At 28.5% G+C, this 72,089-nt stretch overlaps 1 protein-coding gene across 1 annotated transcript; it reads right to left on the reverse strand.

Annotated features, from left to right (window-relative positions):
- Positions 1-12,447: 12,447 nt before the first annotated feature.
- Positions 12,448-60,309, reverse strand: LOC127286190 (ribosome biogenesis protein WDR12 homolog). The gene is made up of 9 exons (XM_051312541.1): positions 60,082-60,309; positions 53,040-53,125; positions 27,145-27,355; positions 26,834-26,974; positions 26,325-26,500; positions 20,586-20,668; positions 20,261-20,507; positions 15,903-16,035; positions 12,448-12,719 (listed from the first exon to the last, which is right to left on the reverse strand). The coding sequence occupies exons 1-9, from the start codon at positions 60,150-60,152 to the stop codon at positions 12,584-12,586; spliced, it is 1,284 nt and encodes a 427-aa protein (XP_051168498.1). The 5' UTR covers positions 60,153-60,309; the 3' UTR covers positions 12,448-12,583.
- Between the last annotated feature and the right edge of the window lie 11,780 nt (positions 60,310-72,089).

Consider the following 72,089-nt stretch of genomic DNA (forward strand, 5'->3'; position numbering starts at 1 on the left):
GTGGTACAAAACTAATTTTCTAATAATATTGTGCACTTCAGTTATTAATTATAAGTACTTAATAAATTGTGTAAAGACTTTTTCCCACCATTTTTCATACATTTACCAACTATTCAATATAAACGATTTAAAAAGTACCATACATAATCTTCAATAAATTTGTTTATCATTTTCTTCTCTTTACGTCTTTAATTACTAACTCTAAAAATCCTAAAAAAAAGATTCATTGAAATAGTACATTTTTAACAAAAAAACCGACATATTGAATCTGTCATTTTGAATTTTTAAAAACTAACTTCAGATTCGTAATCAGCGACCCTGAAAACCCCCGAGTAACAAATTCGAGGCGATTTCAGTCACTTTTTAAAAAAGTCGTCTGCCATTTTAGATCCGCCATTTTGAATTTTTAAAAACTAACTTCAGATTCGTAATCAGCGACCCTGAAAACCTCCGAGTAACAAATTTGAGGCGATTTCTGTCACCTTTTAAAAAAGTCGTCTGCCATTTTAGATCCGCCATTTTGAATTTTTAAAAACTAACTTCAGATTCGTAATCAGCGACCCTAAAAACCCCCGAGTAACATATTAACTTATATTCGTTCATGTGGTGTTGGTATTTCAGATTACTATATGTTCATGTCAATTTACATTATTTAAAAAACCTTGATAGATGTTACTTAATTTTTCTATGTCAGTTTTAAAATTTATTGAATGTTTATCTTTAGCAATATAAACCATTTCAATGAATTTTCTTATAAAATAATTTTCCTCAGTGTTCAGAATTGATATTTTATTAAAATCAAAATTATGATTATTTTCTGTGGCATGATGAGCTAATGCTGTATTTGATTTTTTATTTTTAATATCTCTATTATGTTCTGTAATTCTAGTTTTTAAGTGTCTAGATGATTCTCCAATATATACACTATTACAGATTTGACAAGGGATTTTATAAATAGTGTTAATTTTTTGAGTTTTTTCTATTTTATCTTTAGTTGATATTAATATATTTTTTTGAAGCGTATTTTCGATTGATTGCACTATTCTAATATTATATTTATTAAAAATATTATAAAATATATTTTCTAAATTTTTTGTTACAAACCAAAAATTTATTTATTTAAATTTTATTATTTAAATCGAGCTTTTGAGATGGCCCTAAATTTTAGTTTGGGGAGGCACCAAGCTGCCAAGGTCTGAAGGACCTTGTTTAATTTTGTGGGGACGTTATCCTACTTTTAAAAGTTACGCTCTGCTTCGTTGTTTTTCTTTGAATGATTGGTTGAAAATCAATTAGTTATGGTGTTAAAGGAAAGGAGTTCAGTTGAAAGGTAAGTAAAATTTAGTAATTTTATTTATATTTGTTCTTTTATTCAGGAAAGAAAATATTGTGGTTAACAAGTGAATTTAAAAGTTTAATACAAAATAGAGTGGTTAATGTTGAACGATACAGAATTTACTTACGACTGCCGACGTCAGCTAGAGATATTCTTGTTGTCGTCGGGCAAGAACGCTTTTAATTACACTTAACTTGGTTGTCTTTACAACCTATTGTTCGAATTTTACAGGTTAAATTATTTGGTTTACCCGAATAAAAGTTTTTAACACTGCGTTGTGGGGCCACTGTAACGAAACGGCGCAGGCGCTACACGCACGGACTGGCCGGTTATTTATTAAACAAAATTCGATTTAGTAAAATTTATTTACTAAACCGAATTTCTCCCGCTACAGCTCTCACGTGGACTTCGTCGGTTAGAAGACTTCTATTTTATTTTTCGTCCGCCTTTCGTGTTATACTTTTAATCTAAGTTCTACACGGGGGTCCGACGCGCAGACGGGCTAAGTCGCGGCGTTCTTGAGGTCTCGCAACACTTACCAGGCTAGAGCCAGAAGATGTTGCTCGGAAGAGTCAAGAAGTTGTACTGCAATCAATTAGATTTTGCGACTAGCCTCTAGTCCTTGCCTTCAGTGTCAAGGTGGGGAAAACGAAAAATTTAGATGGAAGTAGGGGAAAATTTCTGGGCCCGGTGGGAGTTGCAATTTTGCTGATCTTTTTGATTCCCATGCAGGCTCCGTGAGAACGGAAATGGTCTGTTAATATGAGACATTTCTGAAAATTATTTTAAAATAATTTAATTAAATTATAATTTACTTAACAAAATTATAATTTAATAACATAAATTGCAATATTATTTAACAAAATTATAATCCAATTTCATTATAAATGGTGCAATAATTTATTGCAATTATTACAACCCATATAGAAGATAGCAAGTAGGTTGCGTATCCAATTGTGACTATATCCATATCTATGACTCATGGTTTTCCGTTAATTTGTTGGAAACAAAGTTGCAACAAATGTGTATTAAATAAAAGAGTCTTCTGCAATTGGGCATATAATGTTCCAAGGCAACATGCGTTCGCATATAATACCGGATCAGCTGTTGGAAACGCACGTGCTTTTGTTTTGGTGCTGTGTTTACAACTTGCGGGCCCGGAGGGGTGAAGGAAAGGTTTTACGCACAGATAAGGCAGCGAGTAGAGGCAAGCGTTGCGCGTGTGTGTTAGTGCCCGTAGCACGACGAGTCCCATGGTGGTGTGAGTCTTGTAACCGAGAACCCACGAGCGCACTGTAGTTTATGCACGGCTGTTTCGTGTCCGTGTGTGTTGCGCTGGTCGTCCCCCCCACATATACACCACAAGCGGTGAGTTGTATATGTTCGAATGTATATATTTTTTTTTCTTTTGCATTTACTATTACATATATATTTTTTTAATATAATTCCTTTTGTATTCTTATAAAACGTAGTCTTGTTCGCGCAATGTTGCATCTCGACATTTTCTTCGCAACATTGCTGCAGCAAATACGCGTGGTGCTTGAACGAGGTAGATGACTAATATTGCAACTATGTTGATTTTCGCCATGATGCTTCACAACATTGTTACAATGTTTCCAATAATAAAAGACATATGTAACGATGATAAAATAGATATGCAACCTTGCGACAGTGATATTTTTCGCTATCTGGCTTCGTAACATTGTCACAAGGTTACCCTCTAGAGACAATTTTAAAAACTTAATTTATAATATTTTATATTTGAAAGAAGGGTGCCGAGTAAAGAGTGTTAGCGAGCTGCCGACGGTTCCTTATCAGGGTGTCAGGTATCCGTAAACAAGGTCTTGCTTCTCATAGCGAGTCTTGTTGACGAAAAGAGATTAAAATATAATAGGCAGTGTTGCCGAATACTAATTGAATTTTAAATGTTTGCAGTGAAGCATCTAAATATGTAACATTTTTTATATAAGGTATAGATATTGTTGTAATATATTCATTTTCAGAAAATGTTTTAGTTTTATTTGAGATTAAAAAATTGTATCTTTCTTTAATCTTTTTATTTATAATATCTATTGGAAAGCCATTTTTTATTAAGATATCTTTTACTATAGTAAGATTTTGTTTATGGAATTTTTTATCTGATAATTTAATTGCTCGATCCGTCAAAGCGATAATAACACTTAACTTATATTTTAAACAGTGTTCTGAATTGTAGTTTATATAGCGACCAGACCATATTGGTTTTCTAAACCAATTTGTTATTATTTTGTTATTTTCAATATATAATGTTAGGTCAAGGAAATTTATACTATTATTGATTGATTTTTCCAAAGTGAATTTTATTCTATTACTGTCTTTTATTGAATTGAAAGTATCAAAAAAATTTTCTATTTTATTGGTAGGTAAACATATTATTGTATCATCTATATATCTTTGGTAAAAAAAAATTTTATATTTAATTTTATTTAAAGTTTTTTTTTCTAAATATTCCATAACTAAATTTGCACAGGCAGAACTAATTGGTGAACCCATTGGTAGTCCATAAGTTTGTTGATAAAATTCATTTTGAAATTGACAGTAGGAGTTTTCGAGACAAAGTGTTATTGCCTTAATAAATTCTTCAAGATTTAGAGACGTATGTTTTTGTATATCATTCCATCTATTTTTTATGCATTTTTTAATTAATTCCCATGATATATTTGTATACATAGAAATAACGTCCAGTGAAATCAGAGTAAAATTATCAGGTATAAACATATTATTAATTTTTTGTTTGAAGGTCTATCTTGAAGGTATCTTTAATACTTAATTCATTTTTTATAACTATTTTTTGTATAGAATTAGCTAAGAATTTTGAAAGATTATATAGTGGTGATGAGACGAATGATGTTATTGGTCTACCTGGACAGTTATTTTTGTGTAATTTTGGTAAAATGTAAAATTTTGGTGCTAAGCCACTAGTGCATTTTAAGTATTTGTTAGTATGTTCATTTATTAATTCATTATTAAGCCAAGAATCAGTTAATTCTTTTAAAGAATTTTCAATTTTTTTAGTTGGATTTTTTTTATTTTTTTATAAGTGTCATTATCATTTAATAGATCAAGAGCTTTATTATTATATTGAAATTTTTCTAAAATAACAGTTTTATTACTTTTGTCAGCATTTGTAACAATTAAATTTGGATGATTTTTCAAAAAATGTTTTGTTTCTTTAATTTTTTTTCCATTTGTAATTGATTAATATTTGCTTTGGGTTGTTTAAAATACCAATTCTGCACCCAGTATAGTACATTATTTCTAATAGAGTTTTTGTCCTTTATTGGAAAAATCAATCAATAATAGTATAAATTTCCTTGACCTAACATTATATATTGAAAATAACAAAATAATAACAAATTGGTTTAGAAAACCAATATGGTCTGGTCGCTATATAAACTACAATTCAGAACACTGTTTAAAATATAAGTTAAGTGTTATTATCGCTTTGACGGATCGAGCAATTAAATTATCAGATAACAAATTCCATAAACAAAATCTTACTATAGTAAAAGATATCTTAATAAAAAATGGTTTTCCAATAGATATTATAAATAAAAAGATTAAAGAAAGATACAATTTTTTAATCTCAAATAAAACTAAAACATTTTCTGAAAATGAAAATATTACAACAATATCTATACCTTATATAAAAAATTTAAAAAATATATTTTATAATATTTATAATAAATATAATATTAGAATAGTGCAATCAATCGAAAATACGCTTCAAAAAAATATATTAATATCAACTAAAGATAAAATAGAAAAAACTCAAAAAATTAACACTATTTATAAAATCCCTTGTCAAATCTGTAATAGTGTATATATTGGAGAATCATCTAGACACTTAAAAACTAGAATTACAGAACATAATAGAGATATTAAAAATAAAAAATCAAATACAGCATTAGCTCATCATGCCACAGAAAATAATCATAATTTTGATTTTAATAAAATATCAATTCTGAACACTGAGGAAAATTATTTTAAAAGAAAATTCATTGAAATGGTTTATATTGCTAAAGATAAACATTCAATAAATTTTAAAACTGACATAGAAAAATTAAGTAACATCTATCAAGGTTTTTTAAATAATGTAAATTGACATGAACATATAGTAATCTGAAATACCAACACCACATGAACGAATATAAGTTAATATGATAATATCGTAATCTGAAGTATCAACACTACCTAAACCTCTGATATACCTCATTAGTGTTATATACCTCATTAGTGTTATTAAAACAATCGTTAACCTAAAAATAGATAACCTCAAACTAATTTTTAAATTTACAAAATAAAATGACTAAAATGTAAGTACAATATTCAACTGCTTCATTTTGATGTTAGAAAATACGTATTGACAAATTATATATGTATTAATTTTTATAATGTTAAAAAAAAATTTTTCCAGTAATATTTTAATGTAACTTGATAAGGGTAGCGGTAGCTGCCGAAACGTCGTTATAAAAAAAAAAAACTAACGTAAAATATATCAAATTAAGAGGAAATATTTGGCCTAACAACTTACAAAATTTATAAAACATAATTTCTATTAAGAGAATCTTTAATGGTCAGACTCCGACTGACCGGGTGGAATTTACTTTTTGTACTAGGGCTGTCCCAAGCTGTATTTCTATGAGTGGCTAGGATTTACAATTAATTCCGGTCATACCGAGACCAAGAAGATGCTTCAAATGCCAAAGATTTTGCTATACTCTCAATCAGTGTCGATCTACATTCCCTTCATGTGAATTTTGCGCAGAGAGACACCTTACAAAATTTTGTCCTAGAAAGAATGCAAGACCTTGCTCTAAGAACTGCAAAGGTCCTCATATTGCTTCATCAAGTGATTGCCCGATTTTCGAGTTCGAATTTGGTATTCTTAAACTTAGAACTACCCTTGGTTGTTCTAGAGATGAGGCGAGATTGATGATCTCTTCGGAGAATCCTGACTTATTCAGTGAGGTTCTTCCGAGGGATGACGACTCCCTTATTGACTCCTTTAGTAATGATATTGTTACACTTGTTGAGGGTGATCAAATTGAATCCAATAATAATCCTGCATCTTCAACACCGATACGCGATTTTGTCGGACTAAATGTTGGAGTGAATCAGAACTTCAGGAAACCCTTATCCCTACTCGAGGTCGCTGAGTCTCTGGGTGATGATTAGCGTTTATTAAACTTGTTTAAATTTGATTTTTTTTGGATCTCTAATGGTATATTTCCATTATTTTCTTTGAAGGGGAGAATGAGAAGGAAAATATTTATTATTTACACATTGTTTTATTGATCTATTTAATATTGTTTTTTTTTATTTATTTATATATTCATTTAAGCAAGAAAAGGAGAAGAAATATATTTATTCTTATTACTCTTAATAGTATTTTCTTGTTTGTTACTTTTTGTTAAAATTAGCGTCTTTAAGTATGGAACTTGGAATGCTCGTAGTGTACTAAATAAAAAGGCTGAAATTGAATCAATCCTCAGCTTATATGATTTAGATGTTTTAGCCATCTCTGAAACTTGGCTTTCACCACGAGTTCAGGTATGGCAGATTCCTGGTTATTATACTTATAGGAAAGATCGTAATGATCGACAAGCTGGTGGTGGCTCCTTATTGCTAATTAAAAACACATTATTAATTACATCATTACATATAAATAAAAAAGTTTTATCGCAAATTGATGTTGTGGGTGTCTCGATTAGCACAGAGTTTGGTCCACTGCAATTTTTGTCAATGTACGCCTCACCTGGGGTACAGGTAACATCATCAGTTTGGTCTGATCTCATGCAGAGCTGTAATTTAAATGAAAAAATAATTTTATGCGGAGATTTTAATGCACATGCTTGGCTTTGGGGTGCGAATCACAATGATCGTCGTGGCTCCTGTTTAGCTGAAGCAGTTGAAGATTTTGATTTGATTCCTTTAAATGATTGTATTCCAACTTTTATAAGATCAGATGGAGTCAGGAGTAATCTTGATCTGATATTTGTGTCCTCTTCTCTTTTCCAGGTTTCATCGGTTGAGGTTACTGCAGATTCCTTTACTTCAGATCATCTTCTTGTGATTGCTGAATCCGATATTACACCTAAACTTATTAAATCAACTACTAATAAAATTAATACCAAGAATGTAGACTGGCTTAAATTTTCGGTTAGCATTGATAACAAATCTGCAACTCTTTTAAATGATCTAGATGACGGTGCAGATGTTAGGGATGTTTATAATAAATTAACTTTACAAGTTAAGGATGTATTATATGATTGTGGTGCTTATGCCCCATCAAGTTTGCCAGGCAAGAGAAAGTTCAAACCACTTTGGTGGGACTCTGAATGTGATGATGCTCTGGAAAGGAGAAGATTGGCTAGAAGGGATCTTTTAGCACGTCAGAATTGTGATCTCTTATTAAAATTTAATTCTGTCGATAATGAAGTTAAGTGGTTTCTTTTACAGAAGAAAAAACTTCTTTAGTTAAGTTCTGTGACAATATAAAGCCCTCAATGGGAATTAAAGAAATATGGGGAAAGGTCAAGGCATTTTCCAGCGCATTTCAACCATTTCGGACAGGAATTTGTAATGACCCTAGCTCCGATGTTTTTAAAAAACTTCAGGAAGAGTTGGTTCAGGAAAATATTCCTGTTATTAATCTACCCTTAATTCCTGATCCAATAGTTCCCAATGTATTGAATGAACCTTTCTCTTATTTAGAATATCATTCTGCTATTTCTCAATGTAAGAAAAATTCCTCTCCTGGCCTTGACTCTATTTCAAATGAAATTCTTCAAAAATTGCCCACTTCTAGTAGGAGACTTTTACTTCGGCTTTTTAATGATTTTTTCACAAAATCTGAGTTTCCAGATACTTGGAAAAATGCCATTTATTCCCAAACCTGGTAAAATGGGTTTTAGACCAATTTCATTGACATCTAACATCTGTAAACTTTTTGAGAAGATGGTCCATAGAAGATTTGAACACTATGTTGAATCCGTCAATGCTATCCCTAGATTCCAATTTGGTTTTCGTAGGGGACTTTCATCGATGGATTGCGTCTCTACCTTGACCACTGTTATACATATTGGTTTTGCTAGGAAGGAACATACAATTGCCCTGGCAATTGATATTAAAGGAACTTTTAATATCACTCCTCAATCTGTCTATAATCGACTGACAGATTTAGGTGCTCCTTCTAAAATCATTAACTTTGTATCTTTTCTCACAAGTTCAAGGAGACTGTTCTTTTCTGCTGATACAGATGAGTATAGGCTCGCGGGTGTTGGAGTTCCTCAGGGTGGTGTTTTGTCGCCTCTTTTGTTTAATCTTGCTCTTCCCTACCGGAAGGGTGGTACTGGATTGGTACTGGGAAATTGGAACTGAGATCTCAGTACCAACTCAGTACTAATTTGGTGCATTTTGGTACTGAAATGGAACTGGGAAATTTACCTGCGAAAAGGGTCGAGTTACCGTTAATACCCTCATAAAAGTGAAAAGCAACTAGCTTTTTCAATATGTTTAAACTAAAACTTTATATTTATTTCAATATTATATTTGTTTTTCATGGATTTATATTATTTTCATACATTATTATGCATATGATATTTCCTTTGTCAGCTAAATTCAAAAATGATGTCCATTTTTTTATCAAACTTAAGGTATACGAGATAAATTATAACTTTTTTAAATGTAATTATTTTATGATAAATTTTAGATATTCATAATCTGGAAATATTAACGAATCTGAATATATATTTTTTAAAGTTGAGTTATTAAAATTACAAATTTTTTAAGCAATAAAACTCGGGTTAAAATTTTAATCCTTCAACAAAGTACCTAGGGGTCTATTGTTCAAGGAGGGATTGCAATATAATTTTCAAACTTAACAGAAATTTTCTACAAACTATTATGTTTTTTTTTGCTGTTTTACACGTATATCGTGAGAGACGGTTTGTTGATCTTATATACCTTTAAAACTATTGTTAAAGTACTTTAAAAATGTCTTCTTATGGGTTATCAGGTAGTGGTACTGTAGTGGAACTCAAGCCAAGTCCAATTCAGTACCATTCCAGTACCACTCTTTCGGTAGGGTTGGCAATATTGATTCTTGTATTCCTCATGATGTTAAATGGCTTATGTTTGCTGATGACTTGATTCTGTACATCAGGACAAGTGACCCAACGTTAGGAATAAAAAGACTAGAGGAAGCGGTCAAATTAGTCTCTCAATAGTTGGTCGATTTGGGTTTGACAATTTCAATTCCTAAATTACAACTAATTGCATTTTCTAGAACAAATCAAGATTTGAATCAATTATATATCGAGTTGGATGAATGTAGAATTAATGTTGGTGGCCCAATGGAATATCTCGGAGTGATTCCAGATAGAAGATTATCATGGCTTCCCCACATTGAAAATATTGCTGCTAAAGCCACAAGAGCAATTAGTGTTATCAGGGCCTTATCTAAGGTTTCTTGGGGTGCCAATCCAACTACATTACTTAATGTTTACCGTGGTTTTGTTAGGGCTCATTTGGAGTGGGGATGTCAACTATTTTCTTTAGCTGCTAAATCTAATTTAGCTATTTTAGACCGTATACAATTTTCTGCCTTAAGATCAGTACTTGGATGCATGCGATCTACTCATACTTCAATTTTATTATCTGAATCTGATGAGCCTCCTTTACATCTCAGAAGAGCCATGCTTTGTAGAAGACACATAGTTACAAATATTTCTTGGTCTCGCAACCCCCTATTTCCCAAACTACAATTACTGGATGAAGTCTTATTTGGAAGAACGGGTTCTCCGGATGAAAAAGTTTTACGAAAAACAAAGTTTTCTTTACTTGAAGCATATATAGATGTTGGGGTTATGCTTAATAAATGTGGTAGAACAAAAAAACCTAATTTTTTTTATTTTTCTTGGCGTGAGCTTACATTTGAAATTTCGATTGATGTGGACTCCGGTTTGGAAGTTAAATCTAGTGTTAATCCATGTGAGACTTTTGATTTTTTTATGAACTCCTCTTTTAAGGATTATGTGCACATCTTTACTGATGGCTCGCATAACCCAATTAGGAGTCTTTCTGGAGCAAGCTATCATGTTCCTTCTATGAATTTCTATGAATTCCTTCTATTTCTCAGTCAAAGTCAGTGGAGTCATGACTGCTGAATCTTGTGAATTATACGGTATATTGTCTGCGTTGAAATTCATAAGATCTACTCAATTAAATAAGATAATCATAGTATCTGACTCGAGAACTTCACTGAGTGACATTGGGAATAGGTTTTCACTTCTTAAGCCGCATCCCATTATACTTAAAATAGTTAAAATTACACTGGAGTTGATTAGTGAGGGTCGTCTTATCCAATTTATGTGGGTCCCATCACATAAGGGTATTGTAGGCAATGAAAAAGCTGACAAATTGGCTAAAGAGTCCTACAATCTACCTATTGGCAATTTTGCAGGTGCTCCTATGAGAGACTTTTATTCATTGTTGAGATCCGATTTAATATCGTGGACAAATAAATTATGGCCCTATTTTAGTTCTAATATATCCCGTAATCCCTATTTTGAAAAAGTTAATATCAAATCTGTAAGACCTTGGTTTGGCGGCATTGATGTGCCAAGAAGATAATTATATTTATTTAATTACAAGATTGAGATCTGGTCACATATGTACGGGAGAGCATTTCTCTAGAATGAATTGGACTCTTCCTCCGAATTGTCAGTGTGGCGAGGAGTTTAAAAGCCTCCGTCATTTATTAAGTTATTGTCCATTACTATCTCCTTATAGGCCTGCATTTTTCTCTTAATTATCCTCTAAAATTTTGAATTTTGATCCGGACAATTTTAATCTGGACAGTTTAATTTTTGAGCCAACTTTAAATTCCGTTATTGAAATTGGCAAATTCTTTAAGAATAGTGGTATAATTTTATAGTCTTCTCAAAGCTTCAATCTAAGTTTATTTATTGAGATATTATTGTGAATTTCCTTCAAATCATTTTCCCTTAAGCAGCAATATGTAACTATTAAACGCCGCACATACATCTAACCTTTACTGAATTCGTATATTGGAATGGACAATAATCGCCTCACACGTTATAGAGGCTAATGGTACAGTCACAACCTGACTGCCTTGCTACGTAGACAGTAATACATCGCAGTGAACTGCACCTTATCTATACTTAAAATACTGGACTGGTTTAATACCTTGGATTACCCATAAATACTATCGTTAAAACAGTGTTCGTGAAAATTAACTTTATATCAAAATCTCAATTAATTAAACATTATTAGTGATATTCATTAACTTTTATTACTGGGAGTGACTTTTAGTACTGGCTATTTGTCTATACAAGAGGCCATTTAAACAAAACAAATAAACAAGTTTATTGTTCTGACAGTTGGCTAAGCCTCAAGTCATTTAAGAAGAAGAAGAAGAATGTATTGATTGTACTGTTCGTATTAAATGTAATATTCGTATTACTTTAATATTCCCAAGTAGCACGATATATCAACCAGATGTCACGGTGATATCACCGGGGAATGTCACCGTGACATCAGGAAAATGTCAAAATGTCCGCCTTACGGTGATATCACACGGTGACATCGAGGTGATATCATGGTGACATCAAGGTGATATCACAGTCATATCACGGTGATATAATGGTAATATCATGGTGATATCACCGTGATATCATGTTGATATTTTACAGGGACTTAAAATTTTTAATAATTTAAAAAATAATAAAAAAAAAATAATAATTTTTAAAAAATTTTAAATCCCTGTAAAATATCAACATGATATCACCATGATATCACCGTGATATGACTGTGATATCGCCTTTATGTCACCGTGTGATATCACCGTAAGGCGGACATTTTGACATTTTCCTGATGTCACGGTGACATTCCCCGGTGATATCACCGTGACATCTGGTTGATATATCGTGCTACTTGGGTTGTAAGCATTAAGAATAAATAAGAATAGGTAGGTAGTGTAAAATCATGCAAAACAAAAAAATTTTTAGTCAAGTATGAAATCAAGGAATTTGTACAGAGAACAAAACTTCTACATGTAAAATTATATTTATTGTACAAATCTCTGTCAACAAGCGTTTTATTTTCTTTGTACGTACAGTACAAGCTAAAATTTACTATACACAATAAAAGTTGAATTTATTACAAAATATTCTTTTTCTATCATCAATTAGAACTTTTTGTCTTGAATATTCTAACTGTATTATCTGCCCCTCCAGAAACCATTAACTTCGGATTGTTCCAATTGCACGCGAAAACTTTGTCTTCATGGCCCAAAAGGTCGAACAGTGATGCCTTAGGACTGAAAATAAATTAATGTTATATGAATTTTTAATTCAAGCCAATAGATATGATTAAGCTTTAAGGACTTTTAGACTATTTTTATATTTAAAAAATTAAATTAAGAATCATTAAATTAATCATTAACTACACGAAGAGAAAAATCTAGCTTTTATAGCATGATAAAGCATACGTTTAACGCATGAATTTTTTCCATGCTATTATAGTAGAGAAATTCTAGTAGTATTAGTCAGAATTCATACGTTATTAGTATGATTAGTGTTCATGCTTAAAAGGTTTGAGAAACACGCTTTCGTAGTAGGTATTTAATACTTTAAATGCATAAGCGACACGCGCAAATCGTATGAAACCGAAACCTACTACTTTTGCAGGAGTCTAATGCTTTTTCGGTATTAGAGTCTTGCAACTGGCGATTAAGCCACGCCCACTTTAACTTGATTCAAAGTTGGTGATCAAATTATCGTGCCATGTTGCACGACTCTAATACCGAAAAAGCATTCAAAGTATTAGATTCATACTACGAAAGCATGTTCTTCAATCATACTAAGAACGTATGAATTCATGCTTTTTTTGTAGGAAAAATTCATGCTTTAATAGTAAGAATCATTTTCATACTATAAAAGCTAGATTTTTCTCTCGGTGTATTAAAGAATCACAATATTTTCGCTCTATTTCATAAGTAGGGTGATCAACAGATCATTTTTACTACCTTATTTGACTCGGTATTATTATATTATACATGTGGGATAAAATTCCTGTAACGGACTAAGTGAAAAAAAGGTGGTCGGATCGGGCTGTAACTTGCCCATAGATTAGACCTACACATGAGTACTTTAATCACGAACTATTGTTAGGTTTTAGCAAAAACTGTAGGAGGGGAAGGAGATTTAATTTTTTTGAAAAATGTGAACAGTCAATTTTTAAAAAGTTATAATCAGTCATTTTTCAAATTTATTTTTTTGGCTACATAATTTAACTAGTGCTAATTATAAATTTTTTGTAGAAATTTTGTTCAGGTAATATTGACATTCATGGAGAACTGTCTAATTCATCAGCAAACCTACTATGGAACATCATGTGAAACCGTTAATTAAAATTGATGGAACAGGAACTGAGGCAGTGACACCTATTATAAACTCCTCTTCTACCATGATTACGACGGTGGCGATGCAGGAAATTCAGAAACACAGTGAGAATCTTCTCTCTAGTGAAAACTACGTGTGATAATTTTCCCCTCCGCTTATTCCTAAGGTAGCAAGGAAAAGAACTAGAGCAACTATTCTGTACGGTAAAAATAAGTTCATGACTCATTAAGAGACTAGTCTGTCACTTTCAGGCGTCACTTTTTCCATAAAATTTTAGTTAACTTTCTTTAATAACTTAAAAACATCGTTGAAATATTGAAAACGAATTATAGAATTTTTAGAATTCAGTATGTTACTAGTTATTTTTGATTTAATGATAAACTATTAGGAATAGATGTTTGAAAGATACCTACTTAGGGAAGACCGGGGCTGAAAGTGCCGGGGGTAAGTTGTGCCGATAGGAATATCTCAAAAACCAAATTTTTTTTTGAAAAGTGGAAGTGAGAGAAGTATTGTTTTACTTATGCGCATCTTTATTAACTATTTTGATTTTGTTTGCTTCACGGAATAATTAGCTGTTAGTAATTTGGTGCTTTGGCGACACTTACGTGCAAGTTTTCATGTTTATACTTTTTAGTCTACTTTTTGCATTTTTAAAGATATCGATACGCATTTTTTTTTAAAATGATCCAAATTTATCGAGAGATTCAATGGTGTATTGATCTTAACATTTAATTCATCGAGTTTTTTAATATATGATAAAAAGTGAGCGTCGACGCAACGAGGTTCATTGTGCCTTTCGCTTGGGGCTAGTTGTGCCGCTGTCAATCGCTACATAACCATAATCTACTATTGCCTCGTTTGTTAGAATAGTAATTATTCCAACCCAAAATCAAGAGAAAAGTTGATTCAATGCATAGTTTGCAAAAACTGGGCACATTTAAAATGTGTGAAGGGTAAAAAAAGGGTCAGTTATATGTGTGTCAATTGTAATTTCAATAAATCGCATTCAGAATAAGTATTCACGTCTTAAAAATTATTTATTAATCAGAAAGTAGAGTTTTTACAATTAATTAACGACACAAATAATTATTTCAAAAAATATTTTAGTAATTGTAAAATTTAAATCAGAAATGTTTATTTATTTACAAAAATCTATAAATGTTACGATTTTTGGAAAAATCTTTTGAATGTTTATAATAAAAATACTTATTACGAAAATTATATTTTAAGTGACTGACTAACTATGCATTTATAGATTATAAGTCAGAAAATGTTTATTTGTATTTACTAAAATCTAGAAATCTTAAGATTGTTCCTCAAAACCTTTAAAAGTTTATAACAAATGATTAATAAATAATAGTAAATCATATATTGGGAATATTTATTTCATTTCTTACGCGCAAAATCATTTGCTTCAATTGAAACAACTAAAAAATCTGAGCGGCACAACTCTCCCCAGCGCGGAGTTCAACGTGCCGTGTTGCCTCGCTGCACAAAATCATTTTTTACAAAAAAACTGTTCAAAATTATCAAAAAATAATAATGGATTTAAAAACTACATTAAATTTTAAAATAGACAGACTATAGATTTTATATAGCATTTTATTTAGTTTTCTCAAAATCGGCACTTTCAACCCCGGTGTCCCCTACAATAATCAATAATTATTGTATAAACATATAATTTTATTATAATAATATAATAATTTATAATAATTATACCTAATAATTTTTAATATAATGATAATTTATTATATGCTATATCATTAAATAACACATAACATTAATAAAATAACAAAATACACAAAAATAATAAAACAAATTGTAATGGAATCTGATAAATTTTTAAAATTTTTTTTAAAAAACGTAACTTTTTGGTTTTTGTTTTAATTTTGAGTACAGATTTTGAAAGAGCGATATCCTAGACGTAAGGAATAGCTCTCATGGTTTTTTTTAAACCCTTGGTTGACGAGAAAATTATGATAAAAAATTGTCTCTAAAATGTGTCCGTCCCGTTCTTAAAGGGTTAAGGTAACGATATGTGAATCTTATTCAATAAAATTAAAATAATTTAAAGATAAAAATTATTTTTTTCTCACCTTCTTGAATCCCAGAGTTTTACATTATTATCGTATGCTCCAGATAGAAATAAATGTTCATCTGTCGAGGACCATCGAACTGACTGAACCCATTGTGTGTGAGAAGTAAACGTCGCCTTCACAATTGATCCCTCTGAACATAAGTTATTCCAAATGTTAATAATACATTCATAACAAATTAAAGTATAAATAATTTTTGATGAAACTTTTAAAAAGCCGTTTTTAAACCATGTTAAGGTCTGATTTAATAAAACACTCTCCTTACAGTTTTATCACTTTTATGATTAACAATTTATTATCAAAAGTATATAACACAATTGAAGGAAGGATTTAGACTAACATGTTAAGGGGTTAGTACTACATCTTTTTTCAACAAAATCGATTTTCTAAAAACTGCATATTCTTGTAGTAGATATATGTAGAAGTGCTATAGAAACTATTATTTTGGTTGGAAACTTCGGTAACATATCGAAAAACGGGGTACAATGTAAAAGTAACGCGCTCATGGAGCGTACTCTTCGCTAGTACAATGTATGCTTTTATAAATATATACCTATATACCTAATTATTACAAACAATTTTATTGAATTAAAAATTTTAAAAAAATTCACGCGAGATTAATGCACCAAAAAGTTCATTTAAATAACGTAGTTTAAATTAGAAAAATATGCGCTACGTTTTCTTCTTATGATTAAACTTTAAAGAATTAATTATTAAAAATAATATTTTAAATAATATAACAAACCTTTAAAAAGAATATAATTTGATGAGTTACTCTCTTATTTTATTATTAATTAATATTATTAATAAATTAATAAAAATTAGTTTATTATTGTATTTATATTAATCTCCATTTCGTATATATCATAACGTAAATGTCAAAAATAAACTTAACCTAAGTAAAGCCCTGATCACAACCTGATTTGGCCCTTATTTTGAAAATATCTATTCAGGTCTTGATCAAAAAAAGCGTTTCATTGCATATTCAGGCCACTATTTTGCCAGATCAGGGCCTGATTGTAACCACGTTTCAATTTCTACACGGGATGTACATTGATTTATGAAGTGATTGAACTTTATTTAGGAAACTTTTATTAAAATGAAGTCTTTTACTCTATATTGAGGTTCTTTACCTTCTATTTCCTAATATTCTCGAAATTTATTTAGCAATACTAAAATAAGGACAGTTACTTGTTTCTTAATTTATTGATAAATTAATTTGAAAAACTGTGATAGTGTTAAATGTTTGTTTCTATGTGTGTATTTTATGTGATTTATAATTCTATTTGTTGTTTATTATAAATAGTAAAAGAATTTAAATCACTATGTGATTTCAATCTTTCAATAATTAATTGAATTTAAGTATCTTTTATTTAAAATTAAAAAATTTTTAAAGTTACGAAATTCGTTCGTAACACTAGTATGTATGTAGGGTCAACCGGGGTAAATCCGAACGCTAATTATTTCTGCTTAATTCAAATTTTAAAAAATAAGTTAGACATGAGAATATTTACCTCAGATCCTCTTCAAGAGATTCTAAGTATTATCCCATTTTTCGTTTGTTAATTAGCAACAGCATAAACAAAGATAACGAGTATTGCAAAAAAGATTGAAAATCAAAGATGACACTCTTTCAGTATTTTGTCTCGTTTTTGAAGAAAAAGAAGCTAAAAATTCATTTTATTATTTATAATTGTTTGTTATGAATACTAGAACAGAAACTATTTTTGATTTTTGCCTTCTGCAAAATTTTATTAATAATATCAGACCGCTCGTATTTACCCCGGAAAATTGGAAAACCGGGGTAAAATGACCAAATGGCTTGTTGAAAAAAGTTTTTCAGGATCTTAATAAAATTTGGTATTCTAGGGTTTTTGGGGTCGCTGATTACCAATTTGAAGTCAGTTTTTCAAAATTCAAAATGGCGGATCCATTATGGCGGACGAGAATTAAAAAATTCATTGAATCCACCATTTTGAATTTAAAAAATTTGACTTTTATTTTTGTATTTACATTCAATCACTCCAAAATACTTTCTGTACCAACTTTTGCAAAAATCCGTTATGATTTGATAAAGTTATTGAAAGTTTTAATTGTGTTGTGCATTTTAATTTTTAACCTGTTTGATTTTTGTATTTATATATGATGCATTATTACATAATAGGTTTATTATCGTATTTTTTTGAGTTTTTATATCGCTAAGTTTCCTGCGATTGTAATTTATCAAAAAATTTTGCTACCCCATAAAATTGTTCTATGGAAGTAAAGTAACAACTTCATGCACCATAATACCGGAAGTATTGTCTTTTACAAGAAAAAACTTATGTTATTGTTGAAACTTACTAAAAGCGTTCGGATTTACCCCGGCTGACCCTAAGTGTGAAAAATAAAAAAAATAAATATATAGAAATGTGAATATGAGAACTAATTATAATATATAAAAATTTTGTAAACTTAGATTACTTTTTTTAAATTTATCGTTGTTTTCCTTTAACCTTATAAGAGGATTGAATTTATAGCATGGTTTTATTAACCCAATAGCATATTCTATAGATTCCATAGCATATGCTTTTAAATTTAAAAACTTTTTTCATTGACTCAAAAGCATATTCTATAATTTCGAAAGCATATAGGCGATTCCACGTGAAATTTATAGTCAAGGTTTAAAATTCGGGTAAATATATTTTTTTCTTATTCTTTATAAAAAAATAAAAGATACGTATTTTTTTATTGTCAAATTTTTGAGATATGAATTTTCAAAATTTTGTTTAGTCAAAAGTAGACCTATTTTCAATTAAGAATAGCTCAAAAACTATTGTGTTTAGAAAAATTTTGTTACGAAATGAAAAATTTGTTTTTTCTTCGACTTTTAAAAAATGTTAACAAAAAAAAATTGAGAATTTTTTTATAAAAAAAATACAAAATGATGGATCCAATATGATATGTAATATGATATCCGAGTTTTTTAAAACTATTTAAAAAATTTATTTTTTCTAATTTGACATCAGAATGTCCATCAGTGAAACTAATACTCTTCGAGTAATATCTTTCATGTCAATTTAGTGAGTTCATTGTAACATGAAAGATGTTACGTCAAAAATTATAGTACCACTGATGGAAAATCTGATGTCACATTTAAAAAAAAAATTTTTAAACTAGGATATCATATTAGTTATCGTATTGTATCAACCATTTAAAATTTTTGAAAACCAAGGTCATATTCGTAATCAGCATTTATTTTTTTAGAATGCTTATATAGAATTAAACTGTAAAATGAAGATAAAAAATGTTAACATATCGAAATTGTCTGTGTACATTTAAACCGTGCAAAGTTTAACGCATTATTATTTTCGCGAATTGACTCGTGTGGAGTTAAACATTGTGAAAGTTATCTTTGTCAAATTAAATCGAATTTAACCTTATTTATTTTTTAATTTCCCTTCATACAGTTGAACTGTATAGAATTAACTGTAAAGAGTTGATCTGTGTACTACTAAATTGTGTACAACCGATACCGCGCCGTTGTAAATTAAAGAGACATTAGGATGTTATATGCTGACATTTTCTCAAAGATTTTAAATTATTTTTATTAATGAACTCACCTATTTCTAATGATAAATTCTATATGTAATTTGATAGTTGTATTGTTTCTGTTGAGCTTATGCAAGTGTAAACAGCTAGCACGCCGCGCGCGCCGACATAAAATCTTTGACATTTAATATCTAAAAAAAAATCCGTATCCTGAAAATTTGTATACAGATTGGAAAAACCTCAGCTTTCATTTGCAATATTTATTTTAGAAAAAAGGACTGATTTTGGTGAAAATAGCAAATTTATGTTTAATTATAGATAATCAAGGTCAAAACTCAAAAATTTTAAAAAACAAAATTCACCATTGGAAAGAGCATCAAAAAATCTTTAAAAAACATACCTAACAAAATTGCATGTATAGTCAGCAAAAATTCAAATAACAGGCGGTGTCAAGGAAAACTGATAAAATTGACCCCCCTCTATCTTCCCCAAAATGTTTAAAAAGTCAAACATTTTTTTGGGGATATTTTACTATCAGGTTCAGGTAGGACAAAAATTTCCTCAAGTTTCACTTTTTTTCGAGAAATCAATTTTTCAACTTACGACATTAGACGTGAAACGTCTCATTTATGATCTAGATTCGAAATCAAGAAGAAAATCTCAGGTGCCAGAACCTTTAAGTTAAATCGGTTTAAAAAGCACCGTGCCACATATTGATGACTGTAACAACCATAAGAAATGGCATTTTTCTTATATAGAGTTTAAATGCTAAAATACAGTGTCAAACATGATAAAAAATGTAATAAAAATTATTCTCTTCCTCTTACCTTTCGACCTCGGATCAAAAAGACGAATGTGTCTATCGGCAGATGCAGTTATAAGAGTTCGAGAAAGAGGAGAGTAATCGAGATCAAAGAAGCTTTTATTTCCTGGAATTTCTTGTTTAATTCCTCCGAGTTCCGAGTCCCAAATTCTTAAAGTGTGATCCCAGGAGGAGGTTACAATTTCATTTTTATCTGACCAAACAACACCACTCAAAGCCTCCTTGTGTCCCTTCATTGTTCTTTTAGGAATCTAGGCAAAAAAATTTTTTTAAAAGAATTGAAATGGTTACAAGAAAGATGCTTTGGAATATTGTATTTAAAAAATTACCCTTGTTTTTCCATGGTCTTTTTTTGATCTCTTTGCAGCAGATTCACCATCATCATCATTATCATCTTCATCTTCATCGGTAGCTAGAAATTATTAAATTAGTGAGAAAAAATTAGAAAATAGAAAGTTTGAAAGACATGAAAAAAATTTGAATATTATGAAGTTTACAATGTCTAACGGTTAAAATAAATGAAAACAGCCACAGAAAAAAACTGAGTTCATTTTTGTTGCAGTTCATTCTGAATTCGGTATCATAATGAACAACAACTAACTTCAAGTTACTCAAAATGAACCGGACCCGGATCAAATGTCAGGTTATGTTAGTTTCTGTTAAAATTCAAGATTTTAAGATTATTATGTTGGCAACAACTGCAACTTATGTATGCAGCGCCACACTGGCGCAATATTCAAATTGAAATAGTAGAAATATTTTTTACTTTAATTTAACAATAAATTTGAATAATTATAGTTAATGTATAATATAAATTATTATTATATATTATATTTATAATATTCATTTACAAACTATTATATGTATTATATTTTAAAATAGTATAATATAAATATAATAATAGATAATATATAATAATTGTAAAATATACAAGAATTACAATTAAAAAAATGGTATGGGATAAATTTATTAAAATAAGTTTAAATAAAAATTTATATATATATTACATTAATTATATTAATACTTTTATATTATTTGATTAGAATTATATATATATATATATATATATATATATATTACAAAACTGGACTGTGGATGTAAAATAATTAAATTATACATAAAGTAGTAATTATAATCCGTCACATAATAATATTCTTAAATTAATTATTTGATTATTTTTAAAATTAAAAATATTACATAATTTAAAAATATTTAAACTGAAGAATGTTATAACATAATCATTACATTATTATAATGAATAACACTTTATTTTTGGTTATAGTTTCAAGTTTAAATTTGGCGCCATTATCTTTGGTTTTTAGACAAACGCGCCGTTAAATTTCATGTTTCGTGTTGGATGGTTGGTATTTATTTCTGTCAATTCAGAAGTTTCTAACCTAAAAATCATTTATTTTGTTTTCTATAAATTCAATAAATCGGATTTAAGAAACAAAGTTTTTTCAAGTGTAATCTGTTTGTTCATTGAAAACAATGATTTTGATTAATAGTTTTATGATAAAGTGCTTCTTAATTGACTATAATTGTCATTTTAACTTGAACTCAAAATGAATCGGATCTAGCTCATTTTGATGCTTTTTGCCTGAAGTTCAAAATGAGTTTCTCGAGGTTCATTTTTGTTGCAGTTCAAAATGAGTCGGTTCACCGACTCATTTTGAACTCAGTTTTTTTCTGTGGAATCAACAAGTCTGACTTTGCTTGAGCGTCATCAAAAAAATTAGAATAACTTCTGCAATATTAGTGGTTACTCATTTTTCTTCTTTTTCAAATTTAATCTTTAGAGTCTGCGCATCAAAAGAGCATACCTAATTTATTTTTTGAGTAACATTGCAAGTGTTTAAAAAAATTTAATAACAATTAGAAATTTTAATTTTACAACAATCTCTTTAATTGGACTATAAAATAAAGACTTGAAACTTTATTTTTAAAAATCAACAATATTATCTTTACTCGTTTCAGAGTAATTGTTAAATAAAGAATTCTTTACCAAGTACTTGAAACATGGGGTGATAATTGAGGTTTCCGACCAAAAAACCAGTTATAACTTTTTAAAACTCTAAATCGTTGGCCCCTGAATAAAAAAAAAGTTTTGAATTTTAGTTTTCTGCAAGTATTTATTTTTATAAAGATTATGTGAAAACACCTGACAGAAAAATGGGATTAAAATCTTTATTATTTTGAATTTACGGACCACTGAATTTAAATTTTAAAAAATTATAAGCGGTTCTTTGACCGCGACCCTCAATTATGGTAATATTTTCTTCATTTCTAATAGCACATTATTCCATAAAACCTAAAGGACCACGCACTTTTTACATTGAATTTGACTTTCAGTCGATTTCGTTTTAACTTTGCAGTTTTGTAGTTTAAGAAGTTCTGAACAAAAAATGTATATGAGAGATTCTTTTTCAATCGCCCCAGCCCAAAAAGTCAATGTTCTGGGATTGGCTTCATACTTTGGTAAATTGTTGTCCTATATGATAGTAATAAATCCCTAAAATATAAATTAATTAAAAAAATATTTGTAGAAAGTAGAGGGGGTTGAAGTTTTGACGTTAAGGGTAACATTGTCATTTTCAAATCCGTTTAACTATGACAAAAGTTAATGGATTTTAATTTATCTATAATGAATTTTATTGCATTTTTCACGTACTTTTCAAAAATGTATATGAAATTTAAAAAAAAAAATTTTTAACCCCTTTTTTGTCAAAATCAACCCTTATTTTTCGATTTTCACCCCTTCGGGTATTTTTTTTTTTTTTTTTTTTATTTTCATTGGAAAGCTGAGGTTTTTTCCGATGAGCTATGTAAATATGAAAATGGGACAACAATAATTTTGTGAGTAACAGAATATTAAAGTAGGCGGTGCCGATAAGGGGTGTACCTGGAGATCATCTTTGAGGATTTAGATAGGCACCGCCTAATTTAATATTCTGTTTCTCACAAAACTATTGTTGTCCCATTTTCATATTTACATAGCTCATGGGAAAAAACCTCAGCTTTCCAATGAAAATAAAAAAAAAACAAAAAAAAATTCCCGAAGGGGTGAAAATCGAAAAATAAGGGTTGATTTTGAAAAAAAAGGGGTCAAAATTTTTTTTTTTTAAATTTTGTATACATTTTTGAAAAGTACGTGAAAAATGCAATAAAATTCATTATAGATAAATTAAAATCCATTAACTTTTGTCATAGTTATACAGATTTGAAAATGACAATGTTACCCTTAACGGCACCCTTATCGGCACCGCCTACTTTAATATTCTGTTTCTCACAAAATTATTGTTGTCCCATTTTCATATTTACATAGCTCATCGGAAAAAACCTCAGCTTTCCAATGAAAATAAAAAAAAAAAAAAAAAAAATACCCGAAGGGGTGAAAATCGAAAAATAAGGGTTGATTTTGAAAAAAAAGGGGTCAAAATTTTTTTTTTTTAAATTTTGTATACATTTTTGAAAAGTACGTGAAAAATGCAATAAAATTCATTATAGATAAATTAAAATCCATTAACTTTTGTCATAGTTAAACGGATTTGAAAATGACAATGTTACCCTTAACGTCAAAACTTCAACCCCCTCTACTTTCTACAAATATTTTTTTAATTAATTTATATTTTAGGGATTTATTACTATCATATAGGACAACAATTTACCAAAGTATGAAGCCAATCCCAGAACATTGACTTTTTGGGCTGGGGCGATTGAAAAAGAATCTCTCATATGGCAAAACTCAAAATAATGGACAGTTTTTGAGTTAGAAAGCTTCGAATTTATAAAAATATGAAAACTGATATTGAATTTTTTGTCAATGTCTTTTGTTTGAAATCAATCAAAATCGTTTAAAACTTGTTACTCGGGGGTTTTCGGGGTCGCTAAATACGAATCCGTTGTTAGTTTTTCAAAATTCAAAATGGCGCATCCAATATAGCGGATGGCTTTTTGAAAAAAACTTCAAAATCGCTTGAAACTTGTTACTTGGTGGTTTTTGCGGTCGCTGAATGCGAATCCGCTGTTTGTTTTTCAAAATTCAAAATGGTGGTTCCAATATGCTGGATGGATTTGAAAAAATCTATTTGGTTTCACTCAATGTTTTTTTTGGGGGTTTCTGATAAGAAATCTAATCTCTATTTAGGAAAAAAATCTTTCGTTTTGTACCTTTACAAATCATAGGAATTTCTCTCAGCTTCATTTCAAGTAAATCTGTGGTGCTTATGGTTGAAACCATACATTGTACATAAGCTTGAGGTGTGCATAAATCGAACCGAAGGAAAATTCGATTCGAAATTCAAAGCTTCGAATTGCGAGTTGCCCCAGCTCGACTCGAATTGAATCGGTCAATTCGCAATTCGAATTTCGAGTTGCCAGAGTAATACATAATTCAAAACTTCGTATTTTCGTCTGGTTCGATTCCAATTCAAATCGAATAGAGCTGTGGTAACTCGTAATTCGAACTTTTGAATTGCGAATTGACTGTTTATATTCGTATTAGAATCGAGTCGAGTTGTGTCAACTCGCAATTCGAAGCTTCGAATTTGCTTTTGAATCGTTTCGAGTCGATTAAAAGTACACCTTTAAAATAAAGCTGAAGTATAATACAATTACATATTTTTGACATAAAGTAATTCCAACTACACGGAGAAGAATAAATAGTACGGGGTTCTACACTAAGAAAACTGTTTGGTTAAACTAACCAGAATTCTGGTTAGAAATGACTGACTATCTTGTGCACGCCTTTTTTTTAAAAACGAAATAACAATTTTTATTTCTCTATGCAGAAATGGAAAATTGATATATAAAACTACAAAATGACACATTATTTAACTAATTATATGAACAAATAATTATAAATCTAATAAAATGAAAATAAAATTGAATTAGACGTTGAAACCTAGGTGGGAGAAATAGTGTAGGAAGGGGTAAAAGACCTAGTCTCTGTCCTCTGTTGGGGGTATAATTTCAGATTTTTACCCTTTCCAAGATGTGACCGTCCAATCGCACAACTCTTTCTCCCACCTAGGTTCTCAACGTCCGGGCCTCAGATATACTCAAAATGGTTTTTTTGTAACCTTGAAAAAATTGCTAAAATAATTTCATTTTCATTTTCTTAAAATTATACTTATTTGTTCATATAATTAGTTTAATAAGATGTCATTTTATAGTTTTATATATCAATTTTTCATTTCTGTGTAGAGAAAGAAAAATTGTTATTTCGTTTTTAAAAAAGGCGTGCACAAGATAGATATTTTTTTAAAGGCATAATGTTGACAGATCAGAGGTAATTGGGCGATTCACGATTCGCCGCCAACTCATCCCCGTGTACCTGCTCAGCGGCAAATTTTCGTCCCCGTATGTTCCCCCACTACCGGCCGTTGATTGAAAATTTTGATAATAATTAATTTTGACTCGAAATTTTGAAAAATAATTGAATTTTAGTTGATTTTGAATTGAAATTTTGGGTAACAATTGAATTTTATTTGATTTTAAATTTAAAATTTTTGAAAATAATTGAATTTTCTTTGATTTTGAATTGAAATTTTGGATAACAATTAAATTTTAATTGATTTTTAATTGAAATTTTGGGTAATAATTAAATTTTAGTTTATTTTGAATTGGAATTTTTGAAAATAATTCAATTTTATTGCGATATTTTTTTAAAATTATAAACAATTGTTAAATTTTATAAAAATTTTATTTGAAAAATAATTTTGAAATAATTGAATTTGTGATGTATTTTATTAAAATTATTAAAAATAATTAATTTAGTGAAGAATCATTTTAGTTCAAAATTTGTTAAATAATTGAATTGAAGAAGATCTGAAGAAGATCTACATTTTATACTAAAAAAATGTATTTTATTAAAATTTTTTTTTTTAATGTAAAAAAAAGTCGAAAAAGTTGCCATCTGACTGAACGGAGGGGTACAGTACGGCCGGTAGTGGGGGAACATACGGGGACGAAAATTTGCCGCTGAGCAGGTACACGGGGATGAGTTGGCGGCGAAAAGTGGTCTGCCCTTCAAAAGAAGAGAATAAATGATGATATTAATTTCATACTCGTTGACCAAATCTTGAGCATCGTATCCCAGGATCCAGTTGCCATTAATAATCCATTATCATTGACGCCCACAGCCTCTAAGCCTCTTTCATGCCCCTTGCAGATGTGAACACAATCAACAGAATTGCTTGATATATTCCAATACCAAATTATCGCTGTTTGGTCCTGTGAGGCACTAAAATGCAAAAAAATAGTGTTGGTCTTTCAATCATAAAATGTCATTATTGCGTTACGATTACAATAAAAATTTGGTTAAAAAGGATTTTCTTATTTTTATTACTACTAGTGAATAGTCAATATTAAGTATTACTGTTAAACAAAAAATTACTGAATTAAATTCGTTTATTCTTTAATAAAAGAATAATGCTGAGGTAAGATGATTTAACTCAATAAGATTTAATTATTTATTAAATAATTGAAATAATCTTCGAATAATGAATAAAATAACAATGAACTTAAATATCTTTAAATATATAACTGACAACACAAGTTTGAAATTAATTTTTACCTTACAAAAGATGCATTTTCATCATTCACAGATATCCATGCAACGGATTTAACAGGAGAAGTATGGCCAGGAATTACGAGATTATGCTTTCCTTTTGATGTCCAGATGTGAACGGTATTATCGTAACACCCGGTCAGAATCCTAAAAATGGATTATAATTATTATTATCGTAATTCAATTACATACACAATTTATATATAACTTTAACAATAATTAAATAAATTTTTTAAAAATAATTTTCTGATTGTTATTTAAGTATAATATTATAAAATAAAAATTATTAGGTGTTTGAGGAAAACAGAATTAATGACCATTTGCCAGACACGGCAACGGCGGAAACCCAATCATCGTGTATGAGACAATCTTGAGGTTCCGGTGGAGGATGTCTCTCAACGTATTCAACTTCTACTACCTGCTCGGTAGAAATTCCACGTTCACAAATGTGTTCGATAAGAGATGTTCGCAAAAACTCTGAAGAAATAAGAAAGTCGAACTCGATTTCTTGCGTTGTTAGATCTGACTCTAAAAGAAAAACCATAATTTTACTCTTATCTTTTCTCTTAGAAAAATATAAAAGAACTAATTAACAATAAATATCAAATAATAACTATAATGATATTACAATATCCACGAAACATTTTCATTCAATAAATTTTATTTGCTTGGAATAATTTTTTTCGGATTCTATGTAAAAAAAAAAAAAAAAAAAAACATGTTTTTTCTTATATTCGCTTTGAATAAAAATTATAAAAAAAACAGCAAACTTTTTGGAATAACAACTAATAATATTAAATAAACAGAATAATAAAATATTATTTAACAATAAGTAATAAAAAAAATTGAATAATCATATTTAAAAACTTAATGTGATTTTTGTGATAAACTTATGGTAACTTATTTAGTATATAATAATTTTAAATTATAATATTATTTTGAATTTATCACTCGCCAGTATTAAATAATAAAAATGATGATATCGATCACTCCGACTCAAGATTATAAAATGAATAAAAAACTATTCTTTACGTTTCAACGACACATTCGTCCTCTTCAGAAACTTAAAAATAATTAACATTTTTAAAAAAAATGAATAATAAATATGTAAATTAAAAATGTAATAAGACATTTAAAAATCGCCAATAATTAAACCTCTTTATCGGGATAATTACGAATAGACACTGATTTTTAAAATATTTTAAATTTAATTTTTATTTTAAACTAGCTGTCGACCCCACATCTAATGGTGCGTGACCGATAGTATTTTCGTGCAAAAAGTATTAGTATTTACTTAGTATTTTGATCAGGATCGTCTGTAAATCGCTCAGAATTCATTGACATTGCTTAAAAATTATATAAATATTTTATTGTTATTTAACCAATGTCAATGAAAACTTAATATATCTTCCTTAAACTTAAATTCTGATTTAAACTCAATTATACCAAATTAAATTTGTTTATTAAATTTAAACATTTCAATTATATTGTTTCCAAGATGCACCACGTAGAGGTAACCAGTCATACATCTCACCCACACAGCACCAAAAACTTATCGAATATTCCATCACAAAAATACATGTACTCAAAAGAATACTATGATTATAAACGATAATATACTACATTTTTTATGGCTCTTTTATAATATATTCGTCGAATTTTTGCTGCTGTGTGGTTTGTACAATTTAGATTTGTACAAACAAAATAATTAGGGACGCATAAATTCAATTATTACAATTATTTATTATTCGATTTCTTTATTCTCAAATTTTTGAACCAGAGACTTTGAATTTGCAATTTGATATTTATTATTTTGACGTGAAAATATTAATCAGAGATCCTAAAAATACCCCTGAATTAAGTTTGAAAGCAATTGGTTACAATAATAGTTGTTTCGATTTTTTCACCCCAAAAACAGTTTTATAGCTATATCTTAGTTTTACCTTGTAATTTTTATAAAATTATGCTAAAATGTGACTAAATAACATTTAATACCCAAGTATAGAAAGTTTAGAAACAATCTATTAAAAAATGAATATTTTGAAAATTTTTGATTTTTCAAATTTTTAAAAAAGTAGCATATCTTCCATACAAATTAATATTTTTTAATCGAGAATGGCTAAAATTTTAAGTTAGACTAATACCTAAGAGATTGTCAAGTTTCACTTCAATTGGTCATACCGTTCTTGCGTGATACTGGAACAAAATATTGCGGAGATATGTACAGACACAAATTTTTTAATTGACATTTTTGGACTCCTTGTTCTTCATGACGACAAACTACGTCAAAAATTTTAGATTCTGAGCAATGTACAGACAAAAGTTTGATTCTGATTTTATTAATACAGATTAATTAAATGTTAACAATTAATTGTTGTCAGCATAAGTTTCTATTTTTTCTTGTTATATTTTTTAAATTCTTTATCAGTTTCCCGTATTACGCGCGTTAATAGTCATAATTATTATTTTTATTCTAAATAAAAATCTTTTTTAAAGACCTTAATGAAATCATTTTTTTAAATAAGAAAACGTTTTACAAAAACATTAATTTCACAAATTTTTTAAGCTGAAAAATTAAACGCGAAACGCGTCATATGATTTTAAGAACCAAATATAATTAAGCCATTAGGCCAAATACTGGTTAACATCATTTACCTAATAATTATTATTAAGGTAAAATTAGGTTAAAATGTGACTCAGTGACATTAAAAACACAATTACAAAAATGTTTGCATCAATTTAAAAAAAATTGAAAAATTTTCGATTTTTTGAATTTTGAAAAAGTGACATAACTTTCGTTCTAATTAAAATTTTTTAAATCTGTAAGTTTATAAACCTAACTTGGGTTAAAACCTAATACAGTACCAAATTTCATGCAAATCGGTTAAGCCGTTTTTGCGTGATTGGCGTACAGAGCTTTGTGACAGACATACACTACCTTCGGAAACTATCGGTACGATTAACGTGCGAGGAGTAGATGAATATAAACTTAGCGAAACAACTTTAAGTATCAAAGGTCTCATATAGATCAAAATTTACCGTTTTTTAGTCGCTAATTAATTTTGGAAAAAAATTTTTGTCGCTCTTATATTTTTTTTTATATTGGCTGCTTTGCTAACTTTATATAAACTTAGCGAAGCACCCACTGTAACTGTGTTAGATGCAAAGATAAAAACATTTGCTCTTCATAGAAATTTTCCGTTTTTTTGTCGTAACATAATCGCATAAGTCAATTTAAAAAAAAAAAAAAAAAAAACCAAAAAAAATTTTTTTTTAAATTTCCAAAAAAAAAAAAATTTTTTTCAGTTATTACATACAAAGAAACTATAAATGACTAGAAAAACATTGACACACACAAAAATAAACCACGAAAAAATATTACAAAACATTTAAGAGTTAGTCAGCAACTACAGACTAAATTATTAAAATTCATTAAGTTTTAAAGAGAACAAAGTTTAAAAAGTTTATTAAACAGTTCAAAATAATAGCGACTAATTCAAAAACCTGATAAATCAACTAAACAATCAAGCGACAAATTCTCCATATAAAAATTTATCAGAAAAAAATTATTTGTTATTAAAACACCAACTGCTTTGCTAAATTTCGCCCCTAAATAAGTTTGAATAATTTTTAAACAATTTAAAATAAAAGCGACTAATTCAAAAACCTGATAAATCAACTAAAACAATCAAGCGACAAATTCTCCATATAAAAATTTATCAAAAAAAAAGTATTTGTTATTAAAAAACCAACTGCTTTGCTAAATTTCGCCCCTAAATAAGTTTGAATAATTTTTAAACAATTCAAAATAAAAGCGACTAATTCAAAAACCTGATAAATCAACTAAAGATAACAAGCGACAAATTCTCCATATAAAAATTTATCAAAAAAAAAGTATTTGTTATTAACAATGTAGCTGCTTTGCTAAGTTTCGCCGTTAAATAAATTTAAATAATTTTTTAACAATTCAAAATAGAAGCGACTAATTCAAAAACCTGATAAATCAACTAAAACAATCAAGCGACAAATTCTCCATATAAAAATTTATCAAAAAAAAAGTATTTGTTATTAAAAAACCAACTGCTTTGCTAAATTTCGCCCCTAAATAAGTTTGAATAATTTTTAAACAATTTAAAATAAAAGCGACTAATTCAAAAACCTGATAAATCAACTAAAACAATCAAGCGACAAATTCTCCATATAAAAATTTATCAAAAAAAAAGTATTTGTTATTAAAAAACCAACTGCTTTGCTAAATTTCGCCCCTAAATAAGTTTGAATAATTTTTAAACAATTTAAAATAAAAGCGACTAATTCCAAAACCTGATAAATCAACTAAGACAACCAAGCGACAAATTCTCCAAATAAAAATTTATCAAAATTATTAATTTGTTATTAACAATCTAGCTGCTTTGCTTAGTTTCGCCCCTAAATAAGTTTGAATAATTTTTAAACAATTTAAAATAAAAGCGACTAATTCAAAAACCTGATAAATCAACTAAGACAACCAAGCGACAAATTCTCCACATAAAAATTTATCAAAAAAAAAGTATTTGTTATTAACAATGTAGCTGCTTTGCTAAGTTTCGCCCTTAAATAAAAAATAATTTTTTAACAATTCAAAATAGAAGCGAGTAATTCAAAAACCTGATAAATCAACTAAAGACAACAAGCGACAAATTCTCCATATAAAAATTTATCAAAAAAAAGTATTTGTTATTAAAAAACCAACTGCTTTGCTAAATTTCGCCCCTAAATAAGTTTGAATAATTTTTAAACAATTTAAAATAAAAGCGACTAATTCCAAAACCTGATAAATCAACTAAAGATAACAAGCGACAAATTCTCCATATAAAAATTTATCAAAAAAAAAGTATTTGTTATTAACAATGTAGCTGCTTTGCTAAGTTTCGCCGTTAAATAAATTTAAATAATTTTTTAACAATTCAAAATAGAAGCGACTAATTCAAAAACCTGATAAATCAACTAAAACAATCAAGCGACAAATTCTCCATATAAAAATTTATCAAAAAAAAAGTATTTGTTATTAAAAAACCAACTGCTTTGCTAAATTTCGCCCCTAAATAAGTTTGAATAATTTTTAAAGAATTTAAAATAAAAGCGACTAATTCCAAAACCTGATAAAACAACTAAGACAACCAAGCGACAAATTCTCCACATAAAAATTTATCAAAATTATTAATTTGTTATTAACAATGTAGCTGCTTTGCTAAGTTTCGCCCTTATATAAATTTAAATAATTTTTAAACAATTCAAAATAGAAGCGACTAATTCAAAAACCTGATAAATCAACTAAAACAATCAAGCGACAAATTCTCCATATAAAAATTTATCAGAAAAAAATTATTTGTTATTAAAACACCAACTGCTTTGCTAAATTTCGCCCCTAAATAAGTTTGAATAATTTTTAAACAATTTAAAATAAAAGCGACTAATTCAAAAACCTGATAAATCAACTAAAACAATCAAGCGACAAATTCTCCATATAAAAATTTATCAAAAAAAAAGTATTTGTTATTAAAAAACCAACTGCTTTGCTAAATTTCGCCCCTAAATAAGTTTGAATAATTTTTAAACAATTTAAAATAAAAGCGACTAATTCCAAAACCTGATAAATCAACTAAGACAACCAAGCGACAAATTCTCCAAATAAAAATTTATCAAAATTATTAATTTGTTATTAACAATCTAGCTGCTTTGCTTAGTTTCGCCCCTAAATAAGTTTGAATAATTTTTAAACAATTTAAAATAAAAGCGACTAATTCAAAAACCTGATAAATCAACTAAGACAACCAAGCGACAAATTCTCCACATAAAAATTTATCAAAAAAAAAGTATTTGTTATTAACAATGTAGCTGCTTTGCTAAGTTTCGCCTTTAAATAAAAAATAATTTTTTAACAATTCAAAATAGAAGCGAGTAATTCAAAAACCTGATAAATCAACTAAAGACAACAAGCGACAAATTCTCCATATAAAAATTTATCAAAAAAAAGTATTTGTTATTAAAAAACCAACTGCTTTGCTAAATTTCGCCCCTAAATAAGTTTGAATAATTTTTAAACAATTTAAAATAAAAGCGACTAATTCCAAAACCTGATAAATAAACTAAGACAACCAAGCGACAAATTCTCCAAATAAAAATTTATCAAAATTATTAATTTGTTATTAACAATCTAGCTGCTTTGCTTAGTTTCGCTCTTAAATAAATTTAAATAATTTTTAAACAATTCAAAATAAAAGCGACTAATTCAAAAACCTGATAAATCAACTAAGACAACCAAGCGACAAAGTCTCCACATAAAAATTTATCAAAATTATTAATTTGTTTTTAACAATCTAGCTGCTTTGCTAAGTTTCGCCCTTAAATAAATTTAAATAATTTTAAACAATTCAAAATAAAAGCGACTATTTCAAAATTCTCATATATCAACTAAACCAATCGGGCAACAAATCCTCCATACAAAAATTTATAAAAAAAAATTAATTTTTATTGAAAAACCGACTGCTTTGCTAACTTTCGCACTTGAAGAAATTAAAATAATTCCAAAACAATTCAAAATAAAAGCGACTAATTCAAAAACCTGATAAATCAACTAAAGATAACAAGCGACAAATTCTCCATATAAAAATTTATCAAAAAAAAGTATTTGTTATTAACAATGTAGCTGCTTTGCTAAGTTTCGCCGTTAAATAAATTTAAATAATTTTTTAACAATTCAAAATAGAAGCGACTAATTCAAAAACCTGATAAATCAACTAAAACAATTTATTTCTGGAATTATTACCGATATATTCTCAGAAATATTATATGTACTTCCCATGGTTAGAGCGAAAGGAATTTTTATTAATTTGAAATAAATTGTATTCAATTATGTTGATTTGAAGTTTGAAAATTTTTATATTTAGATTTAAAGAATTTTTTTAAAATTTCCCATGTAATAATTAGTTTAATTATGTCTATATATATATGTAAAATGATTGATTCTATTTTTTATAGTGTTTTGTGTAAGAATTTTGTTTGAAATAAGCGCGGGCTTCATGTTAAGTCTAGGTTGGGTGACGGTCGTGTCTATAGGCGGTTTTCGGCACTCACACAGAGTTAACCCCGAGTTAACGATGATCCAATCACCAATAACATTCTGTTGAATCTAACCAATCACCGATAACCCGGAGTTAACTCGGGACGAGTGCCGAAAACAGCCAATGTACACGCTTCTGATGCCATCTATAGGAGTGTTTTTCGTTACATGTCTTTGAAAGCCGGTTCATTCTTGTAAGTATAATATTGTTTATTTTGACAAGTGTGATTACAAACTTATTGTCAAGTGAATTTTCACGTGAAAAATGATACTTTTCGTCATAAATAATTGATTCTTCGACACCGTAAGTATCAATATTTACATTTTTTCTTATATTCTCATGTGTGTTTTTTATATATTTTAGCTGTTTACTTGTATATTAAATCTAGAAAGTGTGGTTTTTAAATGTTTTTAATGAAAAAAACAATAAAATGGCAGCATAAGGTACTGTATTTTTTGACAGAGAATATAAATGTTAATATTAAAATGTATAAAAGTATATTACTATAATTTATAAAATTCTCTTTTGGTGTTAATTGGAATCATGTGAATTTATCAGTATTTTTACAATATTTATTGAAACAGATGTTTAATTAATACAAAGCTAGAAGGAATTTAGAAACGATTATATCAAATGAAATTAGTCTGATTAAAATTCGTTTAATTAGAATTGCCATTTCTATAAAGATTAATAATAATTTTAAACGACTGGTGAGTAAAAATGTAGAATTATATCAAAATTAGGGTATCCAATGTTCAATGAGTATTAAAATTATCTTAATAATTGAAATGCACCTCGAAAGAGTTTATGTTGTTTTTTATAAAGCTCCTTTTCTGTAACTGCAATTTGTTTGAGAAGAAGAATTATTTATTTTATTTATAGAAATCTTGCTTGAATCAAAGACATCCTATGAGAGTCAAAAAAATTTGTTTCTTAAATTAATAGAAACGTAGCATTGTTATAGGGTCAAATAAAAGTTTTCTTTTATTTAATACCAAGAGTTCTTTGATTCAAATTAAACCTATTTGATTCAAACAGGATTGCTTTACATGATATAGGAATAATTTTTATAAATTAAAGTTGTAATTAAAGAAAAAATATTTCAGTTTTTCTAATTTTATATATATAGGGTGTTCCAGAAGTTTGAAATCTTGCAAATATCTTAAACAGTACGAATTTTCGAAAAAAATGTTCAAGACAAAAGTTGTCATCCTGGAAACCAAAAATTTGAGCCCCGTGTCCAATGTTAGACCCTACAATGGACAATAAATTCGTACTTTTTGAGATATTTGCAATTTTCCATACTTTTGGAACACCCTGTATAATATAAATAATATATATATATATATATGGGACGTTCCACGTCAACAAGGACAGGCTTCTGTCCAAAAATGGTTTTGACGGATTTCAATGTTCTAGGGCTTAAAAAATTCGTAAATTTCTATACTTTCGAATGCCGAGTGGCGTTTTTCAAAATTTTAAATGGCGGCTCCATTATGGCGCATAAATGGCAGTAAGTTTGAAAATTTAAAAATAAATTTGTGAATTAAACGTCTTAAAGAATTCCATTCAATCTAAAACACCTCATACAACAGTTTTTGGGGTCGCTGAATGCAAATATAATGTTAGTTTTCCAAAATTCAAAATAGCGAATTCAAAATGGCGGTAAAAATTTTTAAAATTGATCAAAATGGCTTAAAACTTATTTCTCAGGGGTTTTTTTGGGTCGCTTATTATGAATTTAAAGTTATTTTTAATAAATAAGCAAAAATAAAATAAATTTTAAAATGGTGGATCCAAAATGGCGGACAAATTTTTTTAAAAACGCTCGAAATTAATTGAAACTCTATTCTAGAGGGTTTTATTGGCCGCTAATTACGAATTTAAAGTTATTTTTAATAAATAAGCAAAAATAAAATAAATTCCAAAATGGCGAATCCAAAATGGCGGACAAATTTTTAAAAACGCTCGAAATTAATTGAAATTCTATTCTAAGGGGTTTTCATGGCCGCTGATTACGAATTTAATGTTATTTTTATTAAATAAGCAAAAATAAAATAAATTCCAAAATGGCAGATCCAAAATGGCGGACAAATTTTTTTAAAAACGCTCGAAAATGATTGAAACTCTTTCCTTGGGAGTTTTCCTGGCCGCTGATTACGAATTTAAAGTTATTTTTAATAAATAAGCAAACATAAAATAAATTCCAAAATGGCGGACAAAAATTTAAAAAACGCTTGAGATTAATTAAAACTCTATTCAATGGGAAGTATCTGGCCACTGATTTAGAATTATGCAAACTGGTATTCCCGAAAAGGACTGATTGTAGTTTAAATTGAAGATTTTGGAATTATGCAAACTGGTAGTCCTGAAAAGGACTGATTGTAGTTTAAATTAACGATTTTGGAATTATGCTAACTGGTAGTCCTGAAAAAGACTGATTGTAGTTTAAATTAAAGCCAAAATAATGTGAACGAGCTAGGATAGTTTTTACAGTGGTGGGGATACGCGGCGTGGTAGGACCCAGCAACGCGCTGATTGGTCCGCCCGAGTCACATGATTTCTAGAACATGTCCATATATGGTCATATAAGAAGCGACTAATTGTGGAATAAAACTGAATCAATAGGTTTGCTTTGTGACTGGCAATATTATTAAAAAAATTTAATTACCATTATTTTATTATTAATATGTGAAATCATTAAATTACAATTGAAGCCAGATCGACAAGCTCCGGTTCGATAAGACTGTTTCCTTCGGTTGCAAACTAGAAAAAGTAGAGAGCATAGTTAGGTTCTGCAGTGTCTGTCAGTAACGTATACCTAAAAGGATCTTTGTGCCCGATGTACTTCATATACATAACCGGAAAAATAAATTTGTATTTTTTTTGTTTATCAATAATTTATTATTAATTAATTTCATTATATTCTATTAGTAATAATACTATTCGACAATTATTAATTTTTAAAAATTTCAAGTTCCAAAGAAAGATGTACATGCATAAAATACTATGTACGGCCCTCTTTGTTTTCATTTTTACGTTCGGCCAGAAAAACCACCTAGAATAGAGATTCAATCATTTTTGGTCGTTTTGAAAATCTTTGTCCGCCATTTTGGAATTTATTTTATGTTTGCTTATTTATTAAAAATAACTTTAAATTCGTAATCAGCGGCCAGGAAAACCCCCTAGGAAAGAGTTTCAATCATTTTCGAGCGTTTTTAAAAAAATTTGTCCGACATTTTGGATCCGCCATTTTGGAATTTATTTTATTTTTGCTTATTTAATAAAAATAACATTAAATTCATAATCAGCGGCCATGAAAACCTCTTAGAATAGAATTTCAATTAATTTCGAGCGTTTTTAAAAATTTGTCCGCCATTTTGGATTCGCCATTTTGGAATTTATTTTATTTTTGCTTATTTATTAAAAATAACTTTAAATTCGTAATTAGCGGCCAATAAAACCCTCTAGAATAGAGTTTCAATAAATTTAGAGCGTTTTTAAAAAAAATTGTCCGCCATTTTGGATCCACCATTTTAAAATTTATTTTACTTTTGCTTATTTATTAAAAATAACTTTAAATTCATAATAAGCGACCCAAAAAACCCCTGAGAAATAAGTTTTAAGCCATTTTGATCAATTTTAAAAAATTTTACCGCCATTTTGAATTCGCCATTTTGAATTTTGGAAAACTAACATTATATTTGCATTCAGCGACCCCAAAAACTGTTGTATGAGGTGTTTTAGATTGAATGGAATTTTTTAAGACGTTTAATTCACAAATTTATTTTTAAATTTTCAAACTTACTGCCATTTATGCGCCATAATGGAGCCGCCATTTAAAATTTTGAAAAACGCCACTCGGCATTCGAAAGTATAGAAATTTACGAATTTTTTAAGCCCTAGAACATTGAAATCCGTCAAAACCATTTTTGGGCAGAAGCCTGTCCTTGTTGACGTGGAACGTCCCATATAAATTTAAAATTTTTATACGAGGAATAAAATAAACGAAACAACAAAAACGTTTTTCAAGGCATGGATAGACGAAAACTTTGTGAAATAATTTTCCATCAACAAGATATCAAAAAATAATATTGAAATTTAAAAATTCTATTTGAATATAGTTTTCAGTTTATTCAAATTTAGTTGAATGCTGTTTTGATATGATAAAAACTATTTTAATAGGCAATTCGGTTCAAAAAAAATATTATGAAAAATTTGAGTTAGGCTTTAATAAAATTGTGTAATTTACAATTTTTAGAAAAATTTATAATAAATATGAAGATATTTGAGTATATAGAAAATTTGAGTAAATATAAAATGGATCGAAATGCTTCTACGCATCTTTTAGAGTTTTTTTTTCATTAACTGCCTGATTCTATTGTCTTTTAGTATAAAAATGATTTAAGAATTTAAATAATTATTTGTTAAAACTCTCAGGATTATTGACAAGAGTGAAATTTATTCTCGCAACCATGCCTCAAGGACGTCCACCATTAATAGACAGTAAATTGATCATTGAGGCTGTGTTAAAGCACAAGAATCGTATTGTTCGTGAAGATGACATTAATTTCATTTCGCCAGAAACTGATTCTGTTTGGACGGAAATATCCGAAGATCTGTGTAATAAAATTAAAAAATCCTCCTTATATTCATATGTTATGAATAATAAATTTGAATTAAGAGATTTGTTGTGTGGCTCAGTGAATAATGGAGCAAACACAACATTTACTGACAACACGATATCGTCTTCTTCTTCTAACGATTCTGACGAATCATTAAAAAATGAAAATTCAAGTTTCATTTTTACCTTAAGCTTTGGGGTAACTGAATTTAAGAAACTGATCGTGGAAACAGTACGACAATGTAGAAATAAAAAAGGCAATTCAAAAACTCGCATCGTAAATATCCTAGAACCACAAAAATGGACAGAAGTATTTGCTAAGGCAATATATGACGATTTTAAGCTTAGCCATGGCTATCATTTTAAAAACAATTATATAAACAAGGACAAAGAGTCGGGTGGCTTTTCAGGTAAGACTATTGATAATTTAATTTTTAATTAAGAGAAACTAATGTTTTTAATTTTTGCAGGTCATTGCAAGTGCGGAAGCCAACTGCGATGTCAAATTTTACCGCGTTTAAATGACGAAAATATAATAAAAATAAAATGCACAGCTTCTGTAGGCCAAGAAGAATGTGGAAAGCGTCAATGTAGAGGCGAAACGAGGAAAAATGTAGTTTTGGATTTGGAACATGAGTCTGCGGAATTTTACAGATCGAAAAAAGCTTCGGAGATGATAAAGGAAGGAGATTCTACAGTTCCACCACTTTTGTATAGTGCGAATGTTTTAAGAACTGCCAAATGTCAATCGAAGAAAAGAAAATATCTGGACGATGATCCCATGACGGCAATTTCGAAATTTAAAAGAAGTCGCGAGGGTTTAAATATTATCAGAGACATTGGGCTTGACCCAATAAAAGTTTACTTCTGGTCTCCCCATCAAACCCGACTTTATAATAAATTAATTAAGAATGCAGATTCGTCATTCTGCGTTGATGCTACTAGAGGGTTAGCCAAACAAATTGTACATGTGGATGGTAAAAAGTCGCAAAATATTTTTTTATATCATGGTGTTCTCCACACAGCAAATATACAGTGTGCAGTAACAAGCATGTTATCTGAGTGCCAAGATACTGTAACCATAACCTCATGGTTAATGCGATGGGCACAAGCTGGTGCAGAGTATCCCAAAGAAATTGTAAGAATTCATTTTTCTCAATTCATTCATCATTAAAAACCTTTTTTCTTTCAATATAAGACACCCTTTTATCCGACTTTCCTCTAAAGTTTTGTAAAATCTCAACTCTAAATCTGAAGTAGTGAAAAGTCGTTCACTAGTTCAGGGTGTATTACATTTTTTTACCAATTATTATCATTTTAAAATAAGATTTAAAAAATGAGATCAAAGCACGAAATGAAACAGTGGTACTTTAATAAAGAGTAGTGTAAATTTTCACTAAATCAGATTTAGAATCTCCCAAACTAACTTTCTTTGTGTTGTGCTATTTTAAGGTGACTAACGGTCATAAAAATTAGGAAAATCAAGGAAATGTCAGGAAATTTAAATCATTAAGGAAAAGTAAGAGAATTTCTTCCATTTTTTGGAAAATCAATCACATTATTTATTTTTCCGGAAAATCTATTCTTTTCTATAAAAATCCTTTTTCTAGAAATTATTAAAATTTATTTATTTTGACAAACAGGAGAAAATTAAAACATTTTTTCACATTCTCGTTTTCTTTTCATTCCTAAAATTATTCATTTTTCTTTCAATTTCATATTTTCTAAAATGACTTTCTATTTTATTAAATTTTCGAATTTTTTCATTATTAAAAAGTTTCATTTTTGAAACGATTTTTTCCCTTCAATTCTCCTTCTCATGGAGTTCTTAAAATTTATTTTTTATTTTATCATTTTATTTTTTTTAGTTGCCCAAAAATTTTCAACTTTTCCCTTCTATTCTCCTTTTATGTTAGAAGTTTTGTAAATTCTTGATTTTTTCAATTATTTTTCTAATTTTGTTTTTTCCTTAGATTTTCTTTTAATTTTGTTTTAAATTGAAATATAGTACTTATCTTAATTTATTTATCAGCTATTATAATCCGTTAAATTATATTACATAGATTAGGTAATATATAAGGAAGTAAAAGCTCAAAATAAATAAGAAAAAGTTAGTGTAAAGTCAGGGAAATTTTTTTGGAAAACCTGTTAGACACCTCAACTTAATTTTATTTTTCAGAAATTTTAATAAAGCATGTTATCAATGATTTGCAGGTTTGCGATTCTTCTAAGGCATTATTGAATGCATGCTGCAGGGCATTTACTTCCTTTGAGACTATCACAACGTATGCAGAGAAGTGTATGACCGATCATTTGCCTTCAGTTTACATTCGAATTGACGTTGCGCATGTTTTGAAAAGTTGGTCCGATTTTCTAAGAGATGAAAAAAAGCCAGTTAAAAAATTCTATTTATTTGCAATTGGCCAAATAATTGTATCAAGGAATCAGATGGATGCCACTAAGATTATTGAAGCTGTTCTTCTCATATCAAGATCTGAGTCAGCTGGTGATGGAGCAGAGTCTTTAAAAATAGCGGTTCAATCCATTAAAGATTTGATTAAATGCGCAGAACCTGAAATTGAAGAATTGATAAATAATTTCATCGAAGATGAAACTGAGTTGGAAGCAAACCAAATACAAAAAGAATCTTCAGATAAAGAATCTGAAGGTGTCTTGAGAAAATGGACAGTGTCGATGGAAAAGAAAATAACAAATATCCTTCAGAATGAAGAAGGTGATGATATAAATCCACGGCACTGTCCAAAGGTTGCGAAACATCTCATTGATCAAATTAAATTAATTCCAGTTTGGTCATGCATTAGAAGGGATGATTTTCAATATGGTCGAGTACCAGCAAGCAGCGCACCTGTTGAAAATGAGTTTAAAATCTTGAAAAACTTAATTCTTAAGGATAAGGTGCGAATAGATGCGGCTGTTGAAACTATTGTAAAGTATTATAATGGAAAATTAAAACTCATTGAGTGCGAGAATGAGAAAAAAAACACAGTCGTCTCTAAAAAAATAGAAGTTACATCACCTAGTGAGAAAGTTATGATCGACCGAAGTCCACTTAAAGATTTGTCACCTGTCTTTAATAAGGAAAATAGTATAAAATGCTCAACTTGTGAGAATGAGGATTTCTCTTCTCATCTGTTAAATTGTGTTTTATGTGAAGCAAACATCCATTCCCAGGGCTCTTGTTCAACAAGACTTGACGATGCAGGAAGACGAATTTGTCGAACATGTTCTGAAAGCTCCACTAAAACTGCAAGACTTGCTCTGAATGAAATCGAAAATTGGCGTGGTTTAGATCATCCGAAAAGGGGAAATGAAAAAAAGAGCTTGTATTTATCAAAAGAAAATGTAGATGTGAATGATTTTATTTGTTCTGAAAAACTCCGAAGATTGCCAATTCTTAACAATGGAGATAAAGAAAGTTTAGGTTTAGTCCCTATAGATAAAGCTTCGTTTTCTCTGTACAATACATGCCCGTTGGACACCATGTTTCACATAATTTTAGCGGCAATAACTGACTCAAATAATATAAAAAATTACGTTGAGGAATACAAAACTCAAAACCCTTTGTTCGAAATGGTTTTAGGAGTTGACGAAACAAAAATCCAGGCATCAACCTATAGAAAAAGGGCACAAATTTGCTTAAATTATTTAAATATAAGTCCAGAACCCAATGTCATCGAGTCAGTCTGCCGCGCTGGATGTAAGGAAAGAATAAAATATCTCCCAACGATTACAGTAAGTGAGAAAGAGTTGAGGAAGCCTTTAGAAGTTGTTATTCAAGACCACATACATCTTCCAGGTGTTGAATGTCGTCATCCACAATGCAAAGAAGTAGAAGAAAACAGCTTGCGTGAAACAGGTATTTAGCCAAATTACAATTTTTCTAGCAAAAATAACGCGCGGGAGTAATTTTTACTTAAACGATCTACATAGGGTAGGGTGGGGCTAAAAGATGGGGGGGGGGTAAAAACGTCCATCCATAAATGAGGAGTAGAATGACAAAAGGAGTCAAAAGTCAATTCACTGTTTTTACAGAAAGTGAAAAAAACTTATTCAAAATACTGCAAATTATTTAAAAAGAAACTAAGAAAAGCGTTTCGAGATATTAGTATGTTCTAATAAATAAACAACAATTTGTTTAAATAAACCTACATATTAACGAGGTAAATAAAAAACTGTGGTGCTTCAAGGTTATATCGACTGTGCACATTTTCTTCAAACAATAATTGTGAAAAAATATACAGATTAAAGAAAAACTAGAAAATCAGTTTCTTTCTATTGAATCGAGGAATTCAATAAAAAAAATTTGGTTTGAGAAAATTGTTTATTTTCGAAAAAATTACGAATTAGGTGCTTGCTTTGCAATTGAGCAATACTTTCATTTTTAAATTCAATTGTTAACAACTATTATATCAAAAAAAAAACTTTTTCCCCGTTACTTTTAAAAATCATTTCACCTTCATGTCGTTTATCTAACAATACACTGTAAAAAAGGGAGTTAACATTTAACTCCCTGTGGGACTCTATAAAAGTCGCACCCTTTTTGGAGTGAAGCCGAAGGGAGTTGTTGATTTATGAGTTGAATTGTGCTGAGGGAGTTAATTCTTTTGGAGTTAATTAACTGATCAACTCCCTTTTGGAGTTGATTTTTAACTCGAAAACTTTTACTCCCAACTCCAGTGACCGTCAACTCCCTAAATTTTTTACAGTGTATCTTTTTTATTAATCGAGTTTTTTCCGCATCTGCGTGACATTACCGTTTTGTAAAAAGCAATGTTTTTAAACTTCTTATGTTATATTCATAATATTATTGACTTATTACTTTCCTTTATTTTCCAATCAGATTGCAATAAAGTAAATTTGAGGCTATTTTATTATATTTATTTTTATTCAAAAGTGATTGAAATACGCATTAAAAAAGAAAATCCTTTTACAGGAAGGTGTAAATGAATTTATTTAATTTTTTTAATAAAGAATCCTCAATTACGATAAATTGGCGCTTGACCCCTTCGAAAAGAAATATCTCATTGATCAATAGAATTGTACCGTTAGAAAGAGAAGTTCAGAAAACGTTAAAAAAGACATAACCATCTATGGTTAAATATAAAGATATATTTTTCCCTCTATGGAAAAGAAAATATTATTTTTACTTCAAATTTTGTACAAAAGTAAAGTTGTTGTCTTTCACGGAAAAAAAGAAAAAGTAATCTTTACTACTTTCAGAGTAAAACCGAAACTGATCGAAGTTTCTGCGCATCTCTGGCAACTTTTACTCCAAAAATAGTAGAAATTACTACGGAAGCAATAAAATTTACTACAGAAATAGTTAATTTTATTATTTTTGGAGTAAAAGTTGCTAGAAATGCGCAGAAATTTAGGACATGGATGGAAAAATAGCATTAGGGGACATACAAAAATCGTTTGCATCTCCTATAGACCAGGATGTCTACAACCTTGTAGGAGTAGCGGAGTACATAGGTCCCAAAGTGTCACGGAGGTCATCAACATCTGTTGGGCATTATCGTGCAATAGCAAGGAGAAACAACACTTGGGTTATTTATGACGACACAAAAAAGAAGCTCAACAAGGGAATTTCTGTTAAAAACACGCACAATTTAAGTGTCGAGATGCTAATTTACGGGAAAGTGTAAAGTACAGATTTATCACATCTATTATTATATTTCAACAAGGGCAATTCTGATAATGATACAATTTGACTGTCGAAATGTTAAATGAAAAAAAATGTAAAATATTGATTCAACGTGATATTCTTTATTATATCTCAAAAGGGCTATTGTGTTAAAGATATAATTTAACTGTCGCAATGTTAAATTAAAAAAAACTGTAATACATAGATCAAAGGTGATTTTCATTATTATATTTCGAATAGGACAATTCTGATAAAGATAAAATTTAACTGTCGCAATGTTAAATTTAAAAAAACTGCAATACATAGATCTAAGGTGATTTTCATTAATATATTCCGAAAAGGACAATTCTGATAATGATACAATTTAACTGTCGAAATGTTAAATTAAAAAAAAACTGTAATATATAGACCTAAGGTGATTTTAAGTATTATTTTTCCAAAAGGGCAATTCTAAAAAAGAAACAATTTAACTGTAGAAATGTTGAAGAAAATAAAACTGTTAAATATAGATTTAAGGTGATATTCATTATTATATTTCAAAAAAGGCAAATGTGTAAAAGATACAATTTATCTGTGGAAACGTTAAATTAAAAAAAACTGTTATATATAGATCTAAGGTGATTTTTATTATTATATTTCGAAAACGACAAATCTGATAATTATACAATTCAACTGTCAAAATGTTGAATTAAAAAAAAACTGTAATACATAGATCTAAGATGATTTATATTATTATATTTCGAAAAGGACAATTCTGAAAAAGATTCAATGAAACTTAGCAAAGCAGCCGGATTGTTAATAACAAATAAATTATTTAAATAAATTTTTAAATGTAACATTTTTCGCTTGTTTGTTTTAGTTGATTTATCAGGTTTTTGAATTAGTCGCTTCTATTTTGAATTGTTTAAAAATTATTTAAATTTATTTAAGGGCGAAACTTAGCAAAGAAGCTAGATTGTTAATAACAAATAAATTATTTAAATAAATTTTTAAATGTAACATTTTTCGCTTGTTTGTTTTAGTTGATTTATCAGGTTTTTGATTTAGTCGCTTCTATTTTGAATTGTTAAAAAATTATTTAAATTTATTTAAGGGCGAAATTTAGCAAAGCAGTTGGTTTTTTAATAACAAATTATTTTTTTTTTGATAAATTTTTATATGGAGAATTTGTCGCTTGTTATCTTTAGTTGATTTATCAGGTTTTTGAATTAGTCGCTTTTATTTTGAATTGTTTAAAAATTATTCAAACTTATTTAGGGGCGAAATTTAGCAAAGCAGTTGGTGTTTTAATAACAAATAATTTTTTTCTGATAAATTTTTATATGGAGAATTTGTCGCTTGATTGTTTTAGTTGATTTATCAGGTTTTTGAATTAGTCGATATTATTTTGAACTGTTTAATAAACTTTTTAAACTTTGTTCTCTTTAAAACTTAATGAATTTTAATAATTTAGTCTGTAGTTGCTGACTAACTCTTAAATGTTTTGTAATATTTTTTCGTGGTTTTTTTTTGTGTGTGTCAATGTTTTTCTAGTCATTTATAGTTTCTTTGTATGTAATAACTGAAAAAAAAATTTTATTTTTTGGAAATTTAAAAAAAAATTTTTTTTGGTATATTTTTTTTTTTTTGTAAATGACTTATGCGATTATGTTACGACAAAAAAACGGAAAATTCCTATGAAGAGCAAATGTTTTTATCTTTGCATCTAACACAGTTACAGTGGGTGCTTCGCTAAGTTTATATAAAGTTAGCAAAGCAGCCAATATAAAAAAAAATATAAGAGCGACAAAATTTTTTTTTCCACAATTAATTAGCGACAAAAAAACGGTAAATTTTGATCTATATGAGACCTTTGATACTTAAAGTTGTTTCGCTAAGTTTATATTCATGAGGAGTAGAAATTCGGAGGTCTGTTAAGCTGGCACCACAAGTTTGATATTTTTAAATATGAGAATTTAGGGCTCAATTAGGGCTAATTACCGCTAAAAATGAAAAATTTACCGCTCTTTATTTTTTTTTAAAAAAAGGCGGTTGGTGCTACCTTAACGTTAAACTAGCACCAACCGCTTAAAAAACCAAATAAATAAAGAGATAATTAAAATTCTACCATGCCATAATACCTTAACGTTAAGCTGGCACCAACCGCTTAAAAAACCTAAAAAAACGAGATATTTAAAAATGCACCCTGACATAGTTTAGGGCTTATTTAGGGCTTTCATTTCAAATGAAAATAGAAAGAAATTAAAAAAAAATTTCTAAATTGAAAAAAATCTTAATTTTTTTTTAAAAAAATGAGTTGGTGCTACCTTAACTCTTAGCTGGCACAACTCTTTTCAAAACCCAAATAGAAAATTGGATATTTAAAATTTTACTTTGCCATAATTTAGGGCTCATTTAGGGCTTTCAAATGGACGTAGAAAGAAATTAAAAAAAATTTCTAAATCGAAAAAAAATCTTCATTAGGGTTCCGTACCCTAATATAAAGTGTAATGAGACTAGTGAAGCAAGGCATGTACCCCCCTCCCCCTAGCGGCCACACGAATTTATCTAGAGAGCTGAAATTTGGTACACATATGAGGCAAAATTCCTGAAATGTCCGAACAAAAAATTAAAAGTTCTCGAATTTAATCCATAATTTTCTAAAATGTTGTTATTGTTGGTGAAAGTCTAAAAATCAATTATTATTAAATTTAATAAAATAGTTTTTGAATTACAACGTTTTTAATTTTTGACTTTAGAAAAAAAATTTTTTTTACAATGTACAATATTTATAAGTAGAATGCATAAAAGTTAACATATATATAATGATTTTTAAAGCTTTTTTGACGGGTTACACGCTGTTAATAAAATTTATTTTTTTTAAATAACATTTGACCTTGAAATTCAAGGTCAAAATGTTAATTTACGTTTATCTCAAAATCGGATTTCTTAAAACTATTTTTAACTATCTCAATGGAAAGGTTGACTAATTTTCTACAAAACATGTAATTTTCAGAGTGGGATCTTTTAAAGTTTTTGAGAATATAGCGAATCTCATAGGAATTGATTATAATAGCGTTGTCAAGGAAAAATCAAAAATTTTGAAAAAAAGCGTTTAATCCTCCTAGCGCGCACACTATTTGACCAAGACAGTTCATATTTGGTATACATTCGTATTTTTGCGTATAGATTACAGAAAAAATTTAGCGAGAACGATTGGGCTTGATGATCATATTGTTTTTAAGGAAAACTCATATTTTTAGAAAAAATCATGGATTTTTCGAATAAAAAAAGAAGAAAATTTTATCTTAAGGGATTCAAATTTATACATTTTTACGTGTAGATTACAAAAAAAATATAGTGAGCATGATTGGAGTTGATAATCATAGCGTTTTCAAGGAAAAACTGATAATTTTCGTTATATGTTACTATGTGTCTATCTATGTGTTTTTATGCTCACATTACAGGAAAACTTAAGCAAACAAGGAGGGGGTCCTTTATGTTTATTTTATAAACATTATGCTTCCTCATTGTGTGAAGCAAAAAATTCGCTTCCTCGTGAAGAAAGCAATGAATTTGTCCAATTCAATTGATTGATTTAAAAAATTTCGAGTTAAAAATGTTTTAAATTAATTAAATTTTTTGAAAAATAAAGAAAATTTTAATTAATTTTGAGTGTAACATAAACTTTATATATACGAATCGATTCGTTTTAATGCAAGGAATACAATTATTTTATTCATCAACTTGAATTTAAAAAAAACACAAAATTTTTTAGCTAAAATATGAATTTTCGATTTTTCAATTTTTATTAATTCTCGAATTTAAAATCAAATCTATACTTTATATATACCAACCAATTCGTTTCAATGCAGGGAATAAAATTATTTCATATATAAACATGAATTTAAATAAACACATCATTTTTTAGCTAAAATGAGAATTTTTGATTTTTTAACTTTCTTTAATTCTTTAAATTTCAATCAAATCTATACTTTATATATATATCAATCGATTCATCTTGACATAAAGAAGACGATTATATTATATATTACCTTAAATTTTTCGATTTAAAAATTTTTTCAATTAAAAAAAAATTTTTGGAAAAAAGACGATAAAATTTTTTTTTTGGGGTATTTTTAAAAATCCTCTCGTCATTTTTGAGAGATTAATGTGTTAAATAAGCCTACCAAATTTTATCCAAATCCATTAAAACCTGTTAAAGATATCGTGTTCACAAAAACGATCCACACACACATACACACACACACACACACACATACACACACACATACATACATCCGGACAATTGATCAGGATCTCATATAACATGTTTCTATATAGAGGAAAATTTGTTTTCACCATTTTTAAAAAGTTTATAAACGAAAGGACTACATAGCTTCCTCCACGAGGAAGCAAAATGGAATTTTTCCACCTGCCTTCACACTTTAACCCCCTTAAATTTTAGGTTTAAGGGTACGGAACCCTCGGTTTTAATGCGAGTGTAACTTGCACTTGTTCGATTTTTTTTAAGAGTTGGTGCTACCTTAACTCTTAGCTAGTACATAGTCATTTTTAGGGATTTTTCGTAAAAATTCATGGTTTTTCCTTGACAATGCTAGGATAATCAATTCCTGTGAGATTCGCTATATTTTCCCTTTAATCTACACGCCAAAATACATATGTGTACCAAATTTCAGTCCTCTAGATAAATTCGTGTGGCCGCTAAGGGGGGGGGGGAAACATACCTTGCTTCACTAGTCTCATTAATAGGATTCCCCCTTCGGGTACGGAACCCTAATGAAAATTTTTTTTCGATTTAGAAATTTTTTTTTAATTTCTTTCTACTTACATTTGAAAACCCTAAATAAGCCCTAAATTATGTCAGGGTGGATTTTTAAATATCTCGTTTTTTATTTGGTTTTTTAAGCGGTTGGTGCCAGCTTAACGTTAAGGTAGCACCAACCGCCTTTTTTTAAAAAAAATAAAGAGCGGTCAATTTTTCATTTTGAGCGGTAATTAGCCCTAATGGAGCCCTAAATTCTCACACAGCAGATATTTAAAAATATCAAACTTGTGGTGCCAGCTTAACAGACCTGAAATTCGGTGCGGACTTTAAAGCAAGATATTTTAAGTTAGAAAAAAGTTAAAGGTTTCTCACTTAGATGGTTGGAAAGATGATAAAATTCTGCTTCTGAATGTATATCAAGAAAATTTTTTTCTTTTTTTTGTATTTATAACACCGAAAAGATTTCAAGAAAAAATTATGCAATTTTTGTACTTACGTACTAATGTTTTTGACTTCCGGCATAATCTAGAATAATGTATGGAAAAATTTGACAATTTTACAACATAATCTTTAAGATCTCAGCTTTAATTTGCATTTTTGAAACTTAAAAAATGATTTGTGGTTCCTAAAATATGTTAAAAAAAGGTCCGAGCATGTTTTTCTACAACTCAGCCGTCCATCATCACTTTTGGCCTCCTCGCTGCTGGCTTGTAGAAAAACATGCTCGAACATTTTTTAATATATTTCAGAAACAACAAAACATTTTTTAAGTTTTCAAAATTTTAACACAATCTTTAAGTTCTTAGCTTTAATTTCCTTTTTGATACTTAAAAAATGTTTTGTGGTTCGTGAAATATGTTAAAAAATGATCGAAAATGTTTTTTTTACAACCCAGCAGCGAGGCGCGGCGAAAAGTGATGATTGACGGCTGAGTTGTAGGAAAACATGCTCGGACCTTTTTTAAGATATTTCAGGAACCACAAAACATTTTTTAAGTTTCAAAAATGCAAATTAAAGCTGAGATCTTAAAGATAATGTTGTAAAATTGTCAAATTTTTCCATACATTTTTCTAGATTATGCCGGAAGTCAAAAACATTAGTACGTAAGTACGAAAATTCCATAATTTTTTCTGGAAATCTTTTCGGTGTTATAAATACAAAACAAGTTGTAAATTCAGATGTTCATTACATGAACATTTTGCTTCCTCTTTACGATCAGCAAAAAAATTTGCTTCCTCGTGAAGAAAGCAAAATTTTATTGCCAAAATGTGAATTTTTGATTTTTTAACTTTCATTAATTCTTTAAATTTACCTCAAATGTATACTTTATATATATCGATCGATTCGTGTTGATGTAAGGAATACAATTTTATTATATATAACCTTAAATTTTTCTATTTAAAAATTTTTTCGATTAAAAAAAATTTTTTGGAAAAAAGACGATAAAAATTTTTTTTTTGGGTATTTTTTAAAATCCATTGGTCAGATTTGAGATATTAATATGATAAATGAGCCTACCAAATTTTATCTAAATCCATTAAAACCTGTTAAAGTTATCTTCTAAACAAACAAGGGATCCACATACACACATACATACATAAGGACAATTGATCTGCATCTCATATAACATGTTTCTATAAATAAAAAAAATTTGTTTCCGCCACTTTGAAAAGTTTTATAAACGAAAGGACTACAAAGCTTCCTCCACGAGGAAGCAAAAAAAGAAAAAAATTTTCTTGGTATACATTGAGAAGCAGAATTTTATCAGCTTTCCAACCATCTAAGTGAGAAACCTTCAACTTTTTTCTAACTTAAAATATATTGCTTTAAAGTCCGCACCGAATTTCCACTCCTCGCACGTTAATCGTACCGACAATTATCGGCGGTAGTGTACATAAATCCAAATTATGTCAAAATTTTGAAGTTTAAATCAATGTACAGACAGACATCAGATTATATATATAGATTATGTTAAGTTGTATTTTTTGGGCGTTTGCAGATATAGATTTTTAACATCAATAACTTCGTAATATTTTATAATAAAAGGTTCAATAATAGGTCAATTGAATTTTTAGATATTTTCCAAATCGTTCATAGTAATTTTAAAGTTACAAAAAGATTTTTTAACAAATAATGCAAAAAAAGGCTGGTTTTTCAAAATTTTCAATTTCATAATGTTAATAACTCTGAATAAATTAACAGTAGGATATTTGCTAATAAATCAAAAGATGCTGTTCAAAAAACTCTACAAAAGTAGATATAAATATCTATTGGTGTCAATATTTTTTTTAAGTTGTAGGCAAAAACGTTTTTCTCTAATTCCTAAAAATTCAATAACTTTGAATAGAATAACAGTAGAATGTTCGCTAATGGCTCAAAAGATGCGTCTTAAAAAACTCTACAAAATTAAAGAAAAATATTCATAGGTGTCCTAATATTTTTTTAAAGTTATAAGCAAAAAACGATTTTTCAAAAATTTTTAAATGCAAAAACATAATAGATAGATACACTGAAAGAAAATTCATACTACTAAGTATTAAACTCATATTAGAGTTTAATATAAATGTTACAATTTAGGGAAAAAGTGCACCTATACTGATTACTATTACAGTTTTTATGAAAATATATAATGAATTTAAGAGTAACTATTATTTTAAGAAAAAAGAATTAGTATATTTATTTTAAAAATTAGTATTTTCTTTATGAATTCACAGAATACGAAATATTATAATAAATAATTTCACAAAATAGTAAGAAAAATAACATATATCCGTATACTTATTTCACATTTTGTAAAACTTTATATTAAAAGTCACGGATTTTCCCGAGAGACTACGAATTTAACCGAAGTTCTGTCTGTTTGCGGCTTCGTGTCCTACTCGAACTTCTACGACTTGATCCGATTTTCGAAAGTGTTGTTAACCAGCAGAACGTACCTATCAACTGTCAACATACGTGTTTCAAATGTTTATAGTGTTTTAAATTCTTTTTAATTTAAATTTATTTTCAATTTATAAAAAATGTTTTATTAAAGTTATTTAATAATAATAAATTTATTATTAATTATTAAATTTATTATTATTTTTATTAATTTTTATTTTTTGATGTCATCTTTACAATTATTTAATTTTTATTTGCAATAAAAATTTTTATAACAATCATAATTTTTAATTTGAAAAAAAAGAAAAATCTATATAAACAATTAATAATAAAAATGAACCCAGCGTAACCTCCATAAAATTACACCATTGGCACTAGTAAACTATTTTTTATTATTAAGTTATTATAAGTAAACTTCTTTCTCGCAAGTGGTAAAAATATTCAGTAGTTAGTATATAAGAAAACGATATATGCCGACCCCCAGCGAAATTTATCGTTATGCGTGTAGAATTGTAAGTGTAGGTTTCGTTGCGATCGTGTAATGTCTATGTATAAGCGAAATGAACGTGCGTGTTCATTAGTATGTGTATTAACCTGTATCGTAAGTGTGAATGTGTTGTTCCTAGTCTCACTCCTCTTCCTCCCGAGAATTAACGGAAACGTCCGAGTTTCCACTTTTTTTCCCTTTTCTTCCGACATTCTGAATTTTTCGTATAAAGTTTTACAAATATTAGAACGCTACATTCCATATAATGCAACAACTCTATGAGAATTTAATATAATATTTTCAAATATTGGTAATCTTTTTACGTTCTTTCTACAATAATTATTAATATTTGAAAAAAGATTTTAAGTTGGAACTTTAATATAAAGTATATTGAATTTTAATAAAAAGTACACTTTTCCCTAAATTCTAAAAGAATATATTAAAATGTAATACGCATTTTGTTATTTTTTCCTATGAAATTTCTTTCAGTGTAGTTAATCTTTATTAATATGGCTCAAAGTACTCTCATTATTTGTCCTGAGGTCAAAAAACAAAGATACATAAAAAAATCGAGTTCAAAAAATATCGGTATTACAATGCATCCTTCATGATGAAGCAATACTTTAATTTATTAAAATATTATATTATTCAATTAGTTAATTTAGATAACTCAAGTTATTACCTTTTAAAAGTTCGTTTACTAAAATATTTAAGTCACTTCCTACAACTGTAGTTGGAACTGATAGTGGATAATTTGGCACAGTATACCTGAAAAAAATTAATAATAATAGTTGATCAAGGTAATTTTATATCTAACTTAGATATATATAATTTCATATATTTGGACAAAAATGTAGGGGAGAGGGCCCTAAGATGGACATTTGATATAAAATTTTCGTATAAGTATAAATATCGCCTCGTGATTTTTTTTTACTGATTTAGTTTGTTTAGATGAAGCTTTTTATATAAACACGGATCGGAAAGAATTATTTTTCTTCCTGTAACACATATTACGTGGATTTTTCGTTTTAAAAAGTTTTGTAATAGTTTTTATTTTAGTCGGTAAAATTATCCATATTTTTAATTTCGAATAGGTGCATATCGTAATAACCTCATTTATTTATCATATAATAGTATTCTAAAATGATTCGGTTGACACTGTGTTTGTAAATAATTTTTATTTGCGCCAAAAAAATGGAGTCATTGCTCCTAAGATGGACAGTCTGGTGGCCCTAAGATGGACATCACACATTAATTTTTAATTTTATTTATTTTCAATGTTACAGTTTCTTAATAATGCTCTAAGCCTCATAATTGAAATTTTTTCTTTTTCTACTTCGAAATTGTGTTGTTATCAATAGAGAATATGATTGTGTGCCATAACTGTCAGAGAAAAGTGCACTTAAAGTGCGCCAAAATCTGCAGACCCTGGTACAAATGTCCGAATTGTGACAAACAATTCAGCTTAGAGCTGGATTTACTGTTAATTTCTTTTAATTAATTATAAAATAACTAATCTCTTATTAAATAAATTATAAAATAAATAAATTAGATTGGATAAATTAAATAAATTAATTTAATTTAATTATTCTCGTTGAAATTAATTTTCTTACAATATTATTTAAATTTTAACATTTAAAAAATGTTAAAACTTTTAAAAAATATAATAAAGAAACAGAAAATTGGTTTAAAAATCCTTACTTGATATTTTATTTTTATTTTACACGTTTTTTAATGCATTTTATGAATAGGGGTCTATCTTGGGGACACTTTTTTTCAAATCGAAATTTACAACAATTTGAAAAAATTGTTTAAAAAATGTTTGTTTGCAAATTAAAATTTTTTCTTTATGGCCAAAGGATACCTTATTTATTGTACTTTCATACGGTATGCACCATTTTTAAATATCCTAAAACGTTTGAATTCTAGAGCACAAAATCAAAACTATATCCATCTTGGGGCCCTCTCCTCTAATAATGTTTAATACTTAAAATTTTTATAAAAAAAAACTGTTTGAAAAAAATTGTCTTGAAAAGTCAATTGAGCAAAATCACCGTTTGTCGAAGTTCGTGTGCCAATTTTTCAAGGGCATGACATTTTTTAACATTTAATCTAACAATTAACCTCTACCGATAATAGGTACGATTTTTTTAAATCGAAAGCTGAGGTGCTGGACACAAACATCAAACAGATCAATTGATTCTAATTTAGATAAACTCTAAATTGAAATAATTTAAGATTCAATTTATTTATGTGAAATAAATAATAACTCGACGATTTTCTGAGTTCAGTACCAACAACATTAATGAAAAAATATGATTTCCTTTAGTAAATGTGGTAAATATCCACTCTTTAAATAAACTTAACTGTGAAAAAAAAATTTCAAAAATTTTTAATTTTTAATTACAATTTTATAAACAATTTGTATTTTTTATACTTTCTATAGCAAGGATTATAATGAAAATTTTATGTAACATACCTTGGACTCTTGTCTTCATATTCCTGAAAAAAAATTTGTATTTTCAATTATAACCAGAGATTTTGAATTTTCTTTTGAGCCGTGTACCGCTTGCCAAAGTGGTTTGAAATGAAAAAGTAGGGTTCAAAACAGTCTAGAGCCTACAAATCCCAAACAAATATTATAAACAAATTGTTAATTTCGGCAGTGACATTAATTAATTTAAATTAAACTGATTACTCGGGGGTTTTCAGGGCCGCTGAACACGAATTCGATGTCAGTTTTTCAAAATGCAAAATGTCGAATCCAATACTCTGAAAAAAAAGTTAATTGAATCAAGTAAATGCATTTACTTGAGGTACTTTACTTGAAACAAGACGATATTTTCTTATTGGAAGAAATTTATTTTCTTGAGTCAAGTAATTTTGAGCATTGAGCAATGTTCTTGAAATAAGAAAATATGAGTTTCATACAAGTAAATATATCTTACTGTTTCAAGCGAAATGTTTTACTTGCGTCAAGAACAGAAAAAGAATTGAGTCAAGAATATTATTTTCTCATGTCAAGTGATTTACGTTGAGTATTTTATTTTCTTGGGTCAAATCGTTTTGTTGTTTCCTACAAAACAACTTTTTACTTTATCTAACACCCATAGTCTTGATCCAAGAAAATGGAATGATTAATAGAAGTAGATACTTGTTTCAACTTGATTAAAAAATATATTGTTTGAATTAAACATTAATCAATCTAAGTGTTTAATATACTTGAAGCATTTTCATATTATATTCTTTCAAGAACATTCAATTTTTAGAAATAATATTATATTATATTAAACGAAATAATTGATTTTTTTAGTTGAAATAGTAATATAATCTTGAATGAAATCTTTCTTTTGTTTCCTTGAAAATATTTTTTATTTAATTCAACTCTAATATAGTCTTGAGTCAAGAAAATGCGAGGTCCGTTAACCTGGCTTGTCCACATTGTCTGATCTGGATAAAACCTATTTGAAAATTAAGGACTAATATAATGCTAATTTAATGCCCTAATGACGAATTTAATGCTCGGCATTTTCTTTAAAAAATTTGTGGACAAGCTAGCTTAACATTAAGGTGGCTTGTCCACACAATGAAGGTGCACTCTCAGAAAGATCTACTTTAAGTCAAAACTTAGGGCTTTTTTAAGGCTCCGCAATGCTCTATTGCCGAATTTAATGCCGGCATAATTTCGCCAAATATTTGCAAAAATGTAATTTTTAAGATATCTAAGTTTGTCTAAAAAGCGAAGGAATACTCTTAGGAAGGTCTTTTAGGTGTCAAAATTTAGGGCTTATTTAAAACTCTTAAATGCTTTTATGCCAAAAACACTACCTTAGCAAGTGTAAATGATTTTTTTTTAAAATAAGCACTTAAGAATTACTTGCTTATTTATGGCTCGTAAATAGCACTGTATTGGATGTTTAAAAATGATCTACCAATCCTAAAAACTACCCCTGAGTAGTTCAAAAATTTATTTTTGAATTTTTTTATAGAAAATAACGATTTTTTTTATAAACAAATTACTTTTTTTTAACTTTAGACCCGTTGTTTTACTTTTTACATATTTACATACATGGAAATACTACTAAAATACTTTGCAAAATGTTTTACTGATAACCTGATTACCCTTTTTGGATGACTACTCGAAATTTTTTTTTGCAAAATATTCTTACTATTTTCAGGTATGTAAAAATAAAAAAAAGTAAAGATAATAGGTTCCACAGTTTAAAAAAATTAATTTGTTTATTAAAAATCGTTATTTTCGATATAAAAATGTAAAAAAAAATTTTTGAACTACTGAGGCGAAGTTTTTGAAGTTGGTGGATCGTTTTTGAAAATGCAATTTAGTGCTATAATAATGAGCCTTAAATTAGCCCTATATTCCAAAGTACTTGTTTTTTGTAAAAACTGAGTTTGAAGTATACTCAGGGGTAGTTTTTGAAATTGGTGGATCATTTTTGAACATCCAATTTAGTGCTATTTAAGAACCCTAAATTAGCCCTAAATTTCTAATTACTTGATTTTGAAAAAATTGATTTTGATTTTCTCAGGGGTGCTTTTGAAGTTGGTGGATCATTTTTGAACATCCAATTCGGTGCTCGTAAAGAGCCATAAATTATCCCTAAATTCCTAAGTAATTGTTCATGAAAAAATTGAGTTTGAAATACTCATGTATAGTTTTTAAAATTAGTGGATCACTTTTGAACATTTATTTAGTTCTATTTAAGAGCCTTAAATTAGCCCTAAATTCATAAGCACTTGTTTTTGTAAAACATTGTGTTTGAACTAATTATGGGTAGTTTTTAAAATTGGTGGATCAATTTTCAACATACAATTTAGTATGTTGTTATTTAGTATGAGCCCCAAATTCTTTAGTACTTTTTTTTTGAAAAAATTGAGTTTGAACTACTCAGGGGTAGTTTTTGAAATTGGTGGATCATTTTTGAACATCTAATTAAATGGTTTTTAAGAACTCTAAATGTGTATGTGTTTGTTTTTTAAAAATATTAAGTTTGAATTATTTGAGGGTAGTTTTTGTGTTTGGTTTTCTATCAGTTACTTGGTTGGGATGCTTGGGAGTGCATTTTTAAAAAGTCAATTTAGTGCTATTGAAGAACACTAATTTAGCTCCTAATTCCTATATGATTATTGTTTGGTTAAATCAAGTTTTAATAATAAAAAATATGAATGTTAATAATAATAAATAAAAATATTTGACTTAAGAATTAGACATGTGGGATGAGGAAGGGGTGTAGGAGGGGGGGGGGGGGGTAATTCAAGTAAATATTTACTTGTATTGGAAAAATATTCTTTTGGTTGAACTCCATAAGTTTTCTCAAGTCAAGAATATATTTTCTTGAGTTAATATAAATATATATGATCTTGACTTAATATATTTTACAAATCTTAGAAGTCAATTAACTTCTTAGACGAATTACATATTTTCTTGGACCAAAAACATGCGTTCTTCTGACAATGTAAATAATATTTTGATTTAAATCTTTACTTACTTGAACCAACATTACAAAGATTTAAATGAATCAAATGCAATAATTGATTTGACTACAGATATTCTTTGAACAAGAAAATTTTTTACTCATAGAAGTCGATTAACTTTTTGATCGAATTCCATATTTTCTTAAGTCAAGAACATATGTTCTTCTTTCAAATATACTGCACCAAGTAAATGGTTTTCTTGAAACAGTAGCATAATTGATTTGACCATATTCAGTCCTACGATTTTCTTGAACCAAGTAAAATTTTCTTGGTTCAATTATTATTTTTTTTCAGTGTATGGTGAACTAATTTGTAATACCTATCTTTAATATAAATTTCGAAATTTGTAGATTTTTTAAATAAGCGATTTTTATAAATTAGTTCGCCATATTGAATCTGCCATTTTGCATTTTGAAAAACTGACATTAAATTCATGTTCAGCGGCCCTGAAAACCCCCGAGTAATCAGTTTAATTTAAATTAATTAATGTCACTGCCGAAATTAACAATTTGTTTATATTTGTTTGTAACAATTTAGTAATGGGTCTATATCAACATTTTACAATTCAGAGATCCTGTGGAGTAAATACCTAACAACAAAAAATTTCCTTACTTTATTGAAAATAAGAGTAATATATATAGGATCAGTTGGGGTAAATGGGGACAAAATCGTTATTTTTCACAAATTACGTAAGTTTCTTCCTTTAAATGGTAATATTTACGGGTTTATTTTTTTTAAGTTGTTATTTACGTTCCCAGGACTAATTTTATGCAGTAGAAAAAAATTTAGATAAGCTTTGAACACATGAAACTGACTGTCCCCATTTACCCCAAAATTTAGAAAATTTTATAAAATTTGGGGTAAATGGGGACAGCATAGTTTCTAAGAAAGTTTTAAGAAAAAAGTTGCCTTAAGTATATTACTGTATTAAGGGATGAAAAAACTTGAAAAAAATTTGTAGTAGATATATAATAGTTGAACCATTTGAATTTTTTTTTTACAATTCAGTATTTTGTCTTGCATTTGAAAACAAACAGACTTAAAAATCATACCAAATTTTTTTCTTATTCCTTATGACTCCCATAACAGAAATTCACTTGAATTTTTGATTTTTGTTAATTTGGTTAATAATGACAAGCTGTCTCCAATTACCCAAAAAATTTGAAAACTCAGGGTAAATGGGGACAGCTTGTCATTATTAACCAAATTGACAAAAATAAAAAATTCAAGTGAATTTCTATTATGGGAGTCCTAAGGAATGAGAAAAAAAATTTGGTATGATTTTTAAGTCTGTTTTCTTTGAAATGCTCGACAAAATACTGAAACTGTTTGACTTTGATTTTCAAGTTTTTATGCATTGAGCGATAACTTTTTTTATCTTGCTGCCAATTATCAAGATAAAAGCTTGGCAATACTGAAAACCTCTTGCAGGTGATCTGAGGTTAAAATATTGACGTTGAACTTCCCTTTAAAACTGTAAATTAAGCTCCAAAACCTCTTGTCCCCATTTACCCCAACTGACCCTAATATAAAATTTTATTAAAGATTATTTAAAAAAAAATTCAAAAATCGGTTGAGATTTGTAGGCTCTGTACTGTTTTGAAACCTTCTTTTTCATTTGAAATCACTTTGGCAGGCGGTGAACGGCGCAAAAAAATTTTAAATCTTCGGTCATAATTGGAAATACAAATTTTTTTTCAGGAATATAAAGACAAGAGTCCAAGGTATGTTACAAAAAAATTTCATTATAATCCTTATACTATAGAAAGTATAAAAAATATAAATTGTTTATAAAATTGTAATTAAAAATTAAAAAATTTTTTTTTCACAGTTAAGTTTATTTAAAAGAGATGAATTCATTAGAAAATTTTATTAATATTCGATAAAAAGAGATTGAATTCACTAAATTTTCAATTAATTCGATAGAGACTTTCAATAAGACAAATTTTAATAGGATAGAAATTCGTTATTCTGTATGTTAATTTTGTTTCTTAACATATTTTTGTCACCTATTTCCGGAAAATAATTCACCTTTTTAACCTTTTTTAAGTAAAAAAAGCGCTGTTATCCCTGTGTTTAAATATGTAAAAGCTAATTCTTTTCTAAAATATTGTCTACCTAATGTAGAATAAAAAAATGTTCACGATTTTTATAAAATATTAACTAAAACAAAATATTTTGATTTAAAAACATAACCTTAACAAAATAAAAAATATTCAGTTTTAACTTACTTCTCTTGTTTCGTAATGAAACGAATTTGCATCTGTGCCACATCTTTGTCATCAGTAATTGCTGAACTCATTTTTAGATAATTTTTTATTTTAATTCACTTTGTAATTCATTAAATAAAAAACTATTACTTTTCAAGCCAACACGTGAATGCACCTGAAAAATAAAATTTATTTGATATAAAACAAGACTAAGAGATGATGTGAAATAAGTCAATAGTAACAGGGTTGTCTAGTTGAATGAATTGACCCCACTCGCCAAAGTTCCCACCACGAAGTAATAATGAGCACGAATGCTGTCTGCCATTGGAAGTCGCGAACCGAGAGAGAGGGCTGATTCTTGTATTCTCCTCTTTGTCGGTACAGGTCCATTAGAAAATATTTAACAGTATGTATACGTGACAAGAAGACTAGAACCAGGAGGTGAAACTTCCACGCTTTACCGCAGTGAGTAGTGGCATGGTAAGCGTGCACACGGTGGGCGTGTCGTTTAAGTTCGTGCACTGCTAATAGAACGAATTTACGAATTCTGCGCATACTATCCATGTAGGTTTTGAAGGGGAAATTTCGTAGCAAGCAGCTGCAAATGTTTGCGTCTGCTTGGTTAGGTAAATTATATAATAATAAAATGCTTGGTCTGTCCTTCTGTCCTAACTTGAAGTTGGCCTTTTCTGATTTCACGTGTTTTTTTGAATAGTAATCTTATGACGTGTCAAATTTTCACAATTCTTTTTCTTATTTTTGCCAAAGTTGTATAATTGTGTTTCCAAATTTCGGAATAAGTTTCTTTAAAATTCCAAATTCGAAAATTCAATTCACGAAGCTGAAGGGGCAGACCACTTTTCGCCGCCAACTCATCCCCGTGTACCTGCTCAGCGGCAAATTTTCGTCCCCGTATGTTCCCCCACTACCGGCCGTACTGTACCCCTCCGTTCAGTCAGATGGCAACTTTTTCGACTTTTTTTTACATTAAAAAAAAAAATTTTAATAAAATACATTTTTTTAGTATAAAATGTAGATCTTCTTCAGATCTTCTTCAATTCAATTATTTAACAAATTTTGAACTAAAATGATTCTTCACTAAATTAATTATTTTTAATAATTTTAATAAAATACATCACAAATTCAATTATTTCAAAATTATTTTTCAAATAAAATTTTTATAAAATTTAACAATTGTTTATAATTTTAAAAAAATATCGCAATAAAATTGAATTATTTTCAAAAATTCCAATTCAAAATAAACTAAAATTTAATTATTACCCAAAATTTCAATTAAAAATCAATTAAAATTTAATTGTTATCCAAAATTTCAATTCAAAATCAAAGAAAATTCAATTATTTTCAAAAATTTTAAATTTAAAATCAAATAAAATTCAATTGTTACCCAAAATTTCAATTCAAAATCAACTAAAATTCAATTATTTTTCAAAATTTCGAGTCAAAATTAATTATTATCAAAATTTTCAATCAACGGCCGGTAGTGGGGGAACATACGGGGACGAAAATTTGCCGCTGAGCAGGTACACGGGGATGAGTTGGCGGCGAATCGTGAATCGCCCAGCTGAAGTACACAACGTTTACCAACGAAATTCTTTTTAAAGTTGTATATTGATTCAAAAATTGTACAAAAAATGTATGATGAGAAAAAAGATGCGCCAGGAAATTTCGTATAAGATAGTAATTTGAAAAACATTTATTTTTAAAAATTAATTTTTAAGGTACCAGGTGCCAACGAATACCTATTAAATAATAATTATAAAAACACAGGCCTCGAATCAACTTAAAGACACAAAAAAGTCGTTTTAGTCGATTTATATTCCAAAAAAAAGTGGATTTGTTTTTTATTTTAACAAAAATATTTTACAGATTTTTAAATAAAATTTTTTTTTTTTTAATAATAATCCTTTTCGAAGGGTTAAAATTGAAATTTTTAGAAATAATTAAATTTCAAAGATATTGTTAATTTTCAAACAATTATTAAATTTTCCAGAACTGAAAATAATTTATCAAACAATTTTTGGAAAACATTTTTTAAATTTAATTGAATTTTCAAAGATTTAAAATTGAGAAATTTTTTGAAATTAATTGAAACTTTAAGTGATTTGTAATTAAAATTTTAGATGATTTCACTAAAAATTTATTAGAAAATGCGGACAAAATACAATAATTTGAAAAATGGTTTCAGATAGTTGAATTTTCAAAGAATATTATTAAAATAGTTAAAAATAATTGAATTTCCTTAGAGTTATAATTGAAATTATTAAATTTCAAAAAAAAAAAATTTCGATGTAAAATTTTAGAAATAATTAAATTTTAGATGCTTTTAAATTCAAATTATTGAAAATTCAATTAATTTTGAATTCCAATTTTTGAGAATAATGAAATTATATTTGATTTTAAATTGAAAATTTTTGGGAAATAATTGAATTTTAATTGAAATTTTGGATAATAATTTAATTTAAGTTCATTTTTGATTGAAAATTTGGTTAATTAATTTTGAATAGAAATTTTAGAAAATAATTGAATTTTATTTCATTTTAAATTGAAAACTTGGTAAATAATTAAATATTAAATTGAAAATTTTGGATAATTATTGGATTTTTAATTGATTTTGAATTAAAATTTTGGGTAATAATTGAATTTTAGTTTATTTTGAATTGAAATTTTTAAAAAATATTTAAATTTTATTGTGATATTTTTTTTTTAAATTATAAACAATTGTTAAATTTCATAAAAATTTTAATTGAAAAATAATTTTGATATAATTGAATTTGTGATGTCTTTCATTAAAATTATTAAAAATAATTAATGTAGTGAAGAATCATTTTAGTTTAAAATTTGTTAAATAATTTAATTGAAGAAGATATGATGAATATCTACATTTTATACTAGAAAAATGTATTTTATTTACATTTTTTTCAAATGTTAAAAAAAATGTCGCATTTTATTAAAAGAAGTCGATAAAAGTCTTATTTTTGAAAAAAGTCAGAAAAAGTCGTATAATCCGAGGCTTGTAAACATATAATTTTCATTATTATCATTTAATATGTAATAATATTCTAATAAATTAAATTATTATTGATAATATTAATCTTTAATTTCTTTATAACAAACAATTAAACACTCAATTTGGCGCGCTTGCGCGCGTTTAATTTTGCTAGTTACATATAATTAATTAAATATAATCGCATCAAAAAATTTATGGGTAAACCATTTGCCATAACCGCATAAACAGAAACTTAAAAACAGCGTCTGCTACATTTCAAATATCAGTGTCAAGAAAGTATGCGCAGAACACTGAAATTCGTCTGAATAGCAAAGCACGAACGATAAGCCACGCCTTCTAGTGGCTTGTTTGTCACGCCGCATCTTTACAACGGAGTTTCCCCTCCTGGTTCTAGTCTTCTTGATACGTGAACATGACATAACACAGTTAGCAGTAAACTTTTGGAACGTATTGTATTGCGCCTGCGCAGTTTAGCAAGAGAAGGAGAGGAATACAGGATCAGACCTCTCTCTCTCGGTTCACGACCATCATGGAGCGGTCACACCTCGCCTGCAGGAGCAGTTGCCAATGGCAACCATGTAAGAGTAAGAGAGATGGAAAATCTTCTATCTCTCTTACTCTTACACGGTTGCCATGGGCAACTGCTCCTGCAGCCGAGGTGTGACCACTCCATCAATGGCAGACAACATTCCAGAAATACAGTAGGGATGTTCGATTCTCATGAAAAATCGATTTTTGAATCGAATCGGAATCGATTTAAAAGAACCAATTCTCCAAAAGAATCGATTTTTCTAAGAATAGATTTAAAAATCGATTAATAATTAAAAATTGTTGTATTTATTTTTAAAAAAATATATAAAATAATAAAAACCATTGTTTAGATTATAATTATGTTTTATTTACATTATACACTTGCGTTGTCACATAATTTAGGGGAGACTGGGGAAAACCGGCCATGTTAACACCCACATAGCACGACTTCTAGCTGTGAGGTTACTGTAAGGATATCTGTAGGGTTTGTAAGGTTACCGTGTAAGCCTGCAGTATACTGCTTAAAAAGTTTGATAGGAACGGATATAAAAAAATTTCTATCCATTTGAATCGTGTATTTGAATCAAAAATTTTCAGTAGTTTGTATAAGATTCAATCAAGAAATTTGATAGAAAGTCTATCCCTGTCAATACATATTCTATCCGACAATTGTCCCATGCTGTCCCAGTAAATTTTTCTATCAAATCGTATCCAAACTAAGTATTAAAAATTGTATCAACTCCAATAAAATTATTCTATGAAGTTTCAATCAAATCCTATTGGAAGTAATTATAGGAATTTCTTTCCTTTTTAATAATGTTTTTCAAAGAAAATTCTATCAAATCGTATCCAAACTAAGTATATTAAATTAAATAAACTTGAGGTCATCTTAACTTCCGCCTTACAGTAAGCTTACACAGTAAAGCTAAGGTAAGCTTACACAGTAAGGTCGTGGTAAGTTTACATGGTAAGGATGTGGTATAAGCTTACACGGTAAGGTTGTTGTAAGCTTCCCGTAAGGTTACTGTAAGGTTGCTGTAAGGTTACTGTTAATATAAAGTAATATGAAAATATATTAAAAATAATTATATTATAATATATATTATATTATAAATTTTTTTGCATAAAAAATTATATATTTGGTAAAGTACTTTAGGGTTTGTCAAATAAAAGTTACTGCGCAGCCGTATGTGCCATAGAAAACTACTGCGCATAAATATTAATAAATTTTATTTATTAACAACATTCTATGTTTACAGTAAACCTTACATCAACCTTATAGTAACCTTACGGGAAGCTTACAACCACCTTACCGTGTAAGCTTACCACATCCTTACCATATAAATTTATCACGACCTTACTGTGTAAGCTTACCTTAGCTTTACTGTGTAAGCTTACTGTAAGGCGGAAGTTTTAAGATGACCTCAAGTTTACTGCAGGCTTACACGGTAACCTTACAAACCCTACAGATATCGTTACAGTAACCTCCCAGCAAGAAGTCGTGCTATGTGGGCAGTTGTAAGGCTCTAGTAACTAAAGAAACTAATGAAAAACCTTTTATAATAGCTTGTTGGAAAGGTCATCTAATTGCGCAACTTTTTCCAAGTGACACATGTACCTTAAAATGTATTGTTTATCAATTTTAAAAAGATTTGCAAACTGGACGATTTGCCCCACCCCTGAGGTGAACCGGCCACCCCTCTGGGGCAACCCTGGCGGATTTGATTTACCTAAATTCGACCCAGCTAGGGCGAATCTAAGTCGAATTTAGGTAATTATCAAAAAAAAGCTTTAAATTGATGAAAATTTATAAAAATTAGTATTGTGAGGTTAAATGAACATTTATAGAGTTAATTTTTGTAAGAATTTTAATTATTAACGTGATAAATAATAAATAATCACTTGATATGTGCAAGTGGTAACTGTACATTTTAACTCGTTGTCAGTTTTCATAATATTTTCAAGAAATTAGTGTAAAATGTGTGAAAAAATAATTTATATTTAATAGAAATTGCAAATTTTATTAAATTATTTTATTATTTATCGAGCTCAGTTTAAAATAATTGCAATTTAATTTTAAAAAAAAAGTTTTCTTAAAAGTGATAAGAACTCTACTATACCGACAGCAAGAGGATATTGTCAGGTAAGTAAAGTTGTTGTAGCGTGTAGTTTTGTTGTGACTAAAAGATGTCGCTTTATGTTCTATAGTGATCAGACAGGAACATCGAATCCACGGATCGAATCTCATGATCAAATATTCATGAATATTCATCTCTGTTCTATCTTATATCTAATCTATAGAACATAAAGCGACATCTTTTAGTCACAACAAAACTACACGCTACAACAACTTTACTTACCTGACAATATCCTCTTGCTGTCGGTATAGTAGAGATCTTATCACTTTTAAGAAAACTTTTTTTTTAAATTAAATTGCAATTATTTTAAACTGTGCTCGATAAATAATAAAATAATTTAATAAAATTTGCAATTTCTATTAAATATAAATTATTTTTTCACACATTTTACACTAATTTCTTGAAAATTATATAATAATAAAATGCATGGTCTGTCCTTCTGTCCTAACTTGAAGTTGGCCTTTTCTGATTTCACGTGTTTTTTTGAATAGTAATCTTATGACGTGTCAAATTTTGACAATTCTTTTTCTCATTTTTGCCAAATTTGTATTTGTGTTTCCAAATTTCGGAATAAGTTTCTTTAAAATTCCAAATTCGAAAATTCAATTCACGAAGCTGAAGTACACAACGTTTACCAACGAAATTTTTTTTAAAGTTGTATATTGTTTCAAAAATTGTATTGAAACGGTGCAAAGAAAAACGAGTACGATTCGATTTTGAGTTTCATCACTACTGAGTGAGTTCTACCAGACACTCAGTAGTTTGGATCAATTTAATTGATCGTCAAGTGTTTCTCGCAAGTGAGATGGTCTGCTAAGACTTTAAATGCTCACCATCGAGTAAATTTCGACAGAAGCAGCTCGACTACCAACCAGTGAAGTCTCTCAAGCAGCCTAGCAAGTCCAAAGGGAAGGTTCCCTAAGAGGTATGTAAAGCAGCTCTCTCGGGTACGCCGCCTAGGCTCTGAGGTAGCTGTAGTTGGAGTTGTCCAGCCTTTTCTCTACCCTTTACCTTTTATTCCATGAAACCACCTTCAGTGCACGCTTTTACGGCTGCTGAAGGAAAATCTCCAGAAAAACCTCCATGGTGCACGCCATCTCGGTTACCAGTCCTTAGATTAAGTCGCGAGTAGAGTCCCCTTTCGGAGTGATCTAGTGAACCGTGGTCGATGGTAAAATCCAAGATATACGCTGTTAAAGCTGTCTAAGATATACCAAACGTCGAGAGATTATCTACAGTGCACGCTGTCTCAGCTACTGTAGGTATCTATCTACTATCGGTAAATTACCTACTAAACCACGACTTGTGATTTCTAACGAACCTACTGCGGGAGTATAAGTTCTCACGGGGCGCGCTATTTGAATTATTCGTTTCAGTGGTGCACGCTGCTTAGGCTGCCACTCCCCTGTTGAAAATTCCGACCTCGTTTACGACGTCGTATTCTAAGTAGTTTGTGACGTAGTAAACGACGTAGTAAACGACGTAGAAAACGACATAGTAAACGAAAGCGGAATTTGGGATAGTAAATGACGTCGTTTACTACGTCGTTTACGATGTCGTTTACGATGTTGCAAAAATTATTTTAATATTATTTATTTAGTAATTTAGTAAGTCCAATATCCAATATTAAAAATTTGAATAATAATTTAAAAAATCAATAATTTAAAAAAAAATTTATTTTTATTATTTTTTAATAGTTATTATTATTATTATTTTATTTTTAATATTTAAATTAAAATAAAAAAATGGTCATCAAAATATTAGTGAAACCATTTCTTCCAAAAAAGAATTTGTCTCAAATCCAATAAATAGGTAGGAGAGACATCGGGCAGAAAAAAATTTCGACAAGAAAAAAATTTTCGATCACTGCTTATATACCAATCTAATGGCACCTCAACTGCGAGAAACAGTTATGATGTTCGCCCTCCCTGTGGCGTTGAGCGAACTTAAGTCCAGAGCTGAGCCATCAGCGCAGCGCGGAAACATTTGAAAAATTTGATTTTATTAGATATTTTATTTTATTTTAAATATGACAAATAATTAACTTAATAAATAACTAATGTCATGAATAATTATTAATAACATAATGTCATACTTAATAATTCGTTAATTAATTATTTTTAACGAAAATTTGACAAAAAAAAAATTGTTGGCCAAAAAAAATATTACCATTAAAAAATAATTTTTTGTTAAATTTTTGTAGTAAAAAAAATTTTTTCAAGACAATTATTTGTGACCTAAAAAAATATCACGATGAGAATATAATTAACAAAAAAAATTACTCGTAGCACAGAAAAAATTTCACCATGAGAAAATAATTTTTTTAAAATTTTATTTGTAAAAAATTTATTGGTAGCTCAAAAAAAATATCACGGTGAGAAAATAATTTTTTGTCAAATTTTCTCTAAATAAATTAATTAACTAAATAACGTACCGTAAAACAGGGTTATTTCGCTCATTGCGGGTAAATTCGCTCACCCACTTTTATGCTTTATTTCAGCATTAAAATAAAGTTTAATACCTTTATTACCAGGTTAAAATGTTAAATTTGTTAATAGAAATACTAAATTTTAGTTTAAATTAAATTTAAAGCAAAAAAATGGGTGAGCGACTTTACCCGCATTGAGCGAAATAACCCTGTTTTACGGTAATTATTAGTTACTTCATTTTTTTACTACGAAAATGTAACAAAAAAATATTTGTAGCACAAAAATAATATTAAGATGAGAAATTTAATCAGTTTTAAATTTTCTCTGTAAAAAAATCTTTTGTGGCCTAAAAAAATTATCACGATAAGGAAATAACTTTTTTGTCATTTTTTCTCTCCAAAACAATTAATTCACTAAATACCGTAATAAATCGTTTATTATTTTTACTACGAAAATTTACCAAAAATTTATTCGTAGCACAAAAGAATATCACAATAAGAAAATAATAATTTTTTTCAAATTTTCTTTGAAAAAAAAATTCGTGTTTTTAAAAAAAAATACGATGAAAAATAATTTTGTTGTAAAAATTTCTCTGTAAAAAAATTTAACAAAAAAATTATACGTAGCACAAAAAAATATTACGATGAGAAATTTACTTATTTTTAAATTTTCTCAGTAAGAAAATTATTTGTGGCCCAAATAAAATATCAAGATGAAAAAATAATTTTTTTTGTCAAAATTTCTCTGTAAAAAAAATTAATTAAATAGTGAGCTTAATAATTAGTTAATTAATTTTTTTACTACGAAAATTTAACCTGGTAATAAAGGTATTAAACTTTATTTTAAAGCTGAAATAAAGCATAAAAGTGGGTGAGCGAATTTACCCGCAATGAGCGAAATAACCCTGTTTTACGGTACGTTATTTAGTTAATTAATTTATTTACAGAGAAAATTTGACAAAAAATTATTTTCTCACCGTGATATTTTTTTTGAGCTACCAATAAATTTTTTACAAATAAAATTTTAAAAAAATTATTTTCTCATGGTGAAATTTTTTCTGTGCTACGAGTAATTTTTTTTGTTAATTATATTCTCATCGTGATATTTTTTTAGGTCACAAATAATTGTCTTGAAAAAATTTTTTTTACTACAAAAATTTAACAAAAAATTATTTTTTAATGGTAATATTTTTTTTGGCCAACAATTTTTTTTTGTCAAATTTTCGTTAAAAATAATTAATTAACGAATTATTAAGTATGACATTATGTTATTAATAATTATTCATGACATTAGTTATTTATTAAGTTAATTATTTGTCATATTTAAAATAAAATAAAATATCTAATAAAATCAAATTTTTCAAATGTTTCCGCGCTGCGCTGATGGCTCAGCTCTGGACTTAAGTTCGCTCAACGCCACAGGGAGGGCGAACATCGTAACTGTTTCTCGCAGTTGAGGTGCCATTAGATTGGTATATAAGCAGTGATCGAAAATTTTTTTCTTGTCGAAATTTTTTTCTGCCCGATGTCTCTCCTACCTATTTATTGGATTTGAGACAAATTCTTTTTTGGAAGAAATAGTTTCACTAATATTTTGATGACCATTTTTTTATTTTAATTTAAATATTAAAAATAAAATAATAATACACGGAGAGAAAAATCTGCCTTTTATAGTATAGAAAGGTTTACATTTAATGCCCAGAAATTTTCTATGCTATATAGGCATGAAATTTGAGTAATTATAGTACAATCGTATGTCTTTTTAGCATGAAACTTGTCTATGCTAATAAAGTTTGTCATATAGCCTCTTATTACATACTTATTATACTTTTAATCCAACGGCGCCATGCGAAGATCGCACATAACATCATCCTACTATGTTTGCATAAGTTCTATGCTTTTTCGGGGATAGACTCTTGCAACTGGCGATTAGGCCACGCCCACCTTTACTTAATTGGAACTGGCCTAATCGCCAGTTGCAAGAGTCTATCCCCGAAAAAGCATAGAACTTATGCAAACATAGTAGGATGATGTTATGTGCGATCTTCGCATGGCGCCGTTGGATTAAAAGTATAATAAGTATGTAATAAGAGGCTATATGACAAACTTTATTAGCATAGACAAGTTTCATGCTAAAAATTCTCAAATCTTTGCTCTATTAGTATGAAAAGTTTAAAGAAAAATAGCAGCAATCTATTTCATACTATAAAAGGCAGATTTTTCTCTCCGTGTAATAATAACTATTAAAAAATAATAAAAATAAATTTTTTTTTAAATTATTGATTTTTTAAATTATTATTCAAATTTTTAATATTGGATATTGGACTTACTAAATTACTAAATAAATAATATTAAAATAATTTTTGCAACATCGTAAACGACGTAGTAAACGACACCGTAAACGACGTAGTAAACGACATCGTAAACAACGTAGTAAACGACGTCATTTACTATCCCAAATTCCGCTTTCATTTACGACGTCGTTTACTATGTCGTTTTCTACGTCGTTTACTACGTCACAAACTACTTAGAATACGACGTCGTAAACGAGGTCGGAATTTTCAACAGGGTCTATAAATGCTCTTTTCGAAACGCGAGCTATCTCGGCCGTTTCTTATATTAAGACTGAATCGTGGTGCGAGCTAACTTTGGCCATCACGATACTCCTTCACTTATAATATCATTTTTATAACGCGTGCTAGTTTGGCCATTTTTAATGAGAGCTATTTTGGCCGTTATAACTAAGACAATAAGGAGAAAACTAAATCATTTTTTATACTTACCTTTCCGAGTCCGATGTATGCCATTGTTGTCGCTGCATCTGTAATTAAAAGAAAAATAGATCATTTATTTTATACTTACTATGTCTAGTCCGATGTATGCCGTCGTTGTCGCTGCATCCGAAATAAAAAACTAAATCATTTCCTTTTTAGCACCTACCTTCGTCCCCAACTTTCTTTTTGAATTAAGATTAAAACTATAAAATTGTACATGGTGAACGCTGCTCCAGCTGCCATTTTTTCACTTAAAACAAGACTGTAAAATAATAATAAATAATGACTCTCATTATTGCCAATACTAGAATTTATTAATTAAGTACCACGACTGATATTCAATAAACATGAAATATTGTTAATTCTTTATTTGTGTCGACGCCAAGAAGATTTTACAATAAACTAAATTGTGAATTGCTAAATGAAGAGTATTTTCTTATCAACCTTGGGCCTATCCTTTATTTAAATAAAATATTTAAATAAAACTTAAAAAATAAAGACGAACTATTACAGTATACAAATACAAAAAATTTATGATGAGAAAAAAGATGCGCCAGGAAATTTTGTACAAGATAGTAATTTGAAAAAAATTTATTTTTCAAAATTAATTTTTAAGGTACCAGCCCAGATAACATTCATGCGTCTCACGTTAGTCGCATGTCAGGCGTCGCATTTTGTGTTTGAATTAATGCACCTTAATTGCGTGCATTAAATTCGCATATTGGTGTCACAAAATACCTCACATTTGAGAGTTCACATGTGTACATGTAATGCCGGCAGTTACGTGCTCATAAATCGCTTGTATCTCGCATAACGTGTGTCGCATTTTCGTGCACGCATAAAAGTACCTTTATTACATTCATGTGAGTGCTGCTTTATAGATGCATTTCGTGCGTGCTGTAATGTATGTGGAGTGAGCGTTAGTCTGTCAAGTGTCAGCGTCAGTATAGATTGTGCAGTCAGTGGATCTAAAGTGCATTTAACCCCACTGCGCAAGTTTAAAGATAACGGATTATACGGCGCATATGAAAACTTTGATTGAACTTACTGCGCATGTCCAAAGTGCACTCTACCCTACTGTGCATGTGAAAAGTTCAATTGATTCTACTGCGCATGTCTAAAGTGCATTT

The sequence above is a fragment of the Leptopilina boulardi genome, unplaced genomic scaffold (assembly GCF_019393585.1).
Source record: "Leptopilina boulardi isolate dan_hultmark-lab unplaced genomic scaffold, ZJU_Lbou_2.1 LbouV2_351, whole genome shotgun sequence".
In the NCBI taxonomy this organism is placed as follows: Eukaryota; Metazoa; Arthropoda; class Insecta; order Hymenoptera; family Figitidae; genus Leptopilina; species Leptopilina boulardi.

Bases quoted from the DNA above. Each gene is read 5' to 3' on its own strand.
- LOC127286190 (XM_051312541.1), bottom strand. From the start codon at position 60,152: ATGAGTTCAGCAATTACTGATGACAAAGATGTGGCACAGATGCAAATT. The intron at 20,508-20,585 runs GTAATTTTTTAA...TTTTTTGCCTAG, and splicing joins AAGACCATGGAAAAACAAGG to ATTCCTAAAAGAACAATGAA. The intron at 12,720-15,902 runs GTGAGAAAAAAA...ATTTATTTTCAG, and splicing joins AAACTCTGGGATTCAAGAAG to TCCTAAGGCATCACTGTTCG.